Source organism: Emys orbicularis, chromosome 1, assembly GCF_028017835.1.
Source record: "Emys orbicularis isolate rEmyOrb1 chromosome 1, rEmyOrb1.hap1, whole genome shotgun sequence".
Taxonomy (NCBI): Eukaryota; Metazoa; Chordata; order Testudines; family Emydidae; genus Emys; species Emys orbicularis.
In genome coordinates, this window is record NC_088683.1 from 124,542,258 (window position 1) to 124,614,346 (window position 72,089).

At 43.0% G+C, this 72,089-nt stretch overlaps 1 protein-coding gene across 1 annotated transcript; it reads left to right on the forward strand.

The window, feature by feature from the left end:
* Positions 1–9,838: 9,838 nt before the first annotated feature.
* LOC135877298 (solute carrier organic anion transporter family member 1B3-like) lies at positions 9,839–39,605 on the forward strand. The gene is made up of 13 exons (XM_065402714.1): positions 9,839–9,862; positions 12,561–12,702; positions 12,791–12,923; positions 18,707–18,831; positions 19,668–19,814; positions 20,923–21,021; positions 24,091–24,339; positions 26,524–26,712; positions 29,204–29,399; positions 30,154–30,316; positions 32,507–32,691; positions 33,894–33,958; positions 39,484–39,605. The coding sequence occupies exons 2-13, from the start codon at positions 12,618–12,620 to the stop codon at positions 39,603–39,605; spliced, it is 1,758 nt and encodes a 585-aa protein (XP_065258786.1). The 5' UTR covers positions 9,839–9,862; positions 12,561–12,617.
* Positions 39,606–72,089: the final 32,484 nt, after the last annotated feature.

The window sequence follows — 72,089 nt, forward strand, 5'->3', positions numbered from 1 at the left end:
TCCTGAATGTTTTTATATTATTAAATGTAAAATTCAACCCCATGCAGAGAGGCAATACAGAGTGCACCACTTATGTTTCATCTAAGTCCTCAAAATAGGGCTTATGTGATGCAGAAGCTTTCGGCTGGCCCTCTGCTCATTGGTGAATTTCATCTTATGGATATGACCGGCAAGGTGCTGAGTGTCTAATGTGATGTAGGGAAAGCTCTCAACTCCAACTGAAGTACATGGTCCATATAGTTTAGTCCCAGGATCTGACATTGTACCCTGAGAACTGAGCCTCAGTAGATGCACTTATTGAACACAAGAATGAGCTCTCTATATTTTCTTACTGTCACAAATGATATATGCTATCAATCAGGTCCTTACACAGATGCAATGGGAAATGAATCTACAGACACAGATCTGTGAAAAACAGTAAGAACATCACTGGAACAATGTTAATCCTACACTGGTATCGTTTGCTTATTTTGAATTGCAGTCTAAGTGAGCTTGTTGTGTATGTACTTGGTTGTATGCTTGTGCCAAATGAAAATGCTTTAGTTATTCTTCTCCCCTGCACCCTTACCTGAAAAATGCAATGCCCATAGGCCATTGATCTGCTAGAATGGAGTCATGTACGCAAACAGCAATGTCTGGTGAGAGATGATGCAACTAATTTAAATGCTCCTGGGCAAATCTCTTAAAGTCACCTCTCTGTGTTTCCTTTTTGGTAAAATGAACACTTCAAATCTTGTTAAAGTTGAGGAAGAGACACCCATATGGCTATCCAAACAAATGGCAAGATAATGCATCAGGCTAGATCTTCAGCTGGTGTAATCAACATAGCTCCATTCAGATCATTAGACTACATTTATTTATACTGGCTGATATCCTGGCACGTTGTGTGGAAATAGATGAGATATAATCACTTTTCATTTGAATTTTGAGTTGAATTTCTCTTAAGATGAGTTGCCTAAAAAAATGATTTTGTATGATGGTTAATGAAGAAGTACTTTACAGGTATATGTTTAGGTCTACTATCGGGGCCTGTTATCCCCTTCATGTACCGATCTACTCATGTTTCTGGGAATGGGAATGACATTTATTCATTGAGGCCAAGATTTTGGGTGCAATTGAGACACCTTAAAAGAGCCTGATTTTCAGAAAGTGCTGAAAATGCGGCTCCTGCAAGGTATCTCAGAATGTGCACCCAAAATCATCAATCTCTTTTGAAAATCTAGGTCTGAGATTTTTGCAGAAGAAAACAAATAATTTATAATAGTGCCTAAGGCGTAGGCTTATTAATTCTAAATAAGAGTGAAGTTAAAAGTAAAGGGCTAAGGTAACAGATTTGCTGTGAATAGCAATATGGCTGCTATTTTTTACCATATGAAATGTTTTGGTTCAGATTAATACCTGCAGCAAATTTGCCTTTGGTCTTTTTTCTTAACTTCATGTGGTCATGGAACCCACCCAGCACCCAAATCCTTTGCACATGGGCTAGGGTCAACCAAGTTCAGCAGAATGCGCATGCCAGCAGGTCTAACCCTTGGCCCCTCCATATAGCTTTTCCTGCAATGTTGACACTACCTTGTTTTTCCTTGGCCTCTTCTGTAACATCAGGAGCAAAGGTGTTATCCATCCCCGGCCAAAAGTAGCTACCCCTGCCCTGCTTCTTTACTGTGCTTCTGTCTCTAAATGCTTCGGAGTATCAGGGGCTCTTGAGGACTCCATCACTGACTTGTCCAGCTACACTAAACCAGCTGCCTCCATTGCTCCTAAAATCTTCCCAGCAACCTTTCCCCTACCTCCTGTTGGACTAGGTAGTGTATTCACTGCAGCTGCACCATTGCAGCGTTTTAAGTGTAGAGAAGCTCTAAGGCTTGATCCTAAACCTTTCAAGTGAGGAGGTGTTTTTCCATTGACGTGAATGGGAGCCATATCAAACCAATAGGCATTTTCGAAAACTTTGCCCACAGTCCTCTGTGGTATGACCCAGGGCAGAGATACTTGCAAATGCTACTGGCTTTTCCCCAAGGGAGGGAAGGTTCAGCCAACTTTCACAAATCTGTTCCAGCTGCACTGTTGGAATTGTTGAGCTCTACGTTTTTTCTTTCTTTCATCCTCAACTCTCAAGGGTACCAGGAAGGGTGAAGCAAGTTGATTTTGGTACTGTATGATTTTTGTGTTCTGGCTTGGGACTATTAGTTCTAAGACTCCAATCTCCTTGTTCTATTGAAAAAAGCACTTCTGAACTTGTTTGTTTCAATGGATTCACTGTTTTAGGGAGCTCGGTGACAGCATATGGGCATTCCTTCATGGAGCCAATTACAGGTCAGGGCCTTGTTCTATTTTCCAACTGGAGTATATGCCAGCAAGTGTTTTCTTTCTTTAAATAAGGTTCATGATTTGCAAATATATATGACTTCCACTAATTTTTGTGGAATAAAATATTCCCATATAGTTTTTATTACTCACCGAGCTCTAAAACATACAACACAGCAGAGAACACAAAATGGAATATGTGCACTGCATCGCAATAAAAACAGATAAAACCTAACCCATCTAACTAATCTTTAATCAACAATAAACAATTCTATTGTTTTAAGGAGGGGGAAATCTTGCCCTCTCCTCCAAAGCTGCAGCGTGCTCAGTGATCCACAGCAGAACTTGTGTGATTCTATGAACAGGTAGTGGGAGGATTAAGAACATGTCTGCAGAATACTGTTTTTAAGGATTACCTGCACACCAGCACACAATGGGGCTTTGGAGGTATGCTGGGCTAGAGGAAGATCAGACTAATTGCCAAGCAGATCCATGACCATGTAGATCCGCTGGCCATTTCCTCTACAAATGGGGTATGTGGGTGTGGATGCATGTACACCTGCTGCAGCCAGGAGGCTATGAAGAGGCTTGGAAGAAGGATTCTTTCCTCCCAGCCCCTACAGAATTCCCCAGCCCAAATTCCAGTTACTCAGGCTGTACATTAGGGACAGAAATTTTTACCCCTGCATTTTAGTCCAAATAACAATTCTGTACCACTAAGTCCATATGTAAGTGTGACCTAAGAACCTCTGGATGCCAATTGGCAGAGAACTCTGGATATATATGGGTACAGGGATCCCCTGGATCCACCAAAAGAATGTCATGGAAGGTCTCTAATGCAAGCCTGTATCACACTAGTCATCAAAACTAGTCATGTATGGAGAATATGTGAGGAGTTATTTATGTACACTAAAAATTGTTCTCTAGGTCTGTAGTTAAAAACAGCTCACTCAAAGGTAGTATGTCTTGAGACTCCTCCCCAGAAAGGGGGTGGGAGACACTTATCTCCAGGGGGGACCATTGTGTATTGTACGTCATACAATAGGAGTCTACTAGCATTCTAAGTCAAAAGCAAATGGAGAGCAGGTGGAGACTTAAGAAGGAAACTGACAAGAGGAGGTAAACAGAGGGGGCTAGCTTGAGGTTAACCTCAAAGGTCTGTTCTGGTATATTTGGGGATGCAAAGAGACACCCTGGTATCCTTCACCTAGGAAGTAAACTGACAATGAGTTTGCTTAGTGAAAAGGGATCTCAATTAGGCGTGGTTGGAAATGCTGGAGAGAACTTTGGGTGAGATAAACTTCTTTAGCCAGGAGGATAACTTGTTAGTTACCTTTGGGCTTTAGAATGCATGTTGTGGTGATGGTTTATATGTTACCATTTATTTCCATCTCTCACACTGGTTTTTATTTGAATCTCTATTTTTTTCTAAATACATTTCCTTTAGTTTTACTAATTGATGTCAAGTGCTGAGAGCATTACAGGAGCAGGGGGAGGGGTCTAAGGTAAACATGATAAACTGTGGTACACTCTTCCTTTAGGAACAGAGGATCTGGGATTTCTGTGGGTATCCAGTGATCAGGGGCTGAATACCACAGTGGGACACTTTGAAGGGCCTTGGGGGTTGGGGTTAATCTGTTGTCAACCTGCAAGGCAAAGACAAGGCTGATGTAGCCCAGAGCACAGCACGTGAGTGGGTGACAGGCTGGTTGTGTTAGGGAGCAGATGGTAACAAGGTGACTCTCTACCCTGGGTGTTCTGAGAAGCATCACTGTAACCTTCTATAAAGAAATATTTCCTTCAGTAAGCTATTGATTTTTTTAATGCAGTTCCTCATTATTCTATGACATGAAATAGATGGAGTAATTCCCCTTCCCAAATTAATGTGAAGTCTTGAATTCATGGATATTTTTGATACACAAGGAACACAGGATAAGCCCACAACCTTTTCATTTTGTTACTGGACTTGTGCAATCTTGGTTATTTACATTCCAGCAAAGAATGTACCGAGCCTTGTGCCTCATTGAGCATGCAGCATGCACAGCTATCTCTGAATTATATAACCCTGGCTTACTTTGACCTTGTGTGAAATCCAGTCACTTTCTCTTGTAATCTCCTACAAGTACAACTCTAGTGTAGTGGATACAGTGTTTAAGAACATAAGAACATAAGAACATAAGAAAGGCCGTACTGGGTCAGACCAAAGGTCCATCTAGCCCAGTATCTGTCTACCGACAGTGGCCAATGCCAGGTGCCCCAGAGGGAGTGAACCTAACAGGCAATGATCAAGTGATCTCTCTCCTGCCATCCATCTCCATCCTTTGACGAATAGAGGCTAGGGACACCATTCTTACCCATCCTGGCTAATAGCCATTTATGGACTTAGCCACCATGAATTTATCCAGTCCCCTTTTAAACATTGTTATAGTCCTAGCCTTCACAACCTCCTCAGGTAAGGAGTTCCACAAGTTGACTGTGCGCTGCGTGAAGAAGAACTTCCTTTTATTTGTTTTAAACCTGCTGCCTATTAATTTCATTTGGTGACCCCTAGTTCTTGTATTATGGGAATAAGTAAATAACTTTTCCTTATCCACTTTCTCAACATCACCCATGATTTTATATACCTCTATCATGTCCCCCCTTAGTCTTCTCTTTTCCAAACTGAAGAGTCCTAGCCTCTTTAATCTTTCCTCATATGGGACCCTCTCTAAACCCTTAATCATTTTAGTTGCTCTTTTCTGAACCTTTTCTAGTGCTAGAATATCTTTTTTGAGGTGAGGAGACCACATCTGTACACAGTATTCGAGATGTGGGCATACCATGGATTTATATAAGGGCAATAATATATTCTCAGTCTTATTCTCTATCCCCTTTTTAATGATTCCTAACATCCTGTTTGCTTTTTTGACCACCTCTGCACACTGCGTGGACATCTTTAGAGAACTATCCATGATGACGCCAAGATCTTTTTCCTGACTCGTTGTAGCTAAATTAGCCCCCATCATGTTGTATGTATAGTTGGGGTTATTTTTTCCAATGTGCATTACTTTACATTTATCCACATTCAATTTCATTTGCCATTTTGCTGCCCAATCACTTAGTTTTGTGAGATCTTTTTGAAGTTCTTCACAATCTGCTTTGGTCTTAACTATCTTGAGTAGTTTAGTATCATCTGCAAACTTTGCCACCTCACTGTTTACCCCTTTCTCCAGATCATTTATGAATAAATTGAATAGGATTGGTCCTAGGACTGACCCTTGGGGAACACCACTAGTTACCCCTCTCCATTCTGAGAATTTACCATTAATTCCTACCCTTTGTTCCCTGTCCTTTAACCAGTTCTCAATCCATGAAAGGACCTTCCCTTTTATCCCATGACAGCTTAATTTACGTAAGAGCCTTTGGTGAGGGACCTTGTCAAAGGCTTTCTGGAAATCTAAGTACACTATGTCCACCGGATCCCCCTTGTCCACATGTTTGTTGACCCCTTCAAAGAACTCTAATAGATTAGTAAAACACGATTTCCCTTTACAGAAACCATGTTGACTATTGCTCAAGAGTTTATGTTTTTCTATGTGTCTGACAATTTTGTTCTTTACTATTGTTTCAACTAATTTGCCCGGTACCGACGTTAGACTTACCGGTCTGTAATTGCCGGGATCACCCCTAGAGCCCTTTTTAAATATTGGCGTTACATTAGCTAACTTCCAGTCATTGGGTACCGAAGCCGATTTAAAGGACAGGTTACAAACCTTAGTTAATAGTTCTGCAACTTCACATTTGAGTTCTTTCAGAACTCTTGGGTGAATGCCATCTGGTCCCGGTGACTTGTTAATGTTGAGTTTATCAATTAATTCCAAAACCTCCTCTAGTGATACTTCAATCTGTGACAGTTCCTCAGATTTGTCACCTACAAAAGCCAGCTCAGGTTTGGGAATCTCCCTAACATCCTCAGCCGTGAAGACTGAAGCAAAGAATCCATTTAGTTTCTCCGCAATGACTTTATCATCTTTAAGCGCTCCTTTTGTATTTTCATCGTCAAGGGGCCCCACTGGTTGTTTAGCAGGCTTCCTGCTTCTGATGTACTTAAAAAACATTTTGTTATTACCTTTGGAGTTTTTGGCTAGCCGTTCTTCAAACTCCTCTTTGGCTTTTCTTATTACACTCTTGCACTTAAGTTGGCAGTGTTTGTGCACCTTTCTATTTGCCTCACTAGGATTTGACTTCCACTTTTTAAAGGAAGTCTTTTTATCTCTCACTGCTTCTTTTACATGGTTGTTAAGCCACGGTGGCTCTTTTTAAGTTCTTTTACTGTTTTTCTTAATTTGGGGTATACATTGAAGTTGAGCCTCTATTATGGTGTCTTTAAAAAGGGCCCACGCAACTTGCAGGGATTTCACTTTAGTCACTGTACCTTTTAACTTTTGTCTAACTAACCCCCTCATTTTTGTATAGTTCCCCCTTTTGAAATTAAAGGCCACAGTGTTGGGCAGTTGAGGTGTTCTTCCCACCACAGGGATGTTGAATGCTATTGTATTATGGTCACTATTTCCAAGCGGTCCCGCTATAGTTACCTCTTGGACCAGCTCCTGCGCTCCACTCAGGATTAAATCTAGAGTCGCCTCTCCCGTTGTGGGTTCCCGTACCAGCTGCTCCATGAAGCAGTCATTTAAAGTATCGAGAAATTTTATCTCTGCATTTCGTCCTGAAGTGAAATGTTCCCAGTCAATATGGGGATAATTGAAATCCCCCACTATTATTGGGTTCTTAATTTTGATAGCCTCTCTAATTTCCCTTAGCATTTCATCATCACTATTACTGTCCTGGTCAGGTGGTCGATAATAGATCCCTAATGTTATATTTTTACTAGAGCATGAAATTTCTATCCATAGAGACTCTATGGAACCTGTGGATTCGCTTAAGATTTTTACTTCATTTGAATCTACACTTTCTTTAACATATAGTGCCATTCCTCCCCCTGCACGGCCTGTTCTGTCCTTCCGATATATTTTGTACCCCGGAATGATTGTGTCCCATTGATTGCTCTCAGTCCACCAGGTTTCTGTGATGCCTATTATATCTATATCCTCCTTTATCACAAGGCACTCTAGTTCACCCATCTTATTATTTAGACTTCTGGCATTTGTGTACAAGCACTTTAAAAACTTGTCCCTGTTTATTAGCCTGCCTTTTTCTGATGTGCCAGATTCTTTTTTATGTGACTGTTTATCATCTGATCCGGCCCTTACATTATACTTTTCAGTCCTCTGCTCCTGACTATAACCTGGAGATTCTCTATCATCAGACTCTCCCCTAAGAGAAGTCTGTGTCCGATCCACACGCTCCTCTGCAGCAGTCGGCTTTCCCCCATCTCCTAGTTTAAAAACTGCTCTACAACCTTTTTAATGTTTAGTGCCAGCAGTCTGGTTCCACTTTGGTTTAGGTGGAGCCCATCTCTCCTGTATAGGCTCCTCCCATCCCAGAAGTTTCCCCAGTTCCTAATGAACGTGAACCCCTCCTCTCTACACCATCGTCTCATCCACGCATTGAGACTCTGAAGCTCTGCCTGCCTACCTGGCCCTGCGCGTGGAACTGGGAGCATTTCTGAAAATGCCACCATAGAGGTCCTGGATTTCAGTCTCTTCCCTAGCAGCCTAAATTTGGCTTCCAGGACATCTCTCCTACCCTTCCCTATGTCATTGGTACCTACATGTACCACGACCACCGGCTCCTCCCCAGCACTACACATAAGTCTATCTAGATGCCTCGAGAGATCCGCAACCTTTGCACCAGGCAGGCAAGTCACCATACGGTTCTCCCGGTCATCACAGACCCTGCTATCTACATTTCTAATAATTGAACTCCCATTACGAACACCTGCCTTTTCCTAGAAACTGGAGTTCCCTCCCCCGGAGAGGCAACCTCAGTGCGAGAGGCAACCCCAGAACCATCTGGAAGGAGGGTCCCAACTACGGGAAAGTTTCCCTCTGCTCCCATTGACTGCTCTACTTCCCTGGGCCCTTCTTCCTCCTTAACAGCACAGGTGCTGTCTAAGCGGAGGTGGGACAATTCTACAGTGTCCCGGAAAGCCTCATCAACATACCTCTCTGCCTCTCTCAGCTCCTCCAGTTCCGCCACCCTGGCCTCCAAAGTCCGTACATGGTCTCTGAGGGCCAGGTGCTCCTTGTACTGACTGCACACATACGCCACCCGCCCACAGGGCAGGTAATCATACATGCAACAGTTGGTGCAATAAACTGGATAGCCCCCACTCTGCTGCTGGGCTTCTGCCTGCATTGTATCCGAGTTAGTGAAAGGGTGGTTTACAGAAGGGAGTTTTGGAATGTGGTTTGGTTTATAGGTTTTAGGGGGGGGCCACGGGGATGGGGTTACGGCTGGCGAGGGACTCCCACTCCCTTCCCACTCCCCTTCTAAACTCCCTTGCGAAACTCCCTGTTAGCAGCCCCTGGTCGGCTTTATAAAGCCCTGGCCTGAGTGAATGCCCCGCCCACTGATTAAGGCTCAGCCAATTACCAGAGGCTTCGAGCTTTCAAACCTGCCTCCAACCAGTTTGTTGCTGGTGTTTCAGTAAACATCCCCGCTGTTCAGTGTTTGCTATGACTCACCCTTTTCTTGCTAATGTAACATATAGCTTGATACTTAAAAACTTGCTTCCAGTTGATGACACTTAGATGTTGATGGCTTTCACTTTTGCCATCAGTTTCAAAAGGTCTCCTTATAACACTTATATCCTATGTTTTCTTTTCCCATATAGGACTTAATTTTCAGTGCCCCCAGTACTTTTTGTTATATATTATAGAGATGCTTTTCCCTTGTGAGAGCACTGCTCTGGGTCTTCTTTACCAAACCCTTCACTTGTCCCTTTGTTGTGTTTATCCTCCCCATCTCTTTCCTTTCCTATTACAACATCTCCTCCTCCACTTTCACAGTGATCATTTTTGGGGTCCAGGACGTAAATAAAACCCAACTTGCAATGTTCTTTATTTTGTTGTATTCACAAAATCTTAGTACAGAAGCTCTCCCCCAGCCCCCATTTAGTTCCATAAATGTGCAGCCACATTTTTGTAAGCATTCACTAATTTTGGGTGCCCAACACATGCCAGATTTTTAGCATTGCTGAGGCCCTAAAGTGCCAGTGGAATTGTCTACTGGGATACCATCTCCAGAGTATCTGTTCTAGTGGGAAATGCAGATTTTCAGTACATCTGAAAATTAGGTGCAAGTTGTCTCTATTCGGAAACAATTAGTGACCACTGTGAAAATGTTAACCATGGTGTAAATCTTTTTAGGTGAAAGTTAATTACAGATTTCTATTTCAGTATTTCTGTGGAAGAAGCCCTGGATTTATTATAATTTTCTCATGTTTTCTTGTACAAAACAGATAATCAATTCAAGATAAGAAACCATGACAGTGGAAACTGATTCAAATGTTAATCACTCAAACCTGGAAGTGGAGCCTACCCAGCCTTTGGAAGATGGAGCAATCAAACAAGTACCAGGCAAAAAGAAAAAGTCCTGTTGCACTGGCTTGAAGGTTCAGTGGATTACTATTATTCATTACTGTTGTTATTTGTTGAGCATTGATAATATGTGTGTTCTTCTTCAAGGTATATAAGCAGGCATGGTTCTTGTCCCCTCTATTTTCTTCATCCAATTAATAAAAGAATATTAGGAGTTTTATTTAAAAAATATACAAGCCAATAATAATAAATACATAATGTATGGCTCTTTTGTAGAATTTTTCATCTGTAGAGCTCAATGTGCTCCACGAAGGAGGTCAGCATCTTTATCCCCATTTTACAGATGTGGAAATTGAAGCACAGGGAGGGATGTGATTTGTCCACAGTCACCCAGCAGAGCAGTGGCAGAGCCGGGAATTGAACTGGGTCTACTGAGTCCCTGTCCTGATAGGCAAAGTTCAAAAAGTTGGTTTGGCCAAACACTCAAGGTGTCAGGAAAATAATAATACTTAGCACTTATTCACAGATCTCAAAGCACTTTATAAAGGAAGTAATTATCATTATCCTCATTTTACAGTAGGGGAAACCGAGGCACAGGGAGGTGAAGTGACTTGCCCAAGGTCACCCAGCAGAGTGGCGTAACCAGGAATAGAACCCAGATCTTCTGAGTCCTTATCTGATGCTGTATCCCCTAGACCACACTGCCTCACTTAAATTATGTAAAGTCTTGAATAAATAGGGCTGGAAAACTAATGAGAATTTTGCTTTCTTGGTATAATATTTGCTGCTTCTGGTTAAGCTGGAAGTACCATGAAATCAGCATTTCTTGTGGTATTATGATGTGTTTGACTTCTGCTCAGGCTAGGACCATGGGCCAAATTCATACCTGGTGTAACTCCATTAAAATCAATGGAGCTGCAACCGGGGATGAATTTGATCTGATCAGAGGCCTGTAATAAAATTATAAAAATAAGTGAATCCAACTTTTTCAAATATTCAAAATGGCTTGGTTCACGTTTGGGGCAAAAGTTAGCATATTCCTTATTTGAGCTGAACCCATTTTGCCACCCCTATATATCTCCAATAGTAGTTGAACTGCTCTCAAAACTCTCATATCCCTGGGAGTCTCATTGGACCAACTTCACCACTGGCATAAGTAGGCATGGAAGTTAGTGAGTTTGTATCCACTTATCCCAGTGGTGAGTGTGGCACAGAATGTTATAGAAACTAGAATTTAATAGACACAATAACTTTAATGTTAGGGGTGAGCGCAATTTTTTCAGTTACAATGAGAATCACCTCATCTTCCTATCAGACTTTGGAGTCAATTTTTTGGGGGGATTCAAAACAGTTCTGCTAACTTCTTGCTTGTGTGGCGAGGTTTAAAACAGTTCAATTAACTTTTTTGTTCCTACTTTCGTGCTTATTTGCATTTCATGGCTTCAGTCAGAACCAGATATAAAACTACTGAAAATAGTCCCCCTCCCCCCAAAAAATCTCAGAATTGTTGGACCCAGTAAATATGAAAATTCTTAGACTAAAGCCTGCTTTTGTGAGATGTTTCAGTCAAATTTCTAGGCAAAACCAGCATCCAGCTCCTTTTAAAAACATTTTCTCTTAGGATTTGCTTTGCTTGTCATCTGTTGCAGTAAATAGCATCATAAAGTTCAAAACCCATTGTAATTTGTTCACTTATCTACTGTTAGGTTAAACAAGTTATTTTACCTTTTACCCTGAGGGCAACAGGTTTATTTGTTTGGGATTCAGTAAAAAGCTGTTATGTTGAAATATCTGGATAATATTTAAGCACTCCTAGACTGTCTTGTCATCATAAGCATGGTTTTATTTGCAATCTTTGCAATACTAAATAGAGTTTGTGTCGAAGCAAAGTGTGTATTCAAATGCTCTTGTTTTAAACCTATAAAAAAGTCAAATACAAACATTTCCTTTGCAAAGGGGTACAACACAAATATAATCCAAATACTTCAAACTTCATCCAAACGGGGATGAGATTGCCAAAGAATCTGTACAAGACCTCCAAAAAGAGGGATATTGTGAAGCTTGTGGCTAAGCCCTATGTTGTAATACCAACACGACTTCTAACCTGGGGATGGACAAACTGACTTAAAAAAAGTAACAACTGAATTGATGCTAAGATTCATTTACAGTTTGAACTAGTTTCAGCAAGTGGCCCCTGACCAGAGCTCTTATTCTTGTTAATTATTTGTATTCTGGTAGCACCTTGAGGCCTCAAGGTTTCTTCTGCACCCAATTGGTCTCAGTGTTGTGGATAGCTTGAAAATTGATGTTAGGTTTCAGTAGGGTAAGCTGTCCCTACTGAGCTGGTTGCTGTCTACAGATTCTGTAATCCAGGGTGTTTAGGTTCAGAAGCACAAATTCTATTCTGGGGAGCCTTTGACCAGCAAAGCAAAGGAGGCCGTGCTTTCTGGATGCTGAAGCTGGCAATGCCATAACTAAGCACAAACAAAATTAACTGCTGCTTTGGGTTGTCCCGTGCACATGACTTCTGTAGATCACAATGAGACCAGAATGGGAAGAAAACACTTCTGAAAGCCCAGGGGGAGCTTCTTGCAGGATCAAGGCCTCATATTGTGTTAGAAAAATCATATTTTCCCTATTGGAGTTTGATTAGTAAAGTTAATTAAATTAAGATTTAATTCATACAGATTGTTCTATAGATTTAAGCTCTCTTGGTCTCTATATTAATTTCTCCTCCCTTACCTCCCATCTTCTGTCTTGATCTTTCCTCAGGTGTTTCTCGTTGCTTTGTCATTCAGCTACTTGTGCAAAACATTATCTGGAACAGTTATGAAAAGTTCCATCACTCAGATAGAAAGAAGATTTGATATTCCCTCCTCTGTCGCTGGCTTAATTGATGGAAGTTTTGAGATGGGTAATTGGTATTCCGTAACATACAGTAAATTACTCAGAGCAAATACAATGAACAGCATCTACTAGTAATGTTTTCTTTGCTTTTTTAGGTAATTTGCTGGTGCTAGCATTTGTAAGTTATTTTGGAGCCAAATTTCATAGACCAAAAATCATTGCTTTGGGGTGTTGTATTATGTCAGCTGGAAGTATTTTTACAGCAATGCCTCATTTCTTCATGGGATAGTAAGTATTCACTAAGGCTAATTTAGGTCCACTGGGATTCTATACCACTTTCTCCATTTTGTCAAATGAACACCACTGTATTTTTAAAGTTTGGGATTATCAAAGGGCCTAAGAATAAATTAATATTTCGGGCCGACCTAAATGGATATCAGAATAAATATACAAGTCAGGCAACTCCACAGATACATTAGCACGCATTAGAACTGGTGGGAATTCCCTTCCCCTGGTCCAAAATATCAACTTTTTTTCAAAAATCAGAACCACCAAAATGTTTCCATTTTCAGCTAGAAATGTTTTGGTTTGGTTGGTTTGTAGGCTTTTGAGGAAAAGTAGACGTTTTCTGTAAAAAGCGGACACTTTCCATGTGAATTTATATTCCCTGAAAACCAAAATTTTCCACCAAAAATCAATTTTGACAGAAAATTTTTCATCAGCCCTAGTGTGCATCATGCTGCTTTTCAAGACATTACTATGCCTAACTCTAAGGGAAAAGTTTAAGGAAATCGCTGTGACTATTGAAGGAATGAGATATTGCTCAGTGTGAGGAGGGATGGTAAAGTCTGGCCTTAAACAGGGTTATTGCATGGAAGGTTAAAGTATGATGAATCACAACAATTTCAGTTGAATAATTATATTATAAAATTATTTCATATGATTTCTGTAACTGGGTATTTTTGTAGTTATGAACAGGACCCTGAGACTCCATTTCAAGAAAGCACTTAAGCTTGTGTGAAACTTGAAGCGTGGGAGTAATCCAACGGAAGTCAGTGGAACTACTCCTGTGATTAAAGTGTTTCAGTGCTGTATTGGGACCTTAATCCAAAAAAGTCAAAAAGATGCATTCTACTCCAAGAGCATGTTTGACTACATTGTCCAACATCTTTAATGTCCAACATGATGGAGTCTCCGCAGCAGCAGTAACTCTAGTTTTCAGATTGATCACAGTCATTTGAATGCTGGTAAAATGGAAGAGTAGAGTGTGACAAATATGGGAATTCCCTGAAATATCCTAGGGGAAAGCCTTATTGAATTAAGTTTAAGTATCTTTGAGGTCCACTGTATTAAATGCAAAATTTATGTATTATTGTGGTTCAGGATTGTGCATAAATTCTCTAGGGGGAAGATGTGATATGAGGCCTAGGAGTTCAAAGGATTATACTGAAAATGTGCCAGACAAGAATGGACTTTTGGGACAATAAATGTGAAGTGGATTTCCTGGGGAATATCTAATATTAATGCAAATTCCCTGCCTCTAGTTATGCGAAAAAACAGCCTTTCAAAGCCACATCTTGAGGAGAGTGTCATTGTCTGCTGATTACCTGTTCCTGGAGATGGGAGATCAAAGGCCTGAGCTATATAAAGAAACTGGCTGATCTGTCCAGTCTTGGTTCTGGTTCTGAATCTGAAACAGTTATGAAATGGTAACCATGGGGGAAACCTAGTTTTGGGTTTTGAAGCACTGACACTTACCAGAACCCTAGGCTGGAGTGGGGTGTGTACGTGTGTGACCTCTGCGTGTTGGTTTTTTAAATTTTTGAATGTGTTTTCTTTGTAATTCTTTCACCTTAAGAATAAAGGTGCTTGCTTAGAAAGAGCTGTGTGGTAACTTATAACTATTGGCAATATACTTGCCATAGCCTCTGGAGAGAAAGCAAATTGCAGACGCTGTTTTTTTAGAAAGTCTGGCTTGTGGGGGATATCAGTGTAAATCAGGAATCAGTAGATCAGCCTCAACACCATGTTCAGGAGGGAGAGAGACGTGGGTTTCAGCCCTAGAGAAGTGATGACTGAGGAGCTGGGAGCCTAGTGTGTGTGTGTCTTTGGTGGACCAGGAAGGGGGAATACATGTGCACTTACCTGGAAACTGTGATATAGGGATCACTCATATAAGGTTCCAAACTTCACCTGTGAAGGTGCCCTGCAGAAATGGGAGTTGAAGAAATCCAGCACTTTAAAGGAGGAGTCTAATTAGTAGCTTGTAGTATTAGGCCTTACATTTGTAAGGGCTGATCCTGCACACCCCTACTTGAGCAAATAGTCATTACTCATACAGTGGCTTCAGTGCGACTTTTCAGGTGACTGCTTGCAGAATTGGGCCAAAAGTTCTGTTCAGGGTGCTCTTACCACTAAAAATCCTCAAGTCTAATGAAACTAATTTGCCAACAAATGCATCATCTCTTTGTTCAGAGAAGCACTGTTTTGTCTACCCATCACATTGCTTCTAGCAGAAGTTTTGATTCAGTGACAAATATACAATGCAACACATTTCTATTCCTATATTCAATACTATAGAATCTTTTATGGGTGTCACAGTTCAAGGCAACCGCACCTGTATTCCCCCTCTATGGTCCAGCAAGGGCACCCACTCACAAGTTTCCAATTCCCCAGCTGTTACTTCTTTTGGGGAGAGGCATGTGTCTCTCTACCTCATCAATGGAAGATTTTCAGACTACACACTTCCTGCCTACACTGTGTATCCCCAGCAAAAGAGACTGCCTAAGCAGGTTTCCTTTGCCTTTTCTTCAGAGGCTATAAACAGTGTGATTGCCCAGTTAAGTTACCACATAGCTCTTCCTAAGCAAGCACATTTTATTTTTATGGTAAAAGCATTATAGAGAAAACATATTAAAACAATAAAAGAACTGACATGCATATTGATTAGTTTACCAGAGCTCACCCCAACTGTGGCAGGTGAATATTCCTTCAATTCCCAACAAGGGAGTTTTCTGGGGTTACAAGTTCATAACTGCTTTGTCTTGGAACAAGAATCTCCATGAATCTGTGTGTCACTCCTTTATCCAGTTTGGGTCTGTGAAGAGACTGTGAATAGATAATCAGCCAGACAATGGGTTTCTCCTCAAGGTACAGGATGATTCAAAAGGATGATTCCTGAGGTGGGTAATTTACATTCCCCTTCTGCCAAGTATTTCCTAGGAAACTCACTCAACTGAAAGTTCAGTCTTGTTTGGCCTGTTGAAGCTCATACCACTTCCCAGGTTTACATTAGTCCTGTCTCCTTGTTAAAGAAGTTACACACAATTCCACAATAATACATAAACATTTGCATTCTTTGAGTGGTAGCCGTGTTAGTCTGTATCAGCAAAAAGAACGAGGACTACTTGTGGCACCTTAGAGACTAACAAATTTATTTGAGCATAAGCTTTCGTGGGCTAAAACCCACTTCATTGGATGCATGCAGTGGAAAACACGGTAGGAAGATATATATACACACACACAGAGAACATGAAAAAACGGGTGTTGCAATACCAATTCTAACGAGAGTAATCAATTAAGGTGGGCTATTATCAGCAGGAGAAAAAAAACTTTTGTAGTGATAATCAGGATGGCCCATTTCCAACAGTTGACAAGAAGGTGTGAGTAACAGTAGGGGGGAAAATAGCATGGGGAAATAGTTTTTACTTTGTGTAATGACCCATCCACTCCCAGTCTTTATTCAAGCCTAATTTAATGATGTCCAGTTTGCAAATTAATTCCAATTCTGCAGTTTCTCGTTGGACTGTTGGAAATGGGCCATCCTGATTATCACAAAAGTTTTTTTTTCTCCTGCTTATAATAGCCCACCTTAATTGATTACTCTCATTACAGGTGGTATGGCAACACCCATTTTTTCATGTTCTCTGTGTATATATATATATATACACACACACACACACACACATATCTTCCTACTGTATTTTCCACTGCATGCATCCGATGAAGTGGGTTTTAGCCCATGAAAGCTTATGCTCAAATAAATTTGTTAGTCTCTGTGACAGGGTTGGGCTCACCACCCAGCATCTCCTGCTGGTTGTCTCCGGGAATTAGTTCAGTCCAGTGGAGCGCCCTCTCCTGGTGGTGTCCCGCCCATTGTCTCGCCCTTCGTTGGCGTCTGAGCCCGTGACGCTCACCAGCTCACGGCGTCCTCTTCCGGACCACTGCCCTCAAGCAGTGCCCCTTAGTCCATCCACACCCCCTTCCAGGGGGGTGATCAGCAGTCTTCCCACACCCCAGCCACCATGTCCAACCACACCCCCAAAGTCTAATCCCTCTTGTCAGGGATCTGGCATAGTTTATGACAGCCGCTACCTACGGCCGATGACTGGGTGTACTGCAAGGGGAGAAGGGGGGGACCCAGGCCCACCCTCTACTCTGGGTCCCAACCCAGGGACCCTCTGGAGGCAGCCTCGCTGTCCTCCTTCTCTCCCCTCGTCTGTCCACTTCCCTGGGCCGCTTCCCCTACGGCCCCTTGCACCCGCTGGGCACTTCCCTTCAGGGCCTGCAGCCTGGCAGGCTATGGGCTAGAGCTCCCTTCTGCTCCCCGAGCCTAGCCAGCACTGCGCTGTCTGTGGTGCTAGTCTCCTAGCTCTGGAGACAGACCTTCTGCTCTCAAAGGCCTGGGACAGACTGCCTGCTCCCTCCCTGAGCAGCCTTTTTATAGGGCTGCCTCCAATCTGGGCCCTGATTGGCTGCCAATAAACCTTTTTCTTATTGGCTGTCTGTCTGCGCAGGCCCACTGCCCTGTTGCAGCCTAAATTCTCAGGGAGTGGGGCAGCCGCCCCACTACAGTCTCTAAGATGCCACAAGTCCTCCTCATTCTATTTGCATTCTTAATACAATGAACTCCTGAAATACTTAAACTTACTTCAGTAAGGTTTAACTTAATTCAGTAAGGTTTGTCCACGATATTGCACGAAATTGCCATATCTGTCACAACAAGTTAATAATTATAAAAAGAAAACTAAAGAATTATGTTCAGCAGAATGTCTTTCTAACTCTTCTGCTGTTTTGCAGTAGCATCAAGCTTGTCATTTCTATTACTTAATTCAAAGAGACTATAGGACTGTAGTTACAAGAAATAACTAAGGGCTTGTCTATATGGAGAATTAGTTCATGACAAACTGGGTGTAAATCTACAGCGCTGTAGCATACCATGCAATAACTCACTATGTGGACCCTTCTACTGCACACTAAAAGATCTGTAGTACGCTTTGACATACTGCTGTTTGCACAATGGAACTTTCAGTGCACAGTAGCAAGGTCCATATTGCCGGTTAGCGTGTGGCAGGCTAGAGGACTGTAGATTTACATTCCAGCTTATCATGCACTAACTCTCCATATAGACATATCCTAAGAGTGGGATTTTCAAAGGAGCCTGAGTTAAATGTCCACATTTCTTATTTCAGAGTGGTAGCTATGTTAGTCTGTATCAGCAAAAACAACTATGAGTACTTGTGGCACCTTAGAGATTAACAAATTTATTTGAGCATAAGCTTTCGTGGGCTAAAACCCACTTCATCGGATGCATGCAGTGGAAAATAAATACAGTAGGAAGATATATATACAATATCTACTGTATTTTCCACTGCATGCATCCGATGAAGTGGGTTTTAGCCCACGAAAGCTTATGCTCAAATAAATTTGTTAGTCTCTTAGGTGCCACAAGTACTCCTCGTTCTTTTCACATTTCTTATATTTCTTTTAAGTTCCCCGTTTAAAATGTTATATCTGCCATATAGTCGCTTTTGATATCTTCTTGCTCATTTTTTTCTCATTTCTTCCTCCTTCTCCCTTTTTTTTTTTACTTAAATGACCCTCCTTTTTACTGTTAAATTAACACTTTGGAAAAAATAATTTGAATGCGGTCCACAGACAGTTAGATGCCCATTCTCTCTATTCGCCAAAACAGCAGGCACAAAATTCCCCCTGTACTGAGATAAAATATACCCCTGTATTTCTTCAATTGCCGAAACATCACTACTAAATATAATGTTGTATGTGTTCAGTTATAAGTATGAAACAGCATCGCATGCAGTGTTGTCTGTCAACTCAACTTCAAGTCTCTCTCCCTGCTCAGTGGATCAAAATGTAACTGGTGTCAGTGAAACCTTATCAGAACATCCAGATTCAGGTAAGGAATTGTAACTGAAAATACATCTAAATGTGACAATTTTGACCTACTTATAAATCGGTCTTCACACAAGAGGGCAATTCATCCCAGTGTGGAGGGCCAGTACAATTCTAAACCCCATTTAAGCCGTAACTTATTTGGCGGGTGTTAGTGACACTTCAGTGATACAGCAGCCTTGAAAAAGCAAGCACATCTACCAATTCAGAAGTATCTGAACTACTGGGGCCCAGTTTCTCCCACCCTTCCGGATACAAGTACCTCACATTGACATTAAAGGAATTTCTCATATACTGTAATTTGTGAGGAGAATTGATTCCCAAAGGAAATTTAAGAGCCCAAGCTGTGTTAGAGTTAACTGGAAATTAACTGGCATTTCTGTGATCTTCATATACCTCACTACCAGTTTAGAATATACCTATAGAGCATCTGCAGCTGTATGCTGCATGGGAGGAGAAACAGGACTCTAGGACCCATGAGCCAACTGCTAGCCTGGATCAGGGGACATAGTTGAAGGTGTAAATGAAATGTAATAGAGTATGTCTATTACAATTTCAATCTGTTGTTTATTTTTCTCTAGATATTCTTCCCTAACAATACAGACCATTATCCTTGCATTACTATCTTTGGTAGACAAGCATGTGACTGATATCAGGAAGTGTTGTTAAAGGGAGGACTGATGATTTTGGGGTTAATGAGTTTGGTAACCTAGACAGAGTCTAAGTCTTATGTAAGGAAAAACAATTGAGCAAGATGAGAGAGAGAGTGTTAAATGGAGTTATAGCCAGGCTCATGGTTTATTGTTCTACTGTAAAGATAGTAATTACTGTTATTTACAGATTGTGTAAAGGCAGCATCATCATATATGTGGATATATGTCTTATTGGGCAACTTGTTACGTGGAGTTGGGGAATCGCCAATAACACCGCTAGGAATTTCTTACCTTGATGATTTTGCCAAAGAAGAAGATGCTCCTTTATACATAGGTAATCTTAAGAGAATGAAAAGGTTGGTTATGAAGAAACAGTGACAGGATCAAATTTGCTTTAGCTTTAAAAGTAGATCGTCTTCCTCTAAAGAGTCCTATTTTTTTTTTAAACTCTCTCCATTAAAACCAGGCAAAAATCTTTTGACAAAGCTTTTTTTTTTCTCTGATAAATGCAGATTTGCATCCACTGAAACATTTTGTGAATTTGTGTTGAATTTGCCAAATTGTTTTGGTCAAATAAAATAACAAACAACCTCCCCTCCCTCAAAAAACCACAGAAACACAAATTACAAAATCAGAAAAAGTCAAAATATTTGGATGTGCCTTTTTCTAAATGAAACATGTCAGCTTTTCAATTTGAAATTACTTCTCATTTCAAAATTTTATTCACTTTTATTAACAGCTTTTTATAAAGGCAAAAAAAAACCCCCTCAATAATGAACATTTTTTTCTAGTTTGAACAATACATTTCATTTGACCGGAAATGAAATTTTGGTGACTTTTTCAGAGTGCTGAAAATTTTAAAAAAAAATCATTTTGGGTTGTCTCAATTTTCTTTTCTTTCATTGGTTTGATCACCTAACCAAAGAATTAGTTACCCTCACAGGTCTACTCTCCATTTTGACTGTGATTTACAGAGGAGCCTATGTGAGTTGGGTGCCTAAGTCCTTAGATTCTTTCGAAAAATGGTAGCCTTCATTCCTAGTCAATTGCTGCCTTCAAAAGAAAATGACAAGGTTGTATAAATTTCCATGTAATGTTTTTGTCTTAACCCACCGACTCCTGGTTCATTCTACCTGCACTGAGACTTGAACTTGAGTTTTATGTGAATGGAGTTAATTTGGCTCTTGTAGTCTTGAATGGCCACTAAACAAATTTAAATAAATAAATAAATAAATAAATAAATGATACATTAATACTGCCTAAGGTGATCTTTTTCACCAAAAAGGAGAAGAATAAAAAAACCTATCTCACATGGCAGGATGCTAGTCTTTGCACTTCATGGAATACCCTGGTTCTAGGAGAGGAATAAGAAAAAATAGGTGGAAAACATATAGGGCCACATGTCTGTAAATTTACCAGTGTCTACTTCATTATATTTTCAGCATGTTTGCACACAATAGCAATGATCGGGCCAATAATCGGCTACCTGTTGGGATCGCTGTGTGCCAGCTTATATGTGGATATTGGATTTGTGGATCTAGGTAAGGAAAAATGGAGAGCCAATTATATTAAACTGTTGTATAATAATCAATATGGCCAGTCCTTTATATCAGGATATGCCAAATATTTTCATGCCTTTTAGTAAATAATAAATGTGTTTGTTTCAAGGTGAGGTGAGAACAAAGTGTTTTCCCTGAAAAAATAATTTTAAAAGTTGTAGGTATGGGAAATATTTTAGGCCCAATTCAGGAAAGCACTTCAGCATGGGCTTAAATCCATGCCTATTCAGTAAAGCATTTAAACGTGCTTAAATTTAAGTATGTGTTTACGCACCCTCACTGAATGCTTTGCTGAGTCATGCCCTTACTGATGGGGTTTGGCTAGCATATCAATTTTTCATTTTAGGTGGTTAATTTCAAATGTTGGTGGGGCATATAAGATGTTAATTGTTTAATATTACTCTCTATTACTGACTTCAAATTTTACTAAGGGTCAAACAAAAAAGAAAATATACTAGGTGATGTTTTCGAAGGGGCTTCTATTGGGTGTCCATTGGTGTGCATTCAAATTTTCACACACAGACGCATGTGTGCCCACCCTTTTCCATTGCAAACATCTGCGCATGTGTAATATAAATAAATAGTGATAATAAAGGCATTTGAAATGTAACACCCATTGGTGATCTTGAAATAGCCTAATATCGGAGCATATGCTTGCAGGATGAGACTTTTACAGTGCCCCCATACAGGTGTTTGCTTATTTTGCTTTTTAAGGCCCTGATCCCAACAAAATTTTGATCAAATAGGCCATGGTAACTGGGTTAACTACAGCTAGGACTGCTCCTGGTCTCCTAAAGTGCAATCTCTCAGGTGATGGGCCTCATTACCTCCACTTCTTTTGGGGATGGAATCATGCAATTCTCTCACTATGAAACCTGGCCTTCAGCTGCAGTCCGTTTTGGACGAACCATGATTTCTTAGCAGGTTCAACTGGGGTTTTGGACCCTCGTACAGACTTTCCTTCAGGAGCTTTGACAAGTGGTTATTACACTGACCAAGCAGGTTTCTTAAAGCAAAGCATTGTTGATTCAGAACCAAGGCATTCAGAGAAACAATAAATAGTCTATATACAGCTATACCTTACCTAAGCTAAGCTAAGGCAGGCCTTGCTTATCCAGGCACCCCCACACTTGCTTTGCAAGTTGAGATAAGCTAGGAGACCCACCAATCCCTGTCTCTTACTGTCTTATCAGAGGCTGTCCTTTTATCAGTGACAAAGCTCTCTGTTTAGATATCCTGCCTGGATTTCCCTACCCTGTCAAGACACACACGGAATCACCAGCCAGGCAGTACCCTTAGCAAGGTAGACGTAAAACCTAATAGAAATTGACAACTCTATTGTATTTGTGTACCAGCAGTAGGGCTTATTTGAAGCCATTGTCTGTTCCTCAGTCCAGTGTACCCAGCTCTTGCATGACTTAACTCTTTGGTAGTCACATAGCAAACAATAGATAAACAATCCAGCAAATAAATGGACATATGATATTCATAAAAATACTGCAGGCAGCTCCCACATTCTCCATAATACGGACTTAAGTATGTGACAAATCTCACTGAAGCCAATGGGACTCCTCATGTGCTTAAAGTTAAGCACATGATTAAGCGTTTTGCTGGAAGGTCCTATAAGAAAAAAGGTTACAAGTAAAAAGTACTGTGTCCTAGCAGATCCAGGGTGTGTGTGGGACTCTGCTTGAAACCTATTTCAGATTCCCATGTTCTCAAAAGTACCATAAGTTCTGCGGCATGTAGCCTTGAATCATACAAGTCAGCAAATGTGTGAAGGCAAGTGAAAAACAACACCAACCAGGATATTCATCTGTACAGATAGTCATCTGTAACCTATTATTTAAATCAGCTTCTGTACCAAATGACTGGAGGATAGCTAATGTGACGCCAATTTTTAAAAAGAGCTCCAGAGGTGACCCTGGCAATTACAGGCCAGTAAGCCTCACTTCAGTACCGGACAAATGGTTGAAACTATTGAAAAGAACAAAATTGTCAGACACATAGATGAACATAATTTGTTGGGAAATAGTCAACATGGTTTTTGTAAAGGGAAATCATGCCTCACCAATCTACTAGAATTCTTTGAGGGGGTGTAGTGAAGCGGTGACTCACCGGCGCGGCACCTCCTGCCGGTCGTCCAGGGAATTAGCTTTTCCAGTCTTGGAGTGCCCTCTGCTGGCCGGTGGCTTGCCCACCCCTGGCCCCCATGTCCCTCCCAGACCCCGGTGCCCCCTTACCTTGGGTGCTGCGGTCGCCCCATCTCAAAAAAGATATACTGGAATTGGAAAAGGTTCAGAAAAAGGCAACAAAAATGATTAGGGGTATAGAACGGCTTCTGTATGAGGAGAGATTAATAAAACTGGGACTTTTCAGCTTGGAAAAGAGGCAACTAAGGGGGGATATGATAGACGTCTATAAAATCATGAGTGGTATAAAGAAAGTAAATAAGGAAGTGTTATTTACTCCTCCTCATAATACAAGAACAAGGGGCCACCAAATAAAATTAATAGGTAGCAGGTTTAAAACAAACACAAGAAAGTATTTTTTCATGCAACACACTGTCAACCTCTGGAACTCCTTGCCAGAGGGTGTTGTGAAGGCCAATACTATAACGGGGTTCAAAAGGGCGCTAGATAGATTCATGGAAGATAGGTCCATCAATGGCTATTATCCAGGATGGGCAGGAATGGTGTCCCTAGCCTCTGTTTGCCAGAAGCTGGGATTGGGTGACAGGTCATAGATCACTTGATGATAACCTGTCTGTTCATTCCCTTTGGGGAACCTGCCATTGGCCACTGTCAGAGGACAGGATACTGGGCTTGATGGACCTTTGGTCTGACCCAGTATGGCCGTTCTTATGTTCTTATATTATATGACTGCTGGTGCCCTGCTTGCTCTATGTCATCTTTCAATATAGCTCACTAAATATTGAAAATACTGAGTTTCCTTCCAGTGTATAATGTAGATTTCCCAGCAATTACAGGGGGGTGTCTCTTTTTTTCTTCATTAATTCATGAATTCATTTTTTTCCTCATTTTATTCTAGGTAGCATAACCATAACTCCAAAAGACTCCCGGTGGGTAGGTGCCTGGTGGCTTGGTTTTATTATAGCTGGAATAACTAATCTTATTGCTGCCATACCATTCTGTTTCCTGCCAAAGAGTCTCAAAAAGCAGGAGGAAGAGAATAATGACAAAATTTCATCTGATCTCTCCAAAATTAAAGGACACCAGAGCAGGCATCACGAATCTGAAAATCATCAGCCAGTGAAGTGGTCAGTAACTTCAGAAGGCAAGTGTTTCATATGTTCTGCCAAACTGGAAACCTACCAGTACAATGTAACACAGGAATACCCCCCCCCCCAGTTATTTGAAGTCATTGGGTTTCTGGGTGGCCATGAAGGTTGACCTGCATTGGGTCAATTACATAATCAGGACCTACATTTAAAAGTTTGCACTAGAAACAAACTGGAACTGAGGAAAAATGAGTGACCAAAATTAACTAAAACCTGTGTTAAAATTAGTGATGGGTAAGCCTAAAAAAATCAGAAGGTTCTTTTCCCAGCAAGTCATGCTGTATTATTTTCATGATCATCACAGATTTAATGGAAAATGTGAAATCAACTGTCTGCAATGAAAAATACAGAAAGCCTGATTTTCCATTCTGGCTGAACTGTGCTCAATGCAGGAATGTGGGAGGGTAGAGGCAAGAAAAAAGATGACATTGTGTATTCTGTTCTTCTATTCTGGTTCAGTTCTGTAGTCTTTTATTTTATTTAAAGTGAATTTAGTAGTGTTGTATTGCACCATTGTGGATTTGACTCTGGTGGCTAGAGTTGCATGTGCAACAGAGTGAACGTTACCTCTGCTACTTGCTTCAGATTTAGAGTGTCTAGGAACACGTAAAGACCACGGTTAGTGACCACACGCACATTCACACATACGTGGTCTAGTCTCTTTTACAAGTTTTGTTAAAGTTACAATTAAAGTTATGATTACCTAAGCATATAAAAAATTCTATAAAGATCTATGCACAAGTTAAAAATATCGTTATACTCACACATCCTTAATGATATTCTTAAGGTCTGATGGCTGCCTTGCCAATTGATCATCAGAAGAGGGATGGTTCCTAATGGAGTTTCCCATAGGGAACTCAGTATTCCTAATCTGGGCACCCTCTTTTTATAATGTGATTCTGACTATACCTCATTAGCATTTATGCACGTAGTGCACCCTGCGGTTAGAGCATGTGTTAGAAAAATGTGACTACCGGATATCTTGTAAGCAAAAACTTATTCTGTTAATTTTTCACAATATCACCCATTGGTATATCTTTTCCTGTAATTTAGTGGGGGGGATAGGGTCATTCTTTGGTCACTTACTTATGTCAAGCATTTCTTAAGTTTATGGCCTAGTATGGCTAAGTTAAAATCTTACAGGCCTTAGCCTGTAGGCCTTGTGTTTCAGCCCTACCTACTTAGATACCTACTATGTAATTATCCCTTCTAACTACTGATCTATTTTATACTTCTCTAATCCTACAATTTAACTCTGTTTTGCATACAATGATTATATATCACAGGGGTGGCCAACCCGTGGCTCCGGAGCTACATGCGGCTCTTCAGAAGTTAATATGCGGCTCCTTGTATAGGCACCGACTCCGGGGCTGGAGCCACAGGTGCCAACTTTCCAATGTGTCGGGGGGTGCTCACTGCTCAACCTCTGGCTCTGCCACAGGCCCTGTTCCCACTCCACCTCTTCCTTCCCCCTCCCCTGAGCCTGCTGTTCCCTCGCTTCTCCCCCTTTCCCCGAGAGCCTCCTGCACGCCACGAAACAGCTGATCAGAAGGGAAGGGGAGGCACTGATCGGCAGGGCTGCCAGTGGGCGGGAGGTGCTGGGAGCGGGGAGAGGGGAGCTGATGGGGGGCTGCTGACTTATTACTGTGGCTCTTTGGCAATGTACATTGGTAAATTCTGGCTCCTTCTCAGGCTCAGGTTGGCCACCCCGATATATGACATAACATGTTAGTTAATCATAACATCACACAATAAATGAACAATAAACTAAAATCATTGGCTACAGTTTCCAATGTAAGACATGACACAAGCTACAGAGGAACCATGGAGAAATCACTTAGGCCTGGATCCTGCAGTGAGATTCATGTGAGCAGACAGTCCCTTTGGCCTGTGTGCTGCCCCATTGACTTCAGTTTCCCCAGGGACCTTCTGTGTAGATCTCACTGTTGGACTGGGGCCTCAGTTGGCATGTCTCCACTGAAGTTTCTAGGATTACCATTTCTGAGGATTCTACTGTAATTTCACAGCCTGTATTCTAATTGATGACCAGATTCTGCCCTCAGATACTCACCTGCAAATCCTACTGAAGCCAGTGGGATAAGCACATAGGTGTCTGAGGGCAGGATCTGGTTCTGAATCTCATTGATTATTTACTAATAATTATGCCAAGCATTTTAAAAAATAAAATTGTATATTGTTTCTTTCAGGTTTCTTTAGCTCTCTGAAAAGAGTATTGAGTAATAGAATTTACGTAACATTTTTGTGTTGTTCACTGTTACAATTCAGTAGCTTTATTGGTTTCTTGACTTACAAACCAAAATACATGGAACAACAGTATGGTCAGTCCGCATCTAAGTCTAACTTTGTAACAGGTGAGTGTTACAGTGCTTGGGAAAGTATTTTGATATGTATTTTATTGAGCATGGTGAGTTTTTTGAAGGGAATTAGAGTCCCCTTCTGTGATGGAATTATACAAAGTCACCATAGAGCTTGATTCTGTGGTGGACAGTTAGGGTGACTGTAATGTGTCTCTCTTTGTTTCCTTTTCATGAGCCAAAATTGTAATAGATGGCTGCCAGGATAAATTTGCATGAAGCTTTGAAGATATAGAATTGCTAAGGACTCTATTGTGGCTTTGTCATGAGCAACTTTGGAGCAGACACACCAGGTGGCAGATCGTGAGACATAATCTCAGAGTATTACAGGCTATGTCTATACTTGTGCGCATATCCGAGTACTGGTTTATGTTCATACTATGTTCATACTTGTGTGTGTTTCCCATATACATATACACATGCATGCTGTGCTGGACACTAGTACAAAGCTGTGAACACACGTATACCTGTGTCCACACTATCGCTGTAGATACTTAATGTTAGCACTTAATGTTTCAGGAACAGTATTCCAGGATTCTGTGCATCACAGGGAGACACTCTAGGAACTGCTTTGCTGTGTTTTGTTGGTACGGTCTTCTGCTTTCACACATTTGCCTATGGCACTTCCTGATCATGTTGCCCTTCACAGTTATTCCCTACAAAACTGGGTGGAAAACATGGAGCAAATGGATGATTATCTGGTTCTGCTTCTGCTCCTTATTGCGGATCAATGGGTATGCAGTGGAGTATGCACTCTGTGAGATGTTGGATGGAATCTGGCCAGCATTTTCTGACACATGGAAGATGGCTGACTTTGAGGGTTAATGACAATTCATTCAGCTCACATGGTACAGATATGATGAATACCAGTGTTGTCATGGTATGCCCTTTAGTTGACCGTCACTTCTGATGCAGGAGAACTAGCACAGTGTGCTGAGATCATATTGTTTTGGAAATCTGGGATGACCAGTAGTGGCTTCAAAACTTCTGAATGAAGAAACAGACCTTCATTGACCTGTGTGAAGAGCTTGCAAAACCCTTCCAGCACACTCCATTCAAGGAAGCCATACCGATTCAGAAGTGGGTTGTTATTGCCCTGTGGAAGCTGGCAACACCAAAAAGCTATAGGTCTGTTGCAAACCACTCTGGGTTTGGAAAGTCCACTGTCAAGGTTGTCGTTGTGCAGATTTGTGAGGCAATTAATTTACCCAGGGGTTGCCATAAGAAAAGTTCCAAAAATAATATATGAATTTCTGAGGATGCAGTTTCCAAACTGTGCAGGGACTATTGATTGCACTCATATCCTAATATTTTACCCATCACAAGGGGCACAACTGAGTATGTGACCCCAAAAGGTTACCATTCAATCGTTTTGAAAAGCTTAGTAGACCACAGGGGCAGATTCATTAATACAAATGTGGGAAACTCTGGGTGCTGAGGAGATCAGGATTGTACTTGAAGTGGGGGAAAAGGGATTTTATTTCCCAGCAATGTTGTGGTTCTATACAATGTGTCTGTGCCAACTTGTATTGTAGCATACCTGCTTCTGCTTTGGCTCATGAAACTGTACCCAACATCAATGACCCTGGAAAACAGGAATTCAGTTACAAGCTAAGTAGCTGCAGACTGGTCGTGGAGTGCACATTTGGTAAACTGAAAGTGCATTGGTGCTGCCTTTGCAGCTGTCTGGATGCCAGCATGGCAAACACTGTTAATATAATCATCGCCTGCTGCATACTTCAGAACATTTGTGAGATAAAGGGAAGTGTTTCCATCCTGAACTCAGGACAAGTCTGGTTTACAAACTCTGTACAGGAAGCTGAAGTAGGAAGCTTTCGGCCCAGCCAAGAATGAAAAAGCACCTTCAATTCATCATTAGGAAGGAGGACCAACACGCAGTTAAACAAAACAAAACGTTTACTAAAAATATACAGTTGCTAGGGTAGACGTCTGCCACTGTCTGCCTCCTGGTGTCTCCACTGCTCTGAATGGGTGGTACTCCACAGTGGGCTTCTGCATGGTGCAGTGCATGTCACCCAACATGCTGGTGCAGCTATTCTGGCTGATACTTTGGAGCGGACAAAGCCAATGCTCCTTCCAGTGGGAGGGAAAATCTAGCACTTCTCCGGATCCAACTTCCTCTTCCATGGTGCAACCTGTGGTACAGGTAGTCAACACAAGGGCATAAGGAGGTGCCTTATGTGCCCTTACCCTCTCATGACGCTGCACGAGTTGGGACAGAGTTTGGTCCTTAATTACATAGATCTAGATGTATTTTTCACAAGTTCATTGGCAAAAGTATTAGGGGAGATTCTTGGGCCCTTGAAACATCATGGTGTTTTGAGACATGAAATAAATTGATGAAATTTTTCAGGCAGCATGTTATGAAAATTTTCACCAATTTCAATCAGCTCATGTGTTAAATCTGTTATGTGTGACAGAATGTGACTACACCTCTCCAGTATCCCTTCTCTCTCTTTTATTGCAGGAGTAACTGCTTTACCTGCTGTAAGCATTGGGATTTTTTTAGGAGGGCTCATAATGAAGAAATACAAAATGAGCATGATTGGAGCTACAAAATTTGGATTTGGAATGTCACTGATGGCTTTTCTCATAACCCTCTCATACTTTTTTGTGGGCTGTGAGAACCATGTAGTGGCAGGACTGACAGTATCTTATGATGGGTATGTATACATCTTATGTAATATAGAGCACGTTTCTTTTCTCTGGTAGCAGAGAAGCATTACAAACTGCATAATGTTTTGTCATGATTGAATAAAAACACACCATTGTAGTACTTAGTGTATCTTCCACAAATACTGAAGGATTTATCGCATTAGAAAATGTCAGATTCTAAATTTGTATAAATTGTAATGGAGCTAGATTGATTTACACCAGATGAGAATGTAGCCCTCTTTTTTATATCGATATACTTTGTTTGAAAGTTACTTACTGCTACTTTTGGGGGGGGGGGTTTATAATTATATCAGTTTGGGGTATGGGTCTTAATTGAATAACTGTGTCAGTGTGATTCATGTATAAAATGAATAACAGTTTTAGGGTGTGTAGTTTTAGGCAGCTAGAATGGTGGGACTGGACACAGATAGTGTCAAGAATTTCACTGTGTCTTAGAACTAAAGGTCTGATTTTTCTGGGCTACAATGGGCAGAAATCCCTTTCTTTGTCATAGAATTTTTCATAACCCAGTAGTCATCTGTATTTCAATGTACGTGGGATGGAAGCTGAGGCCACAAGATCAATGTTACAAGAATAGGAACAATTTAAGCTTGTTTACCTAGAATATTAGTTTAGTTCTATAATAATGAGGGTATCAAGTAGGAGTGAAAGACAAATTTGTGAAATTGTCCTTTAATGTTTAATTGAAACATGGATTTTGTAATAAAACAATGTTATGCCTTTGTAAATTTACCTCGTAAGCAAACCAGTTGCACGTCATGAAACCACCTTATTTTCTGTCTGCAACTCTGACTGCAAATGTGCCACGAAGCAGTGGGATCCTGTCTGTGGAGACAATGGAATCACGTACATGTCAGCTTGTCTTGCTGGATGCAAGGCTTCGACAGGACACGGGAAGAACAAAGTAAGAGCCTTACCCAGTTTTTCCCCATCTTTTTTGCTTAAGAACATTGGTATATTAGTGATGTATATTTAGAAAAGATCAAATTGATTGCAGAGCAAGAGGAACGGTCATGCATTTGTGAGGATCACTGAGAACCACAGACTTCCAGAGCTAGATGCTTGAGTCTCTGCAGCTTGAGCAAAAGAACCAGGCTCTGTATCTGGGGGCTGTAACAAACTCACATTGGGCACTGAGGGGAACACACAACACACACTGATGAGTGTTACACATTGCCTAAAGGCAGACCTCCGTTCGTTTGCCTTTTGTAAATCAGGTCTTGGCTACATTGAGGTTTTTAGCCACCAGTGTAACTACACTGAGGTAGTTGCCCATGTGCAATCTCTAGGGCAGAGGTTTTCAAACTGTGGGGTGCACCCCCCCAGGAGTTTGCAGAGGAATGTTCAGGGGGCAAGTGGCAATGCCAGGCAGCTCAGGAAACGATGCCTGGTGGCTCGGACCAGTCCCCGCGCAGAAGGGCTTGGGGAGGGAGCGCCACCTTCACCCCTTGACTCACCTCAGTAGGCCACCCAGCCTGTGAGTCAGTGACAACATCCCGACAGCCTCCATGCCCAGCTTGGACTCTGCCCCAAAGACTGTCGCATGCACCTTCCCTAGAGTGACCAGACAGCAAGTGTGAAAAATTGGGACAGGGAGTGGGGGGTAATAGGAGCCTATATAAGAAAAAGCCCCCAAAATGAGGACTGTCCCTATAAAATCAGGACATCTGGTCACCCTAACCTTCCCCCACCCTGAAAACCCAAGGGGTGGGTATTGTGTCTATTTTTGTCTGGGTTGGGGGGACACAACCAAAAATTTTAACTCAAAGGCAGGACTCAGCTCAAAAAGTTTGAAAGCCGCTGCTCTAAGGTAAATGTGCTGCACAGATATACACTGCGACTTGTCCTGGGACAACTTACCTCGATTTGAGGCGCTTTGTCAAGGCTGGAATGAAAGGGTTGGGAGATACAGGGATAGATTCTCTGCTTCACTTGATCTCTGTTTTGACATGGGGGGGGGGGGGAATGGAGAAAGGTCTTAGAGAGCCAGTTGCAGTTTTCTGATTCTTAGGTCCAGCTGTGGCCTTGATGAGAATTAGAGCTACTTTCTAGCAGCTCGTCACACCCCTTCCTGCCCCTAACATGCCCCTACACCTGAGGTAGACAAGGGACTGGTGCAAAGGGGACCAGATCTGATTACAAAATCCAGCTTTTAAATGTTAACAATGTTTCTTTAGAGAGAGATTCCTGGCTCACAGTAGAGCTCATATTGTAATGGAATACTAAACGGCATTATATGATTAAGCCATTAGGTGGTGCTGTGTGTAAAATACCTTATTTAAGCTAACCTTAGCCATACCTGGCAGAGCATTAAAGGATTCTATGGTGAAGACACCTGTGTATCTCTGAGAAATAAACTCTGTAGTCAGCAGAGCCGTCCCTAGGGTACGGCGAATCGGGGCGACCACCCTGGGCCCCATGCTTTGGGGGGGCCCGCAGGAGGAGGGTGGGGCGGTGAGGCAAGCGGGCGAGTGGGGTGAGGAGGCAAACAGGGAGGCGAGCAGGGGGTGGGGGCGAGCAGGAGCCCCCCCACCAGAACCTCCCCTTTTCCCCAGCGCCTCCTGCCCACCAGTGGGCCTCCTGCCTCTTACCGCCTTCCACGGATCAGATGTTTCGCGGCGTCAGGAGGCACTGTGGGGGAGGGGGGAGGAGCAAGGGTGCAGCACACTCGGGGGAGGGGGAAGAACTGGGTGGGGAAGAGGCATGGAGGAGGCGGGGCTGGAGTGGGGCCTTGGGGGAAGGGGTGGAGTGGGGCAGGGCCTGGGCGAAGCACCCCCCAGCAGATAGGCGCCGAGTTTCTAATATCCCAGGCCCTGCCCACCCCAGGGACGGCCCTGGTAGTCAGTCTATAATTGATACAGAAGCTTGACCTGCTGGTAGCAGCCTTGCAACCTACCATGTACAAGAAGTACATGACACATAGGAAAGAAATTACTGACTGTTGAAACCTCTGAGAAATGCAAACAAGAGCTGGTTAGATGCTCCTGGGATGTTTACCTGGGTCATATTTTCATGTGAGGTTTTGCTTGTATTTTAATGCTGTATGCCATATTGAATTAATGATATACCGACAAATCAAAATTGTGTCTTTTAGGTGTATCATAACTGCAGCTGCATGGAAATTACAGATTCACAATCAGGAAATACCTCTGTAATTTTGGGACAATGTCCAAAAAGTGATGACTGCTCAAGAAAGTTTATTTATTATACAGTAATGCAAGTTATAAGTGCCTTTTTCTATGCTTTAGGAAGCACCCCTTTATATATGGTTATGTTTAGGTAAGTGAAACCAAAATAATTTTTTTAATATCAGTAAGGGCTTTTCCCATAATGGGGGACTTAATTTCCCCAAATTACCCTAACTTTCTTGAAATCTAGCACTCTTTTACTGCTGTCTTCTCTGAATCCATTTTTAATTATGAAGAATTAAAACGGTTGGTGTGCACTCCCACCAAATTTAACTATTACGTTCATACGTTACAGTCAGTTTCTCCCTGTTGCTATTAAGCTGACCTGCGTTGGCTTTTACATCTGAATTTTGTGTTTGTAGCACAGAAAACAATTAGATGTGTTTCTGTGATTAGGAGCTACAAACACAAATGGTTATGTAGTTTGTATAAGTAGACTGAAGAACAAAAGAAAGTCCAGCTGAAACACGTTTTGTTGACACTGTTTCTTTATGTGAAATAGGAGATGGATAAAAGCTTGGTAGTGAAAAAGTTTGGTCACTATGAAATCCGAAGGCAATTTGGAAGCAAAATCAGTGGGAATGCTAATAGGAGTTCTAAAAATTATTTTGTCATAGATGAATATGCAGAAAGAGGTGCTAATATAATATGAAGAAATAATTGTTGTTTAAGAAGGTGGTTTTTCATGACAATAACTTTAAAGGGATCCAACACACATTGGATATATAATTAACTCAAAACCCTTGTCAGATTCCCCTGTGGCAGCAGTTTAGCTTAATCTCTTGGAAATTAGTTATACACCAATTTGAGTGGCATGTTGCTTTGCATCTTTGCTAAGAATGTGGCTCTTGAAAACTCAGCCTTTGGGAATGGCATTACAATGTTACAAGATGCTGCCCCAATTATGCCATTTCTAGAAGCTTTGCCCTAGGGCAATATCATAGTCCCCATCAGTTCATAAAGCCCATAATGAAAATGCAGTAGAACGGGTATTTAGGGACACCCAATTCTGCAAAACATGGGTAGAAGGTGCCAATATTTCATATAGATTCACCTCACTAATTATGTGCTGTACATTGACTTCCCAGTGAATATTCAATGGAGAGCAATTGATTAGTTCACTCTTCACACGTCATTTAATGTGTTTTTGGCAAATGGATGAGACAGCTTCCTTCTGAAGTTTTGTATTTTGTCATTAAGAATAATAATTCTGTGGGGAAATAATACATTTTAATGAGGACGTCTAGGTATTATGGAGACCTATTATTGTGACTTACATCTATCTATTTTTAGGTGTGTTCACCCAGAGCTGAAATCTCTTGCAGTTGGTCTGTACACACTCATTTTGAGAGCCCTAGGTAAGATAAATTATTCTGACTAAACTATTTGAGTTTTTTAGATACCTTTGAGTGTCTGCGTGGCTTTAAATGGCACCAAGTGCATTGGCAAAACAGATGCACAATTTGGCAGTGCTATTACAGGCGAGTCGCATCATACGTGCATTTAACTTACGTGAATTCAACTATACGCGCTCGGCAAAAAAAAGAAAAACAAGATACCTGTAAATAGTGCGGGCGATTCCACCCAATGAGCATATGCCCCGGAGTGAGCGTGAGATGGGAGACATGAATCTGCTGTTCCCTCAATCGGTCTCAGTTCCTGCGTGCCTCTCATAGGGTGAGCATCTCGCCGTGCTGAGTGTGATTCTAGTGTTTAAAGATACGTATTTTTTGTACAACATGGCCCCTAAATGCAAGCCAGCTACTTCATCTGGTGCTCAACCGAAGAAACAGCGATCTGTTCCAACGCTGGAGGAAAAACTGGCTGTGTTGGACTTATTGAGAGACGGTATGTCGGTCTCCAACGTGGCGCGTAAATATGGCCGCAACGAATCTAGCATCCGTGCCATCAAGATTCAAGAGAGAGAAATTCATCAAGCCGTGGCATCAAGTGCTCCAATAACTGCTAAGGTGATGAGTCAGGTGCGTGATAAGACTTTAGTGAACACTGAAAAGGCATTAAACTTATGGTTGGAAGACATGAATCGTAAACATGTGCCTATCGATGGCAACACGTTGCTAGAAAAGGCTCTTAGCCTCTACACGCTGTTCAAACCTCCTGCCGAAGAGGGACAGCCTTCTGATGATAAGGAATTCAAAGCCAGCCAAGGTTGGCTTAACAGTTTTAGGAACCGTTTCAACCTCAAAAACGTGCAGACTACTGGTGAAGCTGCATCTGCCAATGAAGAGGCAGCAAAAGCCTACGCCGAACAATTAAAGAAAATCATAGAAGAAAAGGTCTATCTTCCGGAACAAGTTTTTAATGCTGACGAGACTGGGCTCTTCTGGAAAAAAATGTCCAACCGCACTTACATTTCGAAATCAGAAAGACAAGCCTCTGGCTTCAAAGCAGCTAAAGACCATGTGACTGTGTTGTTTTGTGGCAATGAGGCTGGGCATTTAATAAAGCCAGGCTTGCTCTACAGGGCTACAAATCCCCGTGCTCTAAAAGGCAAGAACAAAGATCTCCTGCCTGTGTTCTGGCAATCAAATAAAAAGGCTTGGGTGACGGCAGCATTATTTCTGGATTGGTTCCACAAGTGTTTCGTTCCGGAGGTCAAGTGGTACCTCGAAGAGAAAGGACTTGACTTTAAAGTGTTGCTGATTGTAGACAATGCTCCTGGCCCCCTGCGGCACTCCGGTTTGCACATAATGATGTTGAAGTCGTCTTTCTCCCGCCCGATACCACCTCCATCCTCCAACCTCTCGACCAAGGCATGATTCGCTGTTTCAAGGCTATGTACACGAGGCTTACATTCTCACGGATACGTAGCACTATGGGTGCTGATCCCAATCTTAATGTGATGGAGTGTTGGAAGTCCTTCAACATTGTTGATTGCACCACTTATATTAAACAGGTAATGGATGCAATCAAGCCTGAAACAGTCAATGCATGTTGGCAAAACCTATGGAAAGAATGTGTGAATGATTTTAAGGGATTTCCCGACCATTGACAAAGAAGTGAAACACATTGTTCAGGTGGCCAGGCAACTGGGTGGTGATGGCTTCGTCGACATCCTTAAGGAAGAAATTGAAGAATTAATTGAGAGCCATAGAGAAACAGTGACTAACGAAGAATTAGAGGAACTGATAAAATCGTCTACAGAAGATGAAGATGATGACGACGAACAGGAAGAGCCAGCAAGTTGGAATCTTCGTAAATTTGCTGAAGTGTTCCAAGCAGCGAAACACTTGAATGATTTAATTTCTGAATACGATCCCTCTATGGAATGAAGCCTCAAAATCAAACGTAGTATTACGGACGATTTGAGACTGTATCAAGAATGTTTGAGCAGCTCAAGAGACAACAGCGACAGTTGCCGATCACTATGTTTTTCAAGGAAAAACAGCCAGCAGCAGATGAGCCTACACAATCAACTTCTCGAGCTGAACCAGAGCCAACAACTTTGTCTACGACTCGCTCTCCATCACCCAAGCTCTCCGTCACCTCCGTTTCCTGTATTGACATCAAGCCCTGACGACCCCCTGTAATTACCCCCTGTAATTAAAAATACAGTACTGTAAAATTATATTTTGCATATGTACTCTTTATTATATACTGTACATTACTGTATACATTATACATTTATACATATTACTGTACAGGGTTGTATACACAAAATCATGTACAGTATACTGTACTTTATGGGAGATTTAAATGATTTTCAAGGGTAATTTTGACTATACGCGATTTTCGCCTTATGCGCTGACTTTAGAACCTAACCCCCCGTGTAAGCTGCGACTCCACTGTATTATTAATAGTACTAGTGGTAGTAGTAATAGTACTGTAATGCTGAGCCTCTTAGAGCATTTTATGTGGGGACACACACAATCGGCTGCATAAAACCGGATTCTATAAAACCGGCTTCTATAAATCCGACCTAATTTTGTAGTGTAGACAAGCCCTCAGACATCAAGCAGGACCCCACTGTGCTAGGCACTGTGCAAACAAAGAACTTAAAGACAGTCCCCGTGCTAGATTTTGGGCTGCTCCTGGATGTCCAAGATGTGGCCAAGAGCACATTTTTGCAACTGCACCTGGCAAAACAACCTTTCCTCTCTGATTTGGACCTTGCCACAATTACCCATGCCTCACCTCAAGATGAGATTGCTGTAATGTGCTATGTATGGGCCTGCATCCTGGCACCATTCAGAAGCTGATGCTATTGTGGATGCTGCAGCTTGCTTATTAAGTGGAATTGCACATGAAGTGGAATTGCACATCAGGCCAGTGCTCCACAATCTGCACTGGCTTCCAATAAGCTTCTGGGTGGAATTCAAGGTGTTGGTGTTAACCTATAAAGAGCCATAAAAGGTTAGGGCCCTGGTTGCCTGGAAGATGGCCTCTCGCCCTGTGACATACTGCCATAGTTGAGATCAGAAGAGAGAGTCAAATTGGAGCTCCCTTAATATAAACAAGAGGGAACTGCTGGCAGGTTGTTATCTGTGAAGGGTCCTCCATTTTGGAACTTAATCCCCTCATTGGTCCCTCAGAGCCAGAATGTTCCAGACACGCTATAATAACCTATGTTTTCTCTCTCTCCTCCAAGGCAGATGAGGAGGGAGTGGGCTGAGGCGTAGGTGTTGGAACTAGGGGTGCGGCAACACCCCCTGGCTTGAAGTGGTTTCCATCCAGGGCAGGGATGGTGTCCCTAGCCTCTGTTTACCAGACGCTGGGAATGGGAGACAGGGGATTGATCACTTGATGATTACCTGTTCTCTTCATTCCCTCTGGGGCACCTGGCACTGGCCACTGTCAGTAGACAGGATACTGGGCTAGATGGACCTTTGGTCTGACCCAGTAGGGCCGTTCTTACGTTTACAGTTTGGTTCAGTGGCTCCCAGCACCCCCACTATACAAATTGTTCCTGCACCCATGGGCTGAGGTGGATATAGTTATAGGCAATTCTTTGTTTGTTTGTGTGATTTTTAATTCATGGGACAGGTGCCTAGAGCACTATCCAAAAATGAAAAATGAATAAATATGTAAGAATAAGTGTCATAATGGTTTTCTAGGTTTCAGACCAAGCTATATCTGATTAGAAAAGTCCACACTCCCAGTTTGTTTAGGGCCATAGAAGTTAGAACTGGACCTGCAGAAGCAGATCATAGATGCTCTCATAAGAACAGAATATATACATGTGGCCCTCTGGATAGAATACACAGAGAATACACTCCTTTTAGTTTAAAACTGTGTTTTTCTATATAGGAGTGCAATATTTTAATGCAGAAAAAAAGCTGGCACAAACATGGTTCAGTACAGGGTTGGAATCCTGGCATTATTAAAGTTGATGCCAAAATTCCCATTGATTGTAACAGGGCCAGGATTTCACACCATGAATATTATTTTTTAAAATTATTTTAGGGGGGTAAAGGGCAGCATAGGGGAGAGCAAGCCGGAGTGGAGGGTGCAATGGCAGATGCATCTCGCTCTTCCATTGGCCAGTCACAAGGATTTCTAAGCTTTTTCATAGCCTGAACTACAGTTTAATACAAAGATTATGCCAAGTATCATTGCCCCACTCATTTGCAAGGCACAGACCAACTCTCATCCTATTCAGAGAAACAAAATCCCAGGGGCATATATAGCATCTGGGACAGTTATTTTAGGAACGTGTGCATGCATTTTTAGCTGTCCTCAGTGCAGTAAATGTTTTGTTCTATTTTGAACAAATAATTACATTGAGTAAACTTTTCAAAAGTACCTAAAGCCTATTTTCAAAAGAGGAGCTAAATCCCATTTAAAATCTGGCCACCAGAGGAGAAGATGGTGCCCACCTTGTGCCTTTTAGCCCAGCAGTTAGAGCACTGACCTACCAGGTGGGAGATCTGGATTCAATCCCTCCTTCTACTGAAGGGGCAGAAAGGATTTGAACAGTAACCACTGAATAAGGGGTATTCTGCTATGGGTTTCAGTCTCTCTGTGAGAGGGATGGGGCTTAGCACACACCCATCTTGGCAACATCTCCCATTGGCTAGCTCCCCACCAAGCATGCTGGCTTATATGAATCGCATTCTAAGGCACCAGACTCTCCCCATGCATTGTACAGGAGCCTAGGCGCCCAACTCAGGTCTTTGTGAATCACAGTGTTGTTCCAATGATTTTCTAGGGGCCTAAAAGTTAGGCATTGCCACATTCAGTATCACAGCACCTAAATCCTTTGTGAACTTAGCCCCTAAGTGCCTAAGTTACTTTTGAAAATGTGACTTAGGTGCCTGAGTTATACTTTACTGTGTGGGGTAATGCCTAAACACCTTTAAAATCTGGGCCTGAAGCAGCGTTGACAATTTTGCCTACCATCTACTTTTGCACTTGGTTTCCTCTACCCCTCTCCCCGTCTTCCCCCCCATACTTTTTTCAGTAGGAAACAAAGAGGAGTGCCAGGCTCATAAGATGAATTTCACCCCAGTGTAGAGGGTCAGCATGAGGTCCATGTACCACTAAGTCCTGAAAACTGCTGCAGCGCTTGAGCTGCAAACCACCCGTGCTTTACAGAACAGTTTGGGGACTGCTGAGCTAAGCCATGCTGGAGAACGCCATGTGTGTCACCACAGGCTGATAGCCTGGCCAGGCCCTCAGCTGTCAGACCACGTCACTGTGGCGCTCCAAACAGCACCAAAAGTGGTCACCCAGCTCACTATTCTGAAGGATCCTGTCCAACTTCTATAAAGGGAGGAAGCGACTCCCTATAACCCACTGCCCACCTAGAGCACCACTACAGCACAGGGCAGGGTTGGAGCTTAGTATGAAAATGCTATTATATTTTCTAAAGTCGTGCCTCATAATATGACATAGTGATATATTTTTGAATGTTTTATTGCAGCCGGAATTCCAGCCCCCATTTATTTTGGTGCATTAATAGACAGGACATGCTTGAAATGGGGAAGCGGAAGCTGTGGGCACCGAGGAGCTTGTAGGATATATGATTCTGATGCATACAGGTAAGTTAAATCAAAACACAGAGTGGTCGTGAGTTTCCTTTCTGCATCAGGACTCTAAATTATTTGATGTTCTGGCCCTGGTCATCTAATGTTGGCTTCACTTTCATATAGGTCAGTACAAAATCTCAAATGTCAAGAAATCTTCACATTAACTAATCTTGGGGCCAAATCCTAAAGTCTCTTCTCAATACTCTATACAGGCCTTACTCATTCAGGCAAAACTCTCTTTGACATCAATGACTGAGTCTTTCCGGAATAATGGATATACATTCTACACTTTGGACCAGCTCAGAAATCCATAGTCATTGTGTGATTCACGAGCAGGAATAGAAAAGACATCCAAATTCACATTGCCTACCATGCATATTGGGAAGACTGCCAATTTCACTTTATTGACTGTGTTTATTGTGTGAACAAATGAAAAAAACATGCTATTGGGCAGCTGAGGCCATATACATTGTAGAGAAATGCGTGTTAATCACAACCAAAAAATATCTGCCTGAAGAATACTCAAAGCAACCGTTTTTTCACATTTGTTTTACTTCATGCAACTCTTGATGGCCACACATTTGTGGAGTATTTTTATTTTTATGCTGAGTAGCCAGGACTAGAGATCCCATGACACTTACAGTTGCTGCAGGAATCCTGGCCCCCAGAAGCTTGTACAAATTCAGCAGGAGTAGAGGAAAAATGATCGATTATTACTGTACACATATTTTTCAAAGGCATAAATCATAGTGTAAACAGTGAAAATGTCCACTTTATAGCACCATTCACAAAGTCGTTTTAGATTTTGTCTCCTAAACTATTGTATTAAAGAGTTCAGGGACTACTGTGCATTTTTTATTTTTGTACTATTCCTGAAAAGATCTGTTTATAAGTAATGTTAGTACTTGCAGTTCTTTTGAAGTTCGTTTATATCAGGAGAACTGCCTTTTGTCTTCTCCCTTCACAGGTATACCTACCTTGGCCTAGTAGCAGGTTTCAGACTACCATCCTACTTCTTAGCTTTCCTGTTTTATACAATGGTGAAGAAACGGTACCAAGCAAGGGACCCCAAATCCACAGATAATGGAGGGCAAGAAAGTGTTCCTATGAACAAAGAAGCTAACTCAAAGAGCAATGAATATTTATCAAGTTCTTCTGATGTGGAAAGAGAATCACGTATTTAGAAAATCCACTTACATCCATGAATCATGTTGCATGAATCAGGACAGCATCTTTTAAAATCAACTTGCAGAATGTCCTGAACAAAACAATAACACTGCTCAGAATGAAAAACCAGAATGAACACATAGTCAATGACAAGGGCAGCTAGGTGCACATATGATTTATATTTAACTACCTTATCAATGACACACACAACCAATTCCATTAATTAACTAATGAAGGAAAATCCTGTTTGGCATGGTTAATTGTAACTGTTTGTAATTTTTAAATGGCTTGAATATGGTTTCTGGCACAGTAACTGCATTCCAAATACTACACTGGAAGGCCCAAGTCCTGCCCACAGATCCACCTGTACTGAGTCCCATTGAAGTCAAAAGGACTTTGCATAGTTGTAAGGCTCTGCACAGTACAGTAAGAAGCTAGTGTAGTTTTCTGAACTCTGGCCTGCCAGTGAATATTTAGGTGGAAGGCCCAAACCCTCTTTTTCCTCTGTATCCTCAGGGACACTCAACTTGAAAATCGTATTTCCAACTGAAAATGTTGTGCCTACTGATGTTGTAAGTAGAGCTGGTCATAAAATGGAATTTCTGTTCCATCAGAAACTCCAGCATTTCAAGTTTTGCTTTCATCCTGAATTGGAACAAAAAGTTGATATTTCAAGATTTTTACTGTGAAATGAAAAATTCAAAATATTTTGTTTAGGAAACATCAAAACAACCTTATCAAAACATTTTGTTTTGACATAATTTCAACTTTTATGTTATATTACATTATAATTCATAATATAAATGTCATAATATTTTAACTTTTATATTATATTGTTTTTATAAATGATAATATGATATAAACTTGAAACTATAAGGTCAAAATGTTTTACTGAAACAAAATATGTTAACTTTATGAAAATGAAATATTTCCACCTTATCAAAACAAATCATTTCATTAATTTCCTGTTGAAAATGTTGATGAAATCAATATGTTCCTACAAAATGTTTCAATTTCATTGAATCAACATTTTCCAAACTGTTCTATTGGAAAATTTTCAACTGGCTCTAGTTGTAAGAAGCACCTAAGTTTGCTGTAAATGAAATAACTGAAAAAATCAATTATTTTTCTTTACTTTGTAGATTTTGACAGTACTCTGTGTATACTCAGTTTCACTATTCCTCTGCCTAAAAGGACCTCTCTAGACATCCACAGGAAAGCAGCAAAACTTGAATAATTTATTTTTAAAGAATGCAAAAAAAACACCTCCACAACAAACCAGGATCTACGATTTAAAGATTTCACTTTCAAAACTAGCCATAAAAAAAAAAAAGGGGCGGTTTTCAAAAGCACCTCTGAGAAAGTCAGTGGAACTTGTCCTCCTAACTTCGGTACTTTTGGAAAATCCCACTCCATTGCAAAAGCATCCAAATTGACAGTTTACCACAATTTTACTAATATTAAAGCCAAAAAAAGACCAGCTTCTGATACTCTTAATACTGTTTTGTAGCAGCTTATTCCAAATTTATTCACATTACTTTCAATGAGACTACTCATGAAGTAAATTACGGGGCACTGATTTAGGTGTCTAAAAATGGACTTAGGAGTCTAATTGTAGGCACCTATTTTTTGAGATCGTGACTGATTCATCCATATCTTTAAGTACATTGATAATTATTTTATTATTTTTTCTTTTTAAAAGACAGTTTAAAGTGATGATTATTAAATGAATTCAGAGTTATAGCCAGAGATGAAAGTAAGCCGGTACGGTCCGGTATGGCATAGCGGCAAGAGCCAGTACGCCATGCCGGACTGGACCGGCTTCCGCGGCGGTGATTTAAAGGGCCCAGGGCTCCAGCCACTGCGGGGAGCCCTGAGCCATTTAAATCGCCGCCGGAGCTCCAGCAGCCGGGCTCCCATGGTGATTTAAAGGGCCCGGAGCTCCGCTGTGGCCGGAGCCCCGGACCCTTTAATTTGCCCCTGAGCCCTGGGGCTCCCAGCCGCCTCTGCAGCTGGTAGCTCCGGGGTGATTTAAAGGCCCTGGGGCTCCCAGCCACAGCCGGAGCCCCAGGGCCTTTAAATCTTGAAAGGCCCCGCCTCTTCCGGTTGAGGTCACGCTCCCGCTCAGGACTCCAGCGTACCGGTAAGTCCTTTAAGTTACTTTCACCCCTGGTTATAGCATTTTATAAAAATTAGACTAAATTATTTACTAAGTTGATCAGTGAAATATTTTCAGCTTTGTAGTGACTTTGTTTTCAAAGCAAAACCCAGACATTTTAGGCTATTTTATTCTGAAGCTGACCTCTGTTACTGTGCCTTATAACAGCCAGTAGAGGGCACTCAAAGAATGATAATATTAACTACCTGACTATTGGAGCCCAAGTCTATCATGTTTGTCATATACCAATTCCTAATCCTCATTGTTTTTAGGAAAGTTGAGCTCTAGATTTCTTTGAGACAGTCTATAATATCTATTTCACAACCATTGCTAAACCTAAACAATATCCTAGACTAGAGGCTTCCTTTTGATCAGCATATTTAAAATACTGTCGAAGTAGCTTTTCATCATGTGATTGGATTCAATCCTATTAGAATCCCGTAGGTTTGGTGGCTGTTTTAGACATCAAGTGCCTGAAACTTCCTTACAATTAGGGTGTTGCTTGAATAGAGATCACAGAACTGGAGCCCAAGACTTGACATTGAAACATAAAATAACCTTTTCCTTTATGCATGAATTTCCATTTGTTCATTTTTGGACACATGAATGCAATAAAATAAAACAAAACTGTAAAGAAATTACTAATGTTATTACCACATACAATTCTATATTAGCATATGTGTAATCCACATACCTTCTGGGTGTGGTGTTCTGTCCCCTCTAGTGGTACCGAGACCTCTTAGGGTATGTCTACACTACCCACCGGATTGGCGGGTAGTGATTGATCTATCGGGGATTGATTTATCGCGTCTAGTGTAGACACGATAAAATCGATCCCCAATCGCTCTGCCGTCGACTCCGGAACTCCACCGCGGCGAGAGGCAGAAGCGGAGTCGACGGGGGAGCGGCAGCAATCGACTCGCCGCCATCCTCACGGCCAGGTAAATCGTCCTAAGATACGCTGACTTTAGCTACGCTATTCGCATAGCTGAAGTTGCATATCTTAGGTCGACACCCCTCCCCCCCCCGTAGTGTAGAGATTAATGAGTCTGCTCTACAGGCTTAATTAAGAGCCATATGGCTTTTAGCTCACGCAGTAGAGGTTCATGCATTTAGCTCCAGAGATCCCAGATTCGATCCCAATGACCGGGGTCTGTCAGCATTACATGTTATTACCAAAGGGGCCATTTACTGGATGTTTCTCCTGAAATGATCATCAGTGAAATAGCTAATAAAGTTGCTTATACCAGTCATCTTTAGGTTTCAGAGTTACCAGCTCATTGAGAAGACGGGTGTAACTTCAGCGCCCTTGTGGCCAAGATGGAGTCTGCGCTGCAGGCAACTCTGGCCAAGAGAAGGCGCACGCAGGAATGCAGCAGGGAAAGTCCATTTCACCCCAGGAGCACCTGTTCCAAACCCCCCAGAGTGAATACACACACACCGGAAGAGTACAATGAATATAGGAAAGGGAAATATTTACTTATAGAGGGATGAAAGGAGAAAAACAACACGGAGGAAAGGTAGGGGGAGTGGTAAAACAGGGTTGCATCCAACACAAGGCCCCACAGGCCCAGTGGTAGCACAGTCTGGAAGGGCAGACACTGAGCAATGTGTCTGCACACAGAGTTCAGGAGTCCTGGGCAAAGTTCCAGTCCAGTGGTGAGTCGTGGGTGTTCCTGGTCATCTTTGGCACCAGTGAACTTTCCCCAACAAACCCCTCCGGTGCCCTCTTCTGCCGCTCTCTGCAAAGCCACACAGAGCAACCACCTCCCCACTTAACTAACCAGCAGCCTCCTTCCTTATTCCCAGTGCAGAGTCACAAGCCCCAGTACTCTCAGCCCCATGCAGCTCTGGGCAGCAGTGATACTGGGTCCAGCTCCGGCCTGTCCTTCTCGGGCAATTCCTCCCTGGCACAGTGCTGTTCCTGGCTCCTGTCCTGGGCTGTCACTGATCGGTTGCTCTGTTCCTCACAGGCTTCAGGCAGGTTCTCAGCTGCTTCCCTGTGTGGGGCTTGCTTGCTGCAGCCCTTCTCTCCCCCAGAGCTCCTGACACCCCCCCCTGTTGCTCTCCCCTCTTTTTCTGCTCTCTCCCCCTCACCACCCCCCCACCCCCCCAAACAGCACTTTCTCCTTCTGGAACAATCAGCACTTCCTCCCCTCCCCCCAGGAAAGAGATTTAAAGGGGCCATGCTCTCTAAACCCCAAAGGAGTTACACAGGGCAGGACTCACCTCTCAGAGGTATAGTTTCAGGCTGTCTGCAGGACTCAGGAAGACAACACTGCACTGTTTACACTTAAAGGTATTTTAAAAGTATTTCAGTGCCTAGAAATGCAAATAGCCACCTAGTGGGATTTTCAATGAGTTAGGCCCCTAGTTGCCTTTGAAAATCCCACTAGATAACTGCCAGTGCTAGAAACCCATTGTTATTTTAAATAAAAGGCTAGAGCCTGGAGAACAGTGTTACAGCAATGGATGGATTCTGTGGAAAATATGTCACAAGCAGACTCAGAGTACAGGGGACCTGGATATTAGCCACATCCAGGAATAAAGGGTCATAATAAAGTGTATTGTGCAAGACCTATTGATCTGTTTAGAAATTGCAGCATTGCCTGCTATAATAATCTATTAGAGTATTAATTATAATAATACCTGAGGGAAACAGTGGGATAATTTTTCAATTGAAGTGAGATTTATTTGTGACTATAGGGCAAGGGGGATGACACGCTGCATTTAACTAGGCTATTACAACTCTTTCCTTGCTGTTTTCTCAGCAACCCATGTTTTGATTGATCCAGATGTGTCAGTAAGAAGACCTCTGGAAGCTGAATGGATGAGCCATCTCACCTATCTATAAAACCCTAGAGTTAATGGTTTGTTTGGTTTGGGGGACAGTGGTATTTCTTTGGACTGGCATGGCTGACATTAATATTGCCCAATGTATTATTTATTAATATAAGTTAAGGGATATCCTGTTCCCAGTGGTGACTCGTGGTCAAATTTTTAGGTGAGAAGCTACAATCCAAAAACCATAATCCATGAAAAGATGTATCCAACGCTACATTTAAAATGCACTGGTCTTAAACAAATAGGATAGAAACCCATAGGGAGCAGGAAGGAAGAAAGAAAATTGTGCCAAAGTGAATCAACCCCACTGATGAAGGGGATTTGGAGTGTTGCAGATTTCAGAGTCTGTGACCCCTGCACTCAGGGGCTCGTGGGCAACTACCTACAGGGAAGGAAGCCCCCTTGTGCACAAAGAGACAAGCCAGCACATTGTCCCTGCCTTCTTTCCACTGGTTCTGCTTTGGGCAGCATGGTTCCAGAGGGAGTCAGGCTCCCATTGGCAAGGCCTACCTGTGGCTGCTGAGCAACCCAGCGTGATGCAGTACAGCTCTGAGTTGTTACCGACTCGGTTTTGTTCCGTCTTGTCTAGGGGAGAACTGTAGCAGCAGTGGAGGAATCTGTGGTGAGGCAAGGCAAACATGTTGCACTGGCTTCCTCTTGGCCCACTCTGACTACAAAGCACTGCAGCCTGTACTGCTGCTACATTTGTGCTGGGAAGTGGGAAAATGGCTATGAATGAGTTTCAGCTCTTTTACAGTTATTTACTTTGGCTGCAATTTTCAAAACTTGGGTGCCCAGAAAGAGGCACTTACATCCATTTTAGGCACCTAATAAACGTGGCCTGATTTTTTTTCAGAGGGGCTGATCTGCCACATTTCCCCCATTGCTTAGCCCTTTTGGAAACCAGGCCACTCTTATTCAGGTGCCTCTCTTTTGGCACCCCAGTTTGAAAATGCTTCATTGCCAGGGAGTTCAGGGTTAAAATTAGCTGAATTTAAAGTTGCCATGGCCATTTTATCAGGCAAAGGTTGCAGAGAGCGGGAGGTTTACCTGTCACCCTCATAAAAGCCTCTAGAAACCTAAAAGGAGCCCACTGGATTCACTTTTCTTTGGCCCAAACCAGTACATCCCGAGCTAATTGGAGAAGATACCCTTCTTAGCAATTTGAGTAATTGTGAAAAGGACTAATAATAGCCTAGTCTTTCCTAACCAAGCTGTAAGATTGTAAGCAATAGATACAAATCGGAACATCAGAGAAGACAGAGAAAAAGAAGGAAAGGGAAGTGCTCAGAACCAAAAGCGAAACAAAGGAGGAGAAGTTGCAAAAGTACCATAGCACCAGGGTTGAGAAAAAGATACTGTAACAGAGGATAGCTAGAAACAATAACAAATCGGGTTGCCAACCCTCCAGGATTGACTTGGAGTCTCCAGGAATTAAAGACTAATCTTTAATTAAATATTGTCATGTGATGACACCTCCAGGAATATGTCTATCAAAAGTTGGCAACCCTAATAACAATTAGTATAAGTTTAGAAGGGCCAAAGGAAAATTAATAGTAAAACACTATGAACTGAGCCAGAAAATGTATTATGCCTGTAATTTAGCGAGAAAAGAGATTATCACGATGGGTGTCTTCCCTAAATTTCTAAGCCTAAAGCCAGGTCTACCCTAGGAAATTAGGTCAGTTTAATTACATTGGGCAGGGGTGTGAAAAATCCGCAGTTAAAGCGACCTAACCCCTGGTGTTGACATAGTGCTGTCTATGGGAGGGCTTTGCCCGGCGATACCTCTACTGCCACTCGCGGAGATGGAGTGCCCATGCTAATGGGACAAGCCCTCCCATTGGCATGGGTATTGTCTTCACTGAAGTGTTACTGTGTCGCAGCTGCACCAATGCAGCCCTGCTCAAACAGAGGCTGGAATATATATAGTTATATATCTCTAAAGACAATTTAGAAGTACTCCCAGTGATTGGGGGGTAGGGGGAAGGAGGGTTTGCACACCACATATCAAACACCCAAATGTCAGATTTATTTGACATGTGGACCTGGTACACTGACCAGAGAAAAAGTACCTGAGCTGCAAGCCATGTCTGAAAACAGCTAGACCTATGAAGATGCAAGGAATTGTTTACTGAAGCAGTCAAGGTTGACATGGCTGAATCAAAACAAGGCATGAGGAAGCAGGATGAAAATTCAGCTAGTAAGTGGTCCAACCATCTGCTGTGGAATCTTAGTCTGTCCATTCAGAACCACCTATGAGCAGACAGTTTCTACTCAAGCTCAGATCTAAGTGCATATAGGACACTTAACACAAACTAAAACCAATATGTAACCTGACAGTTTTAGTCATATTGATAGAGACTTTCAGCTAGTGTAAATCAATGTAGCTTCATGGACTTTAATGGAGCTATACTGATTTATACAACCTGAGGATCAGGCCCATTTTGCCTCCCTTGATACCGAGTAAAAGATTAGCTGTAGTTTTTTTAAAAAGCATAAAATGAGAACTGGTTTCCTGGCAAAATGAGTTGCAGACAGACCCTTGTCCCTATATTATCATTACTTGCTTTTTTTTGACAATTAATAAAATACTTGTTTGAATTGTATACATTAATTCCCTAAGGCAGTGTGAAATATTCACAATTATATATGAACCTCCCAGCTTGACTTTTGTGGGACTACCCTCTGTGACACACTGTACCCCATGTAACACCCTGTAACTCCAGATTCACCACTTTTATATGGTCATGATATGTTGTACAAAGTATGCCTTTTGAGGTATAATTTGACTCGTCATAATCTGCTGAACATCATTGTCTTGTTAAAATGTGTGTGTCAACTTTGTACATGGAGTTAGAAGATTTTGCTATATATTTGTTATTGAAACATGTTGTGATTCTGGGGAATGCACACAGAATAGCACCTCGGAGAAAACAAAGGACTGCAAGCAAAGGCATGTCATCTCAAATGTCACATACACAGAAGGTGTGAGCAAGAAATATTTACAATTCACCAGAGCGACGCTTTGAATCTCACATATGCCACAGAGTGATTGTCAGGACCCCAGCGGGGCATACTCATCAAATAGAGTAGGAGAGTATAAAATAAGGGACAATGGCTTCCTCATTACCTGTCCTCCCCGACCTCTACTCATGGGGCAAGATGGTTTGAAAGACAACGAAGCATCATTGTCCTAGAGGAGTGGTCCCAGGCTGTAAGGAGATCCAGCCTGTGAATTAAGAACTGTGAACTGCCTGCAGCATCTGGTGGGCTGAGAAAGTTGCTTGCTTCAAGTCTTGTTTAGCTTGACAAAGTTTAGGAATTAGATTGCGGTTCTATATTTTATTTCTTTTGTAACAAATTCTGACTTTTATGCCTTAAACACTTGTAGCCACTTAAAATCTATCTTTCTTTAGTTAATAAACTTGTTTTATTCTTCTAGCTAAACCAGTGTGTTTTGGTTGAAGTGTTTGGGGGAACCTCTACTCAGGTTAATAAGGTTGGTGTATAAACATTACCCCTTGTTGGAATGGCGAACTTTATATGAGCTTGGGCTGCACAGTGAGTGAACTGGGCAGTACAAGATGCATATTTCTCGAGGTGCAAGTCTGAGACTACAGAACTGGCTAGGGCTGCTCTGTGTGTAGTTCATAAGTGGCTGGGAAAGCATTCATGTAACTCAGCTGGATGTGATTTTTGCATGCTGAGAGTGAATGAGCCAGGAGTGATTTGTTCTCACAGTAAAGTAGCAGACAGCACCCGGAGCTGGAGAACAAAAGGGACACAGTGGTTCAACAGGCATGATGGTACCCTGGGGGAATATCACAATCTCATGCATTAATACCTTGTTGGATGAGTACCATATTCCTGCAACAGATGAAATTATCACATGTTTTTTTGCAGGCCAAGAGAAAATGGTCTTATAGAAACATATTTGCTAGGATCACTGTTGTTTTCTTTTTTCGAACTAAGTAGTCCCATGCTCTGAATTGGCCATTATTTTTCAAAAATACATGGGTATTAATGTAGTGACCTACCCTTGGCCATTTTCCTTGCTTTCCAGAGTGTCTTATTTACATGTGTTCAAAATTTGCAAGTATTACATATTTTTTATAAACACTTTTACAAAAATGTAGCTTTAAATTATTCATACTAACTTTCCAAGTTTTTCTTCCTGAGGACTGGTTTCAAAAGGGAGGGATAGCTCAGTGGTTTGAGCATTGGCCTGCTAAACCCAGGGTTGTGAGTTCGATCCTTGAGGGGGCGATTTAGGGATCTGAGGCAAAAATCTGTCTGAGGATTGGTCCTGCTGTGAGCAGGGGGTTGGACTAGATGACCTCCTGAGGTCCCTTCCAACCCTGATATTCTATGATCTCAGCCATTTTTGAGTCATCGCTAATTTCATCATGTAGTCATGAATTAATGGACTTATTTTAGCTCTAGAAATTTGTTTCCCGATGTAGCTGTAAATACCTTCCTACACTCCATGAGCCCAAAGGCTAGCATTAGCTTATTTTTCTTTTAGCCCGCTCTTTTCTTTTCCCTGTAAGCAATAAATGACTCTGATGGTGAAATTCTGTCTTCATTGAAGTCAATGGGAGTTTGGTCTCCCTATTTCCAGTAGTTGTCTTCTTTTCTCCTCAGATCTTTGAGCAAAAATGTGTGATGCCATATAACCTCGGTGGCAAATGAATGAAAACTGAGTGAGGATCTCAGCAGTTGGACCCTAGTTGCAGGATTGCAGTCACAATGATTTGGAGTAGAAACTGGAAAGTGAATTAATGAAAATTTCTGTTAAGACTAGGTTACTAAAAACTGTAGCACATCATGGGAAACCCAAAATTTCACATTGGGAGATTGACAAGCATGAGTCCATAGTAAATTTAACCTGGATACATTTTTAGATTGTAAACTCCTTAGGGTAAGTACAATTTTTATTTATTTGCCTTATATAGCTCTTAGCACATCATTGGTTCACAATACACAAATAATACTAGCCTTACGGTTAGGGTGCCCAGGCGTCCCATTTTTAAAGGGACAGTCCTGTATTTAAGACCTCCTGCAGGTGTCCCGACTTTTTCTTAAAAACAGGCAAATTGTCCCGTATTTTCTGTCTCCTCCCCATCAGTACTGGTGGGTCCTCCTGCTGACCGGATCCCTTCTTGCCAGCCACCCACCCACCAGCAGTGAGTGGGGGAGTCCAGTGGCTGACAGTGGGGGTGGGTGTGCAAGGCTGGTGGTGGGGCGAAGATACAGCGCATGGGGCCAGCCGGTCCCCCTGCTGGTCCGTCAGTGCAGCCCCCACTGTGTGCCGGTTCTCGGCCATCAGGGCCCCGATCGCCCCCCGCCCCTGTTTCCGGCTGGCACTGGATGCGCGTTGTGGACTTTGGTGGTTGGTGAGTGCGGGAAGGGGCTAGGTGGCAGCTGGCTATGTGTCACCTCTGCTGCCCATCCATCGACCCTTTAGTGTTTACCCTCTTGCTGGCCTCTCCCAGCTTTGCCCCTTCACACACTTCCCCGAGCCCTGCTGCTCCTTCATATCCCCCTGGCCAGGTGTGTCTCGCTTCCAGTGCTGTGCGGAAACCCAGCCCCTGGTCGGAGCGCTCAGCTCACCAGCAGCCTGGCCGGCAGTCTCCTTCCTTCCCCCACAGCCTCTGGCTGAGCTGGTGCCCAGGGAAAGCCCAAGACCCTCTGGCCCGGGTAGAGTGACCAGATGTCCCAATTTTATAGGGACAGTCCCGATATTCTGGACTTTGTCTTATATAGGCGCCATTACCCCCCGTCCCAATTTTTCACACTTGCTATTAGGTCACCCTAGGCCCAGGGCACTGGCCAGGAGGAGCCGAGCCCTGCATGTGCCAAAGTCCCGCACAGCTCCTGCATGGGGAAGCCTCTCTGCCCCTCAGCTAAGCTCTCGAGTGGCCGGGGGTTGGGGGGAGCAATTTCCAGCCTGTTCATGTCCCAAACCTACAGGCTCCACAGCAGCCCCTGGGGTAGGGGCTTAGCACCCTCTTTCCTCCTTCCCAACCCCCCGCTGCCCTGGGTCCTGCCCTCCGGGAGCATGGGGTTGCTCCGACTCCTAGGCACCCTCCCCTGCTGAGCCACCTCTCTGGCCAGGTTCGCTGAAGCCCCTGCAGTCAGGTTCCCTGGGCCCTGGTGCACAATGCATCCTTAGGGCTTAACCCCTTCCTGCCCGTGCTATAGCCAGGGGACAGGAGGCGGACTGGGTTATGTCGGTGGCCAGCGGCAGCATGGAGGTGTTAGCTGCCTTTTGACACAATGTGGGCAGGGAGGGACAAGCTGCTTCCAGCCACACGGGAGTGTGGTGTTGGGGGGGGGGAAGAGCTGAGCTCTGCAAAGACACGGGCCAGGTCATCCCTTCCCCCGCTCCTCCTCCCTGCGGCTAGAAGCAGCTCCCATCCCTTCCCTCCGGCACAGTGCCAACAGGCTGCTGCTGGCCACATACTGGTGTGAACCCAGGCAGAAATCTGGGGAAGGGGGCATATGACCCTGCCTCCCCCACCATGTGTTGCCTCAGGAAGATGCGGTGCCAGGTACCAGGAGAGGTGGGTCCATCCTGGGGGCCCAGCCTGGCATGGAGGGTGGAGAGCGCCAGGCATGGGGGGGGGGGGACAGGTCGGTCAGTCACCCCCCATGTGTGAGAGAAGTGTATGGGAGTGTGTGTGTCATCCCTCCCCGTGTGTGTGTGGGGGGGTACAGTGTGTGTCACCCCTCCCCGTGTGAGCCCTAAAGCCTTAAAGATAAGAAGGTAAATAAAAAGAATCCAACTACGCAGTATTTCTTTTTAAAAGGGGCTCAGTCAACTTGATGTTAATTTGTTTGTACAATTGATTGCCCTTGAACTCGCTTGCATATGAGTAATTTTACCAGGTGTCCCATATTCAGCATAGAGAAATATGGTCACCCTATTCAAAGTATTTCTGGTCCTCCACAGTGGCATGTCAGTTTTGCTTTAGTTCGTCACTGTTATATAGTTTCAGTTCTTTGTTTGCCAGGCTTCTTTAACCAGATCAAACAAATCTATGCAATCGTCCGCAGAGGATCAGGCTTCTCCAGATTTGTTACCTGCCTAGGGATTTGCATTAATTACCTCCTAATTATTTTAGTTCCTGCAGGAAACTCCCCCATGGAGCCAAAATACAATCCGTAGTCCATAAAGCTATATATTCAACATTTGTAATGTTGATAAAACAGTCTTCGAATATTCTATGTGTCCATAATCTCTCTCACAGGATTTTCAAAAGCACTTAAGTGACTTAGGAGCACAAGTCCCAGAGATTTTTAATGGAACTTGTGCTCCTAAATATATTTAAATAGTTTTGAAAATCCCAACCAATTTGACAGTCTTGCAACAGTTCCCAAATCTGAGAGTTGCTAAGTAAAGCTGGGTGAAGTGTTTTAGAGGAATAGTTTATATGTTGAAAAATGCAGTTTGTAAATCAACTGACACCAAATTCAAGTCGAATTTGGCAAATAGTTTCTGCAGAAACAAAAAGAAAAGAAAAATGAAATATTTTAACTTTTAATTTTGAAATGAGATTTCATTAAAAAATTTAGCTAAATATATTGTGAAGTCTGTACCCCATGTTCACCAGTTTTACAAGACTATGTTGAATTTTGTACAAAGCATACTGTGTAAGGTATCATTCAAAAACTCATGATTTGCTGATCATTATTGTCCTGGTAAAATAGGTGTGACAACATTGTATATAAAGTTATGAGATGCCACTGTATAATATTATCAAGTCATGTTCCAACGTGTGCTGGAGGGCAGTCACAAACAAGTTCCCCAGAGACAAAAAGCTAGCCAACACCTCAGCTAGGTATCAATGAGATCAAATGGAACATCACCAAATTAAGTGGCCACTCTTCATCATGAGAGAGGTTGTGGGCAAAAAAATCTAAATTTTGACAAAGGAACAGCTTGCGGTTCTAGTCCATGCAGACTTTCTGTCTCCCATGGCATCATCAACCCCTGAAGAACAAAGGAAGCAGCATTGGACTGGGGGAGAGACCCTGACTGAAAGAAGTTCAGGCAGTAAAACTGCTGGAACATGTGGTGAGAGAGAACTTTGCTTTGTATTTATTTAGCTTGTTAAGTTAAGTGCGCGTTGCTTTTATTTCCTTTTAACCAATTCTGACCTGTATGCCTCATTACTTGTAGTCACTTAAAATCTATCTTCTTTAGTTAATACATTTGTTTTAGTGTTTTATCTAAAGCAGTGTTTCTCAACCTTTCTGACTACTGTACCCCTTTCAGGAGTCTGATCTGTCTTGCATACCACCTCACTTAAAAACTACTTGCTTACAAAATCAGACATAAGTGTCACAGCACACTATGACTGAAAAATTGCTTACTTTCTCATTTTTACCATATAATTATAAAATAAACCAATTGTAATATAAATATTGTACTTACATTTTGAGTGTATTAAACAGAGCAGTATAAACAAGTCCTTGTCTGTGTGAAATTTTTGTTTGTACTGACTTTGCTAGTGCTTTTTATGTAGCCAGTTGTAAAAATTAAGCAAATATCTGGATGAGTTGATGTACCCCCTGGTTGAGAACCACTGATCTAAACCAGGGGTCAGCAACCTGCGGCATGCGTGCCAAAGACGGCACGCGAGCCAATTTTTGATGGCACGCTGCTGCCTGCCAGGGTCCTGGCCCCACTCAGCCCCCCCCCCCCCCGCCCACCGATTTCTCCTGCGGGGGCAGGAGGCAGAAGCTTGGTCATGCCGGCAGCCAAGCTTCCCCCTCCCCCACTTCTTCCCCCAGCGTGGTGCTTTCCTGCCCCTCTCCCTCCCCCTCCCTCTTCCTCTCCCTGCTGCCAATCAGCTGATCGCCCTTGCGAGGGGGAGGGGGAGCGGAGCCGAGCCGAGCCACAGCGTGCTCGCTCCTCCGGGGAGGAGGCAGAGAAGAGGTGGGGACGGGGCCCTGGGGAAAGGGGTGGGAATGGGGCATATCCCCTCCAGCCCCCTGCAGTGAGTACTCCCACGAGCCAAGCACCCCAGCCCTCTGCCCTGACCCCTGACCCCTCCCCCCCACACACCCAGCCCTCTGCCCTGACCCCTGAACCCCCCCCACACACCCAGCCTTCTGCCCTGACCCATGAACCCCCCCCCACACACCCAGCCCTCTGCCCTGACCCCTGCACCCCCTCACACACCTCCAGCCCCCGTTCTGACTCCTGCACCCCCCACACATACCCAGCCCCCCCACACCCCATGCCCTGACTCTTGCACCCCCCTACATCCCCACCCTGAGCACCAAACGGAAGCTCCTGCACCCCCCCCCCATTCCCGGTCTGGGGTCCCAGCTGCCGGCCCCTTGCCAGATGGGGTCCGACAGGCCCCGCTCAGCCCACTGCCGAACTAGGTGAATGGAACCCCAGGCTGGCAGCCGGCTGAGTGGGCCAGCGGCGTAAGATCAGCATTTTAATTTAATTTTAAATGATGCTTCTTAAACATTTTGAAAACCTTGTTTTCTTTACATACAACAATAGTTTAGTTATATAATATAGACGGAGACCTTCTAAAAAACGTTAAAATGTATTACCGGCACGCGAAACCTTAAGTTAAAGTGAATAAGTGAAGACTCGGCACACCACTTCTGAAAGGTTGCCGACCCCTGATCTAAACCAATGTGTTTGGATTGAAGTGTTTGGGAAACTCCATTTGGTATAACAAAGTTTGTGCATATTATTTGAAAATGAGGTAGGATCAGAGGCTAAAATAGGGAAGAACAAGTTACAAATTTCTTAGACCAGTTAGATGTCTTCAAGTCACCAGGGCCTGATGAGATATATCCTAGAATACTCAAGGAGCTGACTGAGGAGGAATCTGAGCCATTAATTCAAAAAATCATGGAAGATGGGAGAGACTCCAGAGGACTGAAAAGGGCAAATATAGTGCCCATTTATAAAAAGGGAAATATAAGGACAACCTCGAGAATTACAGACCAGTCAGTTTAACTTTGGTACCCTGAAAGATAATGGAGCAAATAATTACACAATCAATTAGCAAACACCTAGAAGATAATAAGGTAATAAATAACAGTCAGCATGGATTTGTCAAGAACAAATCGTGTCAAACCAACCTGATAGCTTTCTTTGACAAGGTAACAAGCCTGGTGGATGGGGGGAAGCGGTAGATGTGGTATATCTTGACTTTAGTAAGGCTTTTGATACTGTCTCGCATGACCTTCTCATAAACAAATTAGGGAAATAGAACCTTACATGGAGCTACTATAAGGTGGCTGCATAACTGATTGGAGAATCATTCCCAGAGAGTAGTTATCAGTGGTTCACATTCAAGCTGCAGAAGTGGGGTCCCACAGGGATCAGTTCTAGGTCCGATTCTGTTCAATATCTTCATCAATGATTTAGATAATGGCATAGAGAGTACTCATATAAAGTTTGCGGACGATACCAAGCTGGGAGGGGTTGCAAGTGCTTTGGAGGATAGGATTAAAATTCAAAATGATCTGGACAAACTGGAGAAATGGTCTGAAGGAAATAGGATGAAATTCAATAAGGACAAATGCAAAGTACTCCACTTAGGAAGGAACAATCAGTTGCACACATAAAAAATGAGAAATAACTGCCTGGGAGGGAGTACTGCAGAAAGGAACCTGAGGGTCATACATAGCAGATCACAAGCTAAATATGAGTCCCTCCTGCCATGAGCCTCCCACTCCCTAAGTTTTACCCTCCAAGATCCCTGGCAGGTATCATGGTCCTGCAAAAGCATTTTCCCCCTCCCTGAAGTATCCACCAACAATGCTGCAGCCTCATTGACTTCCCCCTTTTACTCCAGCCATCTTCCTCTCTTTATAGGAGATTGCCTGATTCCTCCCAGGTGGGGCTCATTCCTTACAGGGTTGGCTTAGTCCAGGCTCTCCAACTCACGGGGGAAGCCACCCTGTTACATTTCGCTATATGGTCTACCCTATGCCAAATAAACTTGGCATTTATTTAAGGTGTGAAGACTGTGACTCTGTGGGTTCCTATAGACAAGATACCTGACTTCTTAATTTATAGTAGGTAATACTAGGGAGCTTTTGCGACCAGGGGCTGCTAACAGGGAGTTTCGCAAGGGAGTTTGGAAGGGGAGTGGGAAGGGGTGAGGGTCCCTTGCCGGTTCTATCTGTTTTCCCTTTATTCCCCTTAAAACCTAAAACTTCTTGCTTAAACAACCCTTTCAGCGGACAGGGGGCTGCAGACGGGAGTTTGACAGAGGGAGGCTTACGATGGTTAGGAAGACCCGCAACACCTGTGCCAGCACTGCTTCTGTCTCCTCCACCTGCGCCTGTAGCCAGACAGAGCACCTGAGCATGGATGCTTCTACCCAGATCCTGGTGTGGTTTTGCAGAGACTGTAACTTGCAATTTCCACTTACTGATATCCAGGCTGGGGGGACCATCCAATGTGAAAGGTGCCTGCTGGTGGAATCTCTCAGGCAGCAGGTGGGAGAGCTACAGGAAGAGGTGGCTAGGTTGAGAAGCATCCGAATCCACGAGCAGTTCCTGGACAGTGTCCATGTGGAGACAGCTGAGGTAGCTGTCCCAGTACACAGGACTGCTGATACACCACTGGTGGAGGAGGAGATGGCTCAGGGTGGACACTGGCAGCTGGTTACTTCTGGCAGCAGGCAGTGCTCCACCCCTGCTCCGAACCCTCCCGCTGTGGTAATAGGTAACCGTTATGCTCTTCTTGATACAGGAAAGAAGGCATCACCCCCTACAGTAAAGGAGGAGAAGCCTCGTACCCCTAAGGCTGGGAGGTCTGCTGCCACCACTGCGAATAGGAAACGTAGGGTAGTGGTGGTCGGAGACTCTCTGCTGAGGGGGACGGAGGCGCCCATCTGTCGCCCTGACATTTCATCTCGGGAGGTATGCTGCCTACCGGGAGCCCGTATCCGAGACGTTACGGAGGCATTGTCGAGGATTATCCAGCCCTCTGACTACTACCCCATGCTACTCATCCATGTGGGCACAAATGATACTGCGCGGTGTGACACTGAGCGGATCAAGAGTGACTACAGGGCTCTGGGAGTACGGGTGAAGGAGTTTGGAGCGCAGGTGGTATTCTCTTCGATTCTTCCTGTCAAAGGTAGGGGCCCGGGCAGAGACAGATGCATCATGGAGGTGAATGCCTGGCTGCGAAGATGGTGTCACCAGGAGGGCTTTGGCTTCCTAGACCACGGGATGCTATTTGAGGAAGGACTGCTAGGCAGAGATGGCGTTCACCTTTCGAGGAGGGGAAAGACCCTATTTGGACACAGACTGGCTAACCTAGTGAGGAGGGCTTTAAACTAGGTTCGACGGGGACAGGTGAGCAAAGCCCGCAGGTAAGTGGGGAACATGGAGACCTGGGAGATGGGTCGGAAACGAGAGGGAGTGTGGGCTATATTGGCAGAGAGAAAGGAGGGTCAGGACAAAACTGGGAGGAAAGATCAAACCAGTATCTTAGATGCCTATATACAAATGCGAGAAGTATGGGTAATAAGCAGGAAGAACTGGAAGTGCTAATCAATAAATACAACTATGACATTGTTGGCATCACTGAAACTTGGTGGGATAATACACATGATTGGAATGTTGGTGTGGATGGATACAGCTTGCTCAGGAAGGATAGACAGGGGAAAAAGGGAGGAGGTGTTGCCTTATATATTAAAAATGTACACACTTGGACTGAGGTAGAGATGGACATAGGAGATGGAAGTGTTGAGAGTCTCTGGGTTAGGCTAAAAGAGGTAAAAAACAAGGGTGATGTCATGCTAGGAGTCTACTACAGGCCACCTAACCAGGTGGAAGAGGTGGATGAGGCTTTTTTTAAACAACTAACAAAATCATCCAAAGCCCAAGATTTGGTGGTGATGGGGGACTTCAACTATCCGGATATATGTTGGGAAAATAACACAGCGGGGCACAGACTATCCAACAAATTCTTGGACTGCATTGCAGACAACTTTTTATTTCAGAAGGTTGAAAAAGCTACTAGGGGGGAAGCTGTTCTAGACTTGATTTTAACAAATAGGGAGGAACTCGTTGAGAATTTGAAAGTAGAAGGCAGCTTGGGTGAAAGTGATCATGAAATCATAGAGTTTGCAATTCTAAGGAAGGGTAGAAGGGAGAACAGCAAAATAGAGACAATGGATTTCAGGAAGGCGGATTTTGGTAAGCTCAGAGAGCTGATAGGTAAGGTCCCATGGGAATCAAGACTGAGGGGAAAAACAACTGAGGAGAGTTGGCAGTTTTTCAAAGGGACACTATTAAGGGCCCAAAAGCAAGCTATTCCGCTGGTTAGGAAAGATAGAAAATGTGGCAAAAGACCACCTTGGCTTAACCACGAGATCTTGCATGATCTAAAAAATAAAAAGGAGTCATACAAAAAATGGAAACTAGGACAGATTACAAAGGATGAATATAGGCAAACAACACAGGAATGCAGGGGCAAGATTAGAAAGGCAAAGGCACAAAATGAGCTCAAACTAGCTACGGGAATAAAGGGGAACAAGAAGACTTTTTATCAATACATTAGAAGCAAGAGGAAGACCAAAGACAGGGTAGGCCCACTGCTTAGTGAAGAGGGAGAAACAGTAACAGGAAACTTGGAAATGGCAGAGATGCTTAATGACTTCTTTGTTTCGGTCTTCACCGAGAAGTCTGAAGGAATGCCTAACATAGTGAATGCTATTGGGAAGGGGGTAGGTTTAGCAGATAAAATAAAAAAAGAACAAGTTAAAAATCACTTAGAAAAGTTAGATGCCTGCAAGTCACCAGGGCCTGATGAAATGCATCCTAGAATACTCAAGGAGCTAATAGAGGAGGTATCTGAGCCTCTAGCTATTATCTTTGGAAAATCATGGGAGACGGGAGAGATTCCAGAAGACTGGAAAAGGGCAAATATAGTGCCCATCTATAAAAAGGGAAATAAAAACAACCCAGGAAACTACAGACCAGTTAGTTTAACTTCTGTGCCAGGGAAGATAATGGAGCAAGTAATTAAGGAAATCATCTGCAAACACTTGGAAGGTGGTAAGGTGATAGGGAACAGCCAGCATGGATTTGTAAAGAACAAATCATGTCAAACCAATCTGATAGCTTTCTTTGATAGGATAACGAGTCTTGTGGATAAGGGAGAAGCTGTGGATGTGGTATACCTGGACTTTAGTAAGGCATTTGATACGGTCTCACATGATATTCTTATCGACAAACTAGGCAAATACAATTTAGATGGGGCTACTACAAGGTGGGTGCATAACTGGCTGGATAACCGTACTCAGAGAGTTGTTATTAATGGTTCCCAATCCTGCTGGAAAGGCATAACGAGTGGGGTTCCGCAGGGGTCTGTTTTGGGACCGGCTCTGTTCAATATCTTCATTAACGACTTAGATATTGGCATAGAAAGTACGCTTATTAAGTTTGCGGATGATACCAAACTGGGAGGGATTGCAACTGCTTTGGAGGACAGGGTCATAATTCAAAATGATCTGGACAAATTGGAGAAATGGTCTGAGTTAAACAGGATGAAGTTTAACAAAGACAAATGCAAAGTGCTCCACTTAGGAAGAAAAAATCAGTTTCACACATACAGAATGGGAAGAGACTGTCTAGGAAGGAGTACAGCAGAAAGGGATCTAGGGGTTATAGTGGACCACAAGCTAAATATGAGTCAACAGTGTGATGCTGTTGCAAAAAAAGCAAACATGATTCTGGGATGTATTAACAGTTGTGTTGTGAGCAAGACACGAGAAGTCATTCTTCTGCTCTACTCTGCTCTGGTTAGGCCTCAGCTGGAGTATTGTGTCCAGTTCTGGGCACCGCATTTCAAGAAAGATGTGGAGAAATTGGAAAGGGTCCAGAGAAGAGCAACAAGAATGATTAAAGGTCTTGAGAACATGACCTATGAAGGAAGGCTGTAAGAATTGGGTTTGTTTAGTTTGGAAAAGAGAAGACTGAGAGGGGACATGATAGCAGTTTTCAGGTATCTAAAAGGGTGTCATAAGGAGGAGGGAGAAAACTTGTTCACCTTAGCCTCTGAGGATAGAACAAGAAGCAATGGGCTTAAACTGCAGCAAGGGAGGTCTAGGTTGGACATTAGGAAAAAGTTCCTAACTGTCAGGGTGGTTAAACACTGGAATAAATTGCCTAGGGAGGTTGTGGAATCTCCATCTCTGGAGATATTTAAGAGTAGGTTAGATAAATGTCTATCAGGGATGGTCTAGACAGTATTTGGTCCTGCCATGCGGGCAGGGGACTGGACTCAATGACCTCTCGAGGTCCCTTCCAGTCCTAGAATCTATGAATCTATGAATCTATGAATAACTGATCTGAGAAACTAATTAAAGCTGTAAAGGATTGCAATTCCCATGCCAAAAGGAATCTGCTATTGTCAGTATAAGCACAAAACACTCTTTGGGGCAAAGATTGTTTTCTTGTTCTATGTTTGTACAGCATCTAGCACAGGGGTCGGCAACCTATGGCACGCGAGACGATTTTGAGTGGCACGCAGCTCCCTGCTGCGGTCCCGGCCCTCAGCCCCCCACCGCTCTCCCCTGTGGGGGCAGGAGGCAGAAGCTTGGTTCTGCGGCAGCCAAGCTTTCCCCCTCCTCCGCTTCTTCCCCCAGCGTGGTGCTTTCCTGCCCTGCCTCCTCTCCGTCCCTGGCCAATCAGCTGATGGCCCTAGCGAGGGGGAGGGGGAAGAGCGGCAGCGTGCACATAGCTCCGTAGAGGAGGCAGAGAGAGGTAGGGACGGAGCCTGGGGGAAGGGGGTGGAACAGGGCATATCTCTTCCAGCCCCCTGCCTTGAGCTGCTCAGGGCAGGGGGCTGGGAGCACCCCAGCCCTCTGCCCTGACCCCCCCACACACCTCAGCCCTCTGCCCTGAACCCCCCCCACCCCAACACACACCCAGCCTTCTGCCCTGCACCCCCACAGCCCCATCCCTCTGCCCTGAACCCCACCCACACACTCAGCCTTCTGCCCTGCACCCCCATACCCCTAGCCCTCTGCCCTGAACCCCCCACACCCCAACACACACCCAGCCTTCTGCCCTGCACCCCCACACACCCTCTGCCCTGAACCCAACACACACCCAGCCTTCTGCCCTGCACCCCCACAGCCCAATCCCTCTGCCCTGAACCCCCCCACACCCTAACACACACCCAGCCTTCTGCCCTACACCCCCCCACACACCCCAGCCCTCTGCCCTGACCCCTGAAACGCCCACCCCCAGGTCTGGGGTCCCGGCCGCAGGCCCTACTCAGCCCGCTGCCGGCCTAGGTGAACAGAACCCCAGGCTGGCAGCGAGCTGAGCAGGCTGGTGGCGTAAGATCAGCATTTTAATTTAATTTTAAATGACGCTTCTTAAACATTTTGAAAACCTTGTTTACTTTACATACAATAGTTTAGTTATATAATATAGACTTATAGAAAGAGACCTTCTAAAAACGTTAAAATGTATTACCGGCACGCGAAACCTTAAATTAGAGTGAATAAATGAAGACTCGGCACACCACTGCTGAAAGGTTGCCTACCCCTGATCTAGCATAATGGGGTCTTGGTCCAAGACTGGGGCTCATAGGTGCTACTATAATAAGAGGTCAACTGAAGAGACCTGACAGGTACTCACATAGTTACACATAACTTTTATAACCTTTAAAGCCACAGGTTCATTGAAAAAGATATCAGCTCATAGGTATGTTAAGGAAATCTCTATATTTGTTTTTATTTTTCACATGCAGCTGATAGTATAAGTCTTGCAAGGATATTATGACCAATTATAGAAGTCTATTAATTTGCAAGTGAACTCACTGGGATAATTGGCTCAAAAAAAAGATTATGTCAATCTACATATAGGATTAGAAATGAAGTGAGGCTATTAAAGGAAATGTCATGCTTTGGGAGATACGAGTAAGAGTCCCATACATGTCTAAAAATATAGGTTCAGATATTCCAAAAAGACTAGTAATTTGGAATGCTTCCATTTTTGGATGTCACACTTGAGACACCTAAAGGATTGTGGATTTTAAGAGGGATGAGATTTTCAGAACATCTGGTCCAGACTAAACAAACCCATTTTTTTCAATCTTCCCTCATAGGTCATATTTTCTAGACTTTTAATCATTATTGTTGCTCCTCTCTGGACTTTCTCCAATTTTTCCACATCTTTCCTGAAATGTGGCTCCCAGACCTGGACACAATACTCCAGTTGAGGCCTAATCAGCACGGAGCAGAGCAAAAGAATTATTTCTCGTGTCTTGTTTACAATGCTAATACGTCCCAGAATGATGTTTGCATTGTTGTTGTTTTTTTGAAACAGTGTTACAATGTCTACTTTCCTTCTATGTTGAAAAACAAGACAAATACAAAAGACAAAGAGTTTTGGTGAAATGGACAGACATGTTTTCTTTCCAACAAAATAATTGGTCTTTACATGTCATATAGCTAAAACTTTACATATTCCTGTGAATGGTTTACTGAGTTTTAAGCCACATATAATGATTTCAAGAGCCGAATTCATTGTTTTCATAACTCCATTGACTTCAGTAGAGTTGAACCAGCAGAAAATGTGGCCTATCACTTTATGTGATGTTCCTTTTCACCACTGAATCAACACTTTGAGTAAATTTTAAGAGCAACATATAATCAACTGAATCAGGTCAGGTCCTTTTTGCTTAAATCTGCACAAACTCAAGCTGACAATTTCGCAACTCTCTGATTATCAGGCATGTGCCTCCTGCATGTTGCTTTGAAACCATAGCCCTATCTGCTAGTGCCAGCTGCACAAAACACCCTGTTTACATATTCTCTGCAAATAAGATCTCTTCTGGGAAGGGGTGGAACGACACAGGAATAATCAAAATTGTTCAATTCCCATCTGCTTTCATGGTACCTGATGGTTTTTATAGAATGTTTAATCATGTGAGACTGCAGATTCCAAAAATATTTATGTACCACAATTCATTCACCTTTCTCCAAAGGTTAGTGTAATATTAAATCCCCACTTGTGGGTTTGTACTCATAATGCATGACTGACTGAATTCCTATTACTCAAATTCCTGCACCTTAAACCACCTCGTCAGTGGGTGGAAAGTGCCTACTCACTCATGAGGCATAACAGTCAGTATTTGCCTCCATCATATGTTTTTCACAGATCTAATTTTGCACCAGTGATAAATGAGTTGTTTTTTGTGACAGATGTTGCTGTCTAATCCATAGTATATTTCATTTGCTCTTTGGTGGCTTTAGAATGTTTTACTTAAATTGTCTAAGCATTATTCAAACAGAAACAACCCCCCAAACTTTCATTGTTTCCCCACACACTGTGTCAAGTCCTAGATGTTTCAGACTTGGAACCTGATCCTGCAAAAACTGAAACACATGATTCCTGCTGTGACTGTGGTCACTGGAGGGGCCAGACTGAGATTGCTCAATCAGGGCAAACTGCAAAGAATGGGGCAGACGATCCCCAGAACTGGTGGCTTATTCTTATAATTAGAGTCACCAAGCCAGACACAAAACATCTTCTATAATACCTTACTGGTTACCAAGAAGCCCCAAAATATAGTTTCCCTTAAGCGATCCAGCCTTGGGCTCCCACCCAGACAGCCAAGGCAAATATGGTGAGGATTACTTAAAATTTTATTCACCATATATAAAGTTCTACCAATCCCAAGAGCTTGGACACATTACCCACCAGGTCAATGAATATTTCAGATTTTACCCAAATACATGCCTAAAGCCAATCCTTATTAACTAATCTAAGCTTTATTTTAAAAGAAAAGAAAAAATTCTCATGGTTAAAGGATCATATCATATAGACATGAATAAAGTTCTTAGGTCAGTTTCATAGCAGAGAGGGTGAACTACTAAGTTGTAAAAAGTTCTTTCAGGATCAGAGCCGTGATTTTTTTTTATGTTGATCTTGTCTGTCTTTGAATCCTCCACAGTCAGGACATTTGTTGTCATCTCTTGAATGATGGAAATCCAAATACTGCTGCAAAATAACTATGAGAAGTGGTGGTGGTAGAGAACACAAAAAATAGTACAGAATCCTGAACTAAGGAGTGTTGTAAGAATCACATACTAGGATCCAAGACCCAAGATTTGGGATCTGTTATAATACCAATCTTTAGAGACATTTGAGCAGTTTGTGGCACATAAATGAGCTAATAAGTAGTATCAGTGTTCTATCAAAGAGATGGCTATAAAACAAATATATAAGATATTATTCAGCAAAAAAAAAAAAAAAAAAGCCTTGAATCATTATTTTTACAGATTGTGTGAAGGAAGCAAGTTCACCTACGTGGATATATGTCCTAATGGAAAACGTTACGTGGGATTGGGGAAACACCGGTAATGCCTCTGGGGATTTCTTACCTGGATGACTTTGCTAAAGAAGAAAACTCTGCTTTCTGTATGCTAACAGAATGCACTGAAAGAGCTGGATTGTTCAGGGGTAGCAGTCACTTGGTCAGAGGTGCTGTGGTTTAGCCTATAAGTCAATTAGAGTTTTAGAAGGCCAAGTTCAATGAAGTCAGATGCCCTAAAGTAAATGACAGTTCTGATCAGATAAAATCTGTAGGGCAGGATTCCATTAGAGCAATAAGCAGCTCTTGTCTGGTGTTACTGTTGTAGTAATTTCTCTCTCTCATCTTTTCTTCATCACTGACTTATTGACAGGGATACCCATCTCACTTCTTTTGTATGATTCTTCCTGGAGCCAGCCAAAGTCATTTGAATAATTAATTGTTATTTAGTTTTCACTGGATAAACTCATTAAGTTGCAGCATTTACAGTAGAGCTGCCTGAAACATTGTATTTCCATCCCACAGGAAATTCCAAATTTTGACCTTTGTTTTTGTCCCAAATCAGGGCAAAAAGCGAAATTTATTGAAATGTTTTGCTAAATGAAAAGTTCTGAAAAAATTTTGATTCAGAAATATTGAAACATTTAATTTTGGGTCCAGTCATGTCAAGTTCAAATTAATCTCTATTTCTGCCTGAGCCACCATGGTGCCTCATGGGAACTGTAATTCAGGGTCCTTCATGCCTTCGTTTTTCCCTCTGGGCCCTATCTGTAGCTGGACTACATTGGTCATGATGCACCATGGTCTCTCCCTATGACTGAGCTACCATGGTGTCTCAAGGGACTCATGCACCACACCTCAGACATAGGGAAAGACTGCGGTGCATGATGGGATATGTAGCCCAACTGGGAAGCAGAGCCCATAAGCAAGTATGAAAGCTTGAAGAACACAGAGCTACAACTCCCATGAGGCACTGCAGCGAGCTCAGTTCAACACAGAGATTGAGGTCAGCTTGATCTGAAATGAAATGTTCTGTTTGGAGTTCACCCAAATCAATTTCAACAAAACCCCATTTTCTAATGGGAAAATGTTTTGTTCAACATTTTTTGACAGGCCAAATTGGTAGTAAGTTGACTGCATATTTACAAGTACTATACTTCTGTAACAGAATTTTGCTCATTTGCCTGACAACCCCTATTCAGTTACATCATTTCCTTTTAGGCTCCACACAATTTTTTGGCCTAAAATCTTGTTCCTTCTGTGCCTTTGTATTGGCTGTGCTCTCCAATGCTGCCACTTAAGCAGTTCTGGATATATGTGACTTCTATCTTCATCAACCAGTTAAAAGTAAGCTAAACAAAACTGGCTCTAAAACTGAAGGTTACCTCCCGTCACCCTAGTGTGGTCCCATTTATTGACATCCTGTATCAGAAGCTAATTTTCTGTTCCACTCAGTTTCAGTAGTTTCCCCATATTTAGTAAAGGAAAGGATGCTGGAGGGGGGAGAAGGAAACCCCTTCTAATGTTAATGTTCAGAGAAAATAAAATTCAATACACTATGTCATGGTCAGACTGTTCCTTTTCTTCCTGAAAAACAGACACCGGTGTACTAAGAACAAATGGAAACGCTTGGCTATAATTGTGAGAGCACTGTGTACTGTGCAGGTCAGAAATCTAAGCTTCCTCATCTTTAAGGAGTACAAGATGCACTATATATTGTAATTAGCTTCATTTACAACTATTTGGATTGTTAAGCAATGTTGATCAGCCATAGCAAAACATATATCTGTGTCTGTCTATAGAGACAGATCACAGAATGTTAAGAATCATTAGGAAAAAGACAGAAAATATCATAATGCCTCTATATAAATGCTTGGTATGCCCACTCCTTGCATGCCATTCTGGTTGCTCTAGCTCAATAAAAGATATATTAGAATTGGAAAAGGCACAGAGAAGGGCATCAAAATAGCTTCCATATCAGGAGAGATTAAAAGGATTGGGACTGCTCATCTTAGAAAAGATATGACTAAGGGGCAGATGATAGAAAATCATGACTGGTGTGGAGAAAGTGAATAAGGAAGTGTTATTTACCTCTTCACATAACACAAGAACCACGGACCAATTAACGAAATTAATAGGTGGCAGATTTAAAACATACAAAAGGAAGTATTTCTTTTCACACACAGAGTCAAGCTGTGGAATTCATTGCTGGGGATATTGTGACAGCCACAAGTATAACTGGGTTTATAAAAGAACTAGATAAGTTCATGGAGGATAGGTCCATCAAAGGCTATTAGCCAGGAGGGTCAGGGATGCAAACTCATGCTCTGGGTGTCCCTAAACCTCTGGTTGCCAGAAGCTGGGACTGGATGATGGTGGATGGATCTTTGGGCTGACCCAGTACAACCATTCTTATGTTCTTTTATAATCCTATTTTTAAAGCTATGTTTTGTGGATATAGGAATTCTGTGGCAAAGTGGGATACTTGAATTTTTTCTTTGTATATCAAAATCCACAGTGACTCATCAGGTCTCCTTACCTTCGTATCCAGCTCTCCAACTTTGAATTTCTAATGTACTCTCTTCTACACTATGGCCATGCACGGAGACAAGGAGTAGCCTTTGGCACTTTGAAATCTAGTGATGAAAAGTGCCATAAGAGCTAAGTATTATTATTATTATTAGTCTGCCTTACTAAAATCTGATTATGCTCTGCCACTCCCCAATCTGTTGGATGTTGATTATGAAGGTGATATTGTCAGGCAGGTTTGCAGTTTTATTTATTTAGATAAGGCCCTTGCAATGAACGAGGACTTGCATAATGCTTTGAACGTGGCAATACTGGAGCTCAGCCTATTACATAGCAGCATTCTCGTCTGATGTCTGGGAACTCTGAAGAGGTTTCCTCTAACATTATATCTATTAACCAGGGAAATCAACCTGCTACAAAATAAAATGTGAACGGGTAGAATCCAAGGACCAAATCCTTGTTTTAGTTTTTGCTCAGTCCTTAGTCAAGCAACCACTCATGTCAATACAAGTTTGCCATTGGCATAGTTAATCCACCTCCCCAAGAGGCAGTAGCTATGTCGCTGGGAGAAGCTCTCCTGCTGACATAGCGCTGTCTACACCAGGCGTTCGGTTGGTATAACCTCTTCGCTATGGGGTGTGGATTTTTTACATTCCTGAGTGACGTAGTTATACTGATGCAAGTCTGTAATATAGACCAGACCTTAGTCTTTGCTCTGTTCCTGCTCCCTTTCTGCTACCTCAGCAATGCAAAGGGAGAAGAACTGGGCTGAAAATCTGCACCAGGATCTGTATTTGATTGTTACTTGCTCTGTTAAACATGTCTGTAGCAATGCTAAATTCCAGACGTGACTGTCTAGAACTAGTAGCCATGCTGGGCATGCTAGAAGATTCACTGCGAATTCTAAGGTGGGAGGAATCTTCTCTCCAGTGTGCTGATTGGCTGTAGCTACATTTGCTGACTCTAAGTGCAACCAGGGACTTCAAGTTCCTTCCCTAGAAGTTTTCTAGAGGCTATTCACTTTGCACTGCACCGGAGTTAAAGCGACACACCCTCTTACAGTGAAGTCAAGACTCATCAGCCCACAGGGTTATTTGCAAAGAAACTACAAATGTGTTTAGGGGGCGGGGGTGGGGGGAAGCTGTGTTGTTAACGCTGATTAGCTTCTCTAGTTCAAACAGGAAATATTTTGGGGAAATTCTATGGTCTGTGCTATACAGGAGGTCAGACTAGATGGTCACAGTGGTCCCTTCTAGCCTTAGAATCTATGAACTAACTCATGTTAGCTAACTCAACTTCAATTATCAATGAAGACACGGCAACTGTGCTTTTAACTTGGGTTAGCAGCTCAAATTAGAACCTATAGGGGAGCCTGGGGTTAACGTCAGGTTGCTAATCCAAGTTAAAAGCTGAGTTGCTGTGTCTTCATGATTATTTTAACCCGGATTAGATAGCCCAAGTAAAGAACACACCTTTTTCGCAGTGTAGACATAACCAAAGAGGCTTGAAATTGCCTATTTTTGTCCTACATGCCAGCCTATCTTATCCTGTGTAGATTCTTATACTGCCTTCATCTGAGCACTACAGTATCTGAGTACCATACACTAGCAATCTGTCAGATGATGTTGGTCGTCTCCTTCTTGCCCTACAGAGTGCAATGGAATGTTTTACTTTCGGGGGGATTTGTTTTGGTTTTTGGTTTGAGTCCCCCCCCCCCCCCAAACAGGGCTTTTTGTTGCTATTTATTTATGTTAGAGAAAGCAAGGTCAAAGAAATGTGCCTGGCATTTGGGAGTTTAAGATATGCATCATATGTAGCCCCTTGGATTTTCTAAGGCAACCAAGAGACACTCCATCAGAGATGAGAAATCTGCAGAGCTGCATGTTTTAAACTTCTCCTGGATGTCTTCATTATATTTTCAGGCTGTCTGCATACACTACAAACAATCAGCCCAATGTTTGTTTACCTGTTGGAATTTCTATGTTCCAGGCTATATGTGGACATTGGTTTGTGGATCCAGGTAAGAGAAAGAGAGGACAGATTAAAAGAAACTTCATAGAAAGGGTACCTCGCCTCAGTGCTGGATGTTATTACACGACTCACTGATCTGATGGCCTAAAAGCAGAATTCAAACATTTGATGTTGCACACATACGCCAACCTGTATCAGGCCCTGTTGTGACACACAATCATGTATAAACTGTGTATAAAATAACATAATGTAATTCAATGGGTTCTGTTTAGGTTATTAATTAATGAAACATCCGAAGATAAACTCAACCTAGTTTATTAAATCAGGTTTCTCTGACTAAAGAAATGATAGCACGTTATAGTAAGTTAATACATACCAATCTGGAGCCCAGGCCCGTCTACTCACGCTGGACTGAGTTGGTTTCCAATCTATAGGTATTTTATAGACCCCCTTGTTTATTTCTTATTACACTTGTGGTTTAGCATCATCATCATTATCAAAATGTCGTATTCAGTTATGTCAACATTTCTATCATAACCACCTAAAAAACTTTATGAAGAATCAAAGCAGCTTGACCTACTGACAATAAAGCATAGCCCAATCACCAGGGCCGGCTCTGGCTTTTTTGCTGCCCCAGGCAAAAAAGCCTCCCGCCGCCCTCCCCCCCCCCCCCCCCCCCGCAGCGCGGCAGGGGAGGGCGCCGAGCCCGGCCGCGGGCCTCTATCCCCGACCGGCCGGAGCGCCGGGGGGAGGGCGGCGAGCCCGCTGCAGCTCCGCTCTCCCCGGCGGCTAGAGCGCCGGGGGAGGGCGGCGAGCCCACTGCGGCTCCGCTCTCCCCGGCGGCCAGAGCGCCGGGGGAGGGCGGAGAGCCCACTGCGGCTCCGCTCTCCCCGGCGGCCGGAGCTGGAGCGCCGCACCGCGCCGCCCCCCTCCAGGTGCCGCCCCAAGCACAAGCTTGGTGGGCTGGTGCCTGGAGCTGGCCCTGCCAATCACATGTTAATGCTACCTTTATGATCAGCTTCCTATGCACCTGCAAGATCAGCTATGTTCCCTGTATATTCTTTTTTGTAGTTTCAGTTATAATTGGAGCCAAGCAGAAAAAATGTTTTTCACAAGGCACAGCCAATCATAATTATCAAAGCAATCCTTAACAGCAATGACAAAGTTCATGCTCTTAAACATATTTCCACTTGACAAATAGTAGCTTTCTATCTGCTAGTAACTTCATATCATCTGTCTTAGCATTACTTTTTTGCAAAGCTGTATGGGAGTCTTGCTAACTGTAAGCATAGTTATTAGAGATGATTAGGTTTTGAGGCCTAAGTACTAACAATTTACTTAAATTTTAGCCACATTGCACCACTTAAAATGAAATATGATAAATATGCTCTGGATCATCTAGGAGTTGGTGTTTGTTTCAGTTTGATAGATCCATGGAAGTTAGATATGGAAAGGCCTATTAAATCATCCACTCCATTTCTCTACAAATGTGGGGAAACTGAGGCACAGAGAAGTTAAAAAACCCGATGCAGCTCCCACTGAAGTCAGTAAAAAATTCCCTTTGACATCAGCGTGGGTTAGCTCAGGCTCAGTACGACAGTCACAGTCACACAGCAGTTAAATAGCAGATTAGATTCCAGGTCTTCTGATTCCCAGTTCTGTGCTTCCATCCTAAAGGTACACAGCAACAAACTATAGACACAGCTTCAGTCGCTGCTTTGCTTCCCTGTTTATCAGAGATGATGTCTGGACCTCCATAAAGCGTACAGAGACATCTAGGGGCTGAATAATATATTGCAAGTAAATGTCTCATCACCACTTATGTCTATGGTGAACAGATGTCCTGTTTTTAAAGGGACAGTCCCGTATTTAAGTCCTCCTGCAACTGTCCCGACTTTTTCTTAAAAACGGGCAAATTGTCCCATATTTTCTGTCTCCCCCACATCAGCAATGGCTGCTACTGTCCAGATCCCTGCTCGCCAGCCACTTGCCCATCAGCGGTGAGTGAGGGGGTCCAGTGGCCGACAATGGAGGTGGGTGTGCAAGGCTGATGGTGGGGCGAAGATGCAGCGCGTGGGGCTGGCCGGTCCCCCTGCTGGTCTGCCAGTGCAGCCCCTGCTGTGTGCCGGGTCTTGGCCAGCAGGGCACTGCCCCCCGTCCCATTTCCGGCCAGTGCTAGCTGCACGCTGCGGTGGCTGGTGGGTGCGGGCAGGCGCCAGGCAGTGGTCGGTTTTGTGTCGCCTCTGCTGCCCACCCATCGGTCCTTTACATGCTCCCCCTCTCGCTGTCCTCTCCCTGCTTTGCCTCCCCCCCTCCCCCAGCGAGGCACGTCCTACTCCCAGTGCTGTGCGAAGAAGCAGCCCCTGGTTGGAGCACTCATCTCATCATCAGCCTGGCCGGCAGGCTCCTTCCTTCCCCTATTGCCTCTGGCTGGGCCGGTGCCTTGGGAAAACCCAAGACCCTTGGGCACGGGGCGCTGGCCAGGAAGAGCC

Bases quoted from the DNA above. Each gene is read 5' to 3' on its own strand.
- LOC135877298 (XM_065402714.1), top strand. From the start codon at position 12,618: ATGAAAAGTTCCATCACTCAGATAGAAAGAAGATTTGATATTCCCTCC. The intron at 12,924-18,706 runs GTAAGTATTCAC...GTATGTGTTCAG, and splicing joins CCTCATTTCTTCATGGGATA to TTATAAGTATGAAACAGCAT. The intron at 24,340-26,523 runs AGTGTTTCATAT...ATTTTAAAAAAT, and splicing joins GTCAGTAACTTCAGAAGGCA to AAAATTGTATATTGTTTCTT.